At 38.2% G+C, this 72089-nt stretch overlaps 2 protein-coding genes and 1 pseudogene across 8 annotated transcripts in view; all 3 read left to right on the top strand.

The window, feature by feature from the left end:
• The window catches only part of LOC108431872 (prolyl 4-hydroxylase subunit alpha-2), a 22558-nt gene extending 6923 nt beyond the window's left edge, over positions 1-15635 (top strand). For 5 of the 7 annotated variants that reach the window (XM_037546249.1, XM_037546250.1, XM_017705320.2 and 2 more), the window contains exons 6-15: positions 3378-3617; positions 3740-3939; positions 5534-5710; positions 7464-7534; positions 8084-8183; positions 8803-8856; positions 11117-11182; positions 11926-11994; positions 12462-12558; positions 14957-15635. In XM_037546249.1, the coding sequence (XP_037402146.1) occupies positions 3378-3617; positions 3740-3939; positions 5534-5710; positions 7464-7534; positions 8084-8183; positions 8803-8856; positions 11117-11182; positions 11926-11994; positions 12462-12558; positions 14957-15027 (1145 nt within the window). In that variant the 3' untranslated portion in view covers positions 15028-15635. Of the gene's footprint in view, positions 1-3377; positions 3618-3739; positions 3940-5533; positions 5711-7463; positions 7535-8083; positions 8184-8802; positions 8857-10993; positions 11054-11116; positions 11183-11925; positions 11995-12461; positions 12559-14956 lie in introns of all 7 variants that reach the window. The other 2 variants (XM_017705324.2, XM_017705321.2) reach the window with 1 other exon arrangement.
• A 4009-nt stretch (positions 15636-19644) lies between these two features.
• Positions 19645-31101, top strand: LOC108431846 (annotated as a pseudogene).
• Positions 31102-33377: 2276 nt separating this feature from the next.
• On the top strand, positions 33378-71401 carry jakmip2 (janus kinase and microtubule interacting protein 2). The gene is made up of 22 exons (XM_017705326.2): positions 33378-33511; positions 53291-53520; positions 54073-54570; positions 58071-58280; positions 58496-58594; positions 58861-59007; positions 59666-59806; positions 60083-60136; positions 60244-60366; positions 60728-60856; positions 61161-61244; positions 61763-61825; positions 62174-62272; positions 63461-63559; positions 63747-63800; positions 63889-63954; positions 64548-64616; positions 64985-65062; positions 65149-65352; positions 66583-66648; positions 67257-67333; positions 69206-71401. Exons 2-21 carry the CDS (start codon positions 53392-53394, stop codon positions 67305-67307), a joined length of 2463 nt encoding a protein of 820 aa, XP_017560815.1. The 5' UTR covers positions 33378-33511; positions 53291-53391; the 3' UTR covers positions 67308-67333; positions 69206-71401.
• Positions 71402-72089: the final 688 nt, after the last annotated feature.

Below are 72089 nucleotides of genomic sequence, written 5' to 3'. Positions count from 1 at the left end.
ATTATCATTTTAGATCTTACTTATGAGATCAGATTGTAGTGGATTTGGCTACTTCTCTTCATAAACTGAGCATAATTCTAGGGACCCTTTTGACTTGCAAGAGGAATGTTAGCAAACACAAGGTGCCAGGATGTTTGGTCAAAATCCAACCAGCCAAGTTAATGGCCCCAGAATTACTTAAGGAGTCTTTTCACCCCCTCATCTGTCATCTTTCTCAACTCATGGCTGCATTGTGCCAGAGAGGACCTGAAACATCTCTCCTCTCAACCGACCCAGTATGTCCGGGAAAAATTTTACTTAACAAAAGTTTCACTTGGATGCAAAATAAGTTTTATAACTTTTGGAAATTCCTTTCTGGAGTCCCTTTATCTATCTGTCTTCCCCACCCCCACACATCTGATTTACCTTCTTCAATCCTTTATGACCATTGTGGGAGAAAGACGTCAGGCTTGAGCACCATAATGAAACCGACAATGATCAGATAACACTCAGCCTACAATGCTAATGGACCCCGTTTGCAAACACTCTGTTCACCTTTGTCCCACTTATATCTCTCTCCCTCACTACCCATTTTTTTTATATGAACACATACACTATATTGCCAAAAGTATTTGCGTGTCTGCCTTCATGCATATGAACTTGAGTGACATCCCATTCTTAATATGATGTCAGCCCACCCTTTACAGCTATAACAGCTTCAACTCTTCTGGGAAGGCTTTCCACAAGGTTTAGGAGTGTGTTTATGGGAATTTTTGACCATTCTTCCAGAAGCACATTTGTGAGGTCAGACACTGATGTTGGACGAGAAGGCCTGGTTCACAGTCTCCGCTCTAATTCATCCCAAAAGTGTCAAGGTCAGGACTGTCAAGTTCTTTCACACCAAACTTGCTCATCCATGTCTTTATGGATGTTGGTTTGTGCACTGTTGCGCAGTCATGTTGGAACAGGAAAGGGCCATCTCCAAACTGTTGCTACAAAGTTCGGAACATGAAACTGTCCCAAATCTCTTGGTCTGTTTTACGAGTTCCTTTCACTGGAACTAAGGGAACGAGCTCAACTCCTGAAAAACATCCCCACACCATAATCCCCATTATGAATGCAGTCAGACAAGTACTGTTCTCCAGACTCGTTCATCGGATTGCCAGATGGAGAAGCGTGATGCATCACTCCAGTGAACACGTCTCCACTGCTCTAGATTCCAGTGGCGGCGCTTTACACCACTGCATTCGTCGCTTTTGCATTGCACTTAACGATGTAAGGCTTGGATGCAGCTGTTCTGCCATGGAAACCGATTACATGAAACTCTCTGCACACTGTTCTTAAACTAATCTGAAGGCCACATGAAGTTTGGAGGTCTGTAGTGATTGACTCTGCAGAAAGTTGGCGACCTCTGTGCACTATGTGCCTCAGCATCCGCTGACCCCGCTCTGTCATTTTACTTGGCCTACCACTTCGGGGCTGAGTTGCTGTCGTTCCCAATCACTTCCACTTTGTTATAATCCCAATGACAGTCGACTGTGGAATATTTAGTAGTGAGGAAATTTCATGACTGGACTTGTTGCACAGGTGGCATCCTGTCACAGTACCACACTGGAATTCACTGAGCTCCTGAGATCAACCCATTCTTTCACAAAAGCAGTCTGCATGCCTAGGTGCTTGGTGACCATGGAAGTGATTGGAACACCTGATTTCAGTTATTTGGATGGGTGAGCGAATGCTTTTGGCAATATAGTGTATGTGACATGCTAATCTTAAATCAAATGCTGAATCTTCCCTCTATGTTAGACATTTCTTGCTATCATTTGAGGTCAAAATAAAAGAGCTCTTTTCCCTGTGCGCAATGTTTTCCGCGTCTTATAAACCACTAAAGGGGTCATGAATACATTTCCTTTGGGATCAATAAAGTATCGATCCATCCATCCTTCCATCCATCCATCCATCCTAATTGATCTGTGAAAAGATGCCCTCTGTGATAAAATATCAATGTGTTACTTGAACTCAATGCTTAATGCTCACATTCCCCACAGTTGTAAAAATTCTTTTATGATTGATAGGTTGGAGTAGATAGGTTTGTTTTATTATTTTGTAATGTTGATTTCTCTTAATCTTTGATGTGTTAACTATGTAAGTAATGTTTGCAATTTATGTAATTATTCTCACAAAAAATGCAATACTTCAAGCACAGTAGAGCTTCTGTCAAGTATGCACAGGAAGCATTAATATTAACTAGATATCTCAGCATTTTGGAATTATGTTCTGTTCTTTAAAAATCTCATTTTCTTTTCTTAGTAATGTTTCTTTTAGAAGTAGGAGTGCTTCAACTAAAGTATGTTGTATGTTCATTAGTATGTTCTTTACATATTTACATTTGAGACAGTAATAATGGTTATATATTTTAAGCGTTCATACTTTTTTACTCTTCCATCACACAATAATCTGAAGGAAATGTTAATTATTAGACTTACTGCATTTGCACTGTGGAGGTCTAACTTAGCTGTGTTTGTGATCCTGTCAATTAATTTAGAAAATTTTGATTGGCCAATGATGGGTCATTGCAAAATCTGCAAGCATAGTCCACCATCCTCCGAGAGGCTGACATAAGGCAGCTGAGGTTCACCATGCTTGTTCGTCCAGGCTGTTTTTTGTGATGTCCCCAGTGACTCTGCTGTGACCTAAGGACCTCCTCTAACTAGTACACTGATATGTACATCTGTTAACTCTAATGTCTAGTTTCTCTCTGTGCACCTATTAATTTATCATTTAGTGCCTGTTTACCTTGTTGTTAATGAATGGTTGTTAATGAAGGTTTCGCTTGTTTGGTTGGGTATGTAATTATCAAAATCCAATTCATTGATCACTGGCTACAGGAAAACCATAACCTAAGATGAACCAAAAGTACTGTTTATGGTGTAGTCTCCCACTACAGTACCTTACAGTCAAGCCAGCATATAGATTCTGATGCAGATTGTTCCTGTCTGGGTAAGCTTCCTGGAATGGAAAGCAAACTTGAATAACTCCCTTCTCCCTTGTGTAAGGAATTGTGCAATTCCTTAACTTGCTTTGAATGTCAGTTTAAGCAAAGGTGCACTACAGTGTTGAACCTATAAAATATGTCAACATGTCAACAGTGTCTTTTTGCAGCTTCAGAGCATAAACAGTAACTTGATTTTAAACAGTAACTTTGACCTTAGTGGGCACCAACTCCTCCCCTACCTACCTACAACTCTATACCTTCTCTAATCAAGCCCTTAATTAGCCTGATCAGGTAAATTAGATTTGGGTTAAAATGAAATTCTGCAGAACTTTAGACCTCCAGTAGGAGGGTTTGTTATGAAATTAAGAAAATGTGCTCAGTGGTGTTGGCTTTGTTTGTCTAGGTGTGCGCTATAATGCCTTTCTGACGGTAGATGACTGTTTTGACATGGGGAAAACTGCTTATAATGAACAAGACTACTACCATGCGGTGCTGTGGATGCAGCAGGCCCTCAGACAGATGGATGCTGGAGAGGAAGCCAAAGCTTCCAAGGCTGATATCTTGGACTACCTCAGCTATTCTGTTTATCAGATGGGTGACTTGCAGCGAGCCACTGAGCTGACCCGACGCCTGGTGTCCATTGGTAATATCTCTTATGAAGACCTCTTACGTTAAAGCTGAGTTAACTTTATAATCTGAATATTCCTTTGCATAAAGTGTGCTGTGTTTGATTACATGTGTATGCATTACTTCTGTGACTCACAGATCCTGGCCACCAGAGGGCAGGAGGGAATCTGCGCTACTTTGAGCGGCTGCTCGCTAAGGAGATAAGAGAGGTGGCCCGCAACAAGCAGGATCCTGCCAAAGAGAAGCCTATTCAGCTTGGAACCTATGAGCGCCCTAGGGATTACCTGCCTGAACGAGAGATCTATGAGGCCCTATGTAGAGGAGAGGGTGTCAAAATGGTGAGTCCATGATTTACATGTGCCTTACATCTGTTTAAGATAAACAAGCCAAAGAACTATTTTGGACTTAAAACATAGTGATTCTGCAACCTTAAACAGGCTGTGCAGTTACTAGTTTTGCGGTGTAGTGATATGTAAGGGTGTACTGATCATTAATTTTAAGGCAAATTCCAAGTTCTTTATGACCAGATTACCAATAGCTGATTTTTTTTATGTTTAAAAATCAGCTTGGCAGATAGCTAACGGGCTAATAGCCTGTTTCAGCAATATAGAGTTATAAGTTGTAAGTATTGACTGACTCTTTCATTCACTCACTCGATCTGCAAGGGGCATTAGGGTACTACAGAATAAAAAGATCATGGCAGTCAACACATTTCACATTATCTATCCATCCATCCATCCATCCATCCATCCATCCATCCATTATCCTCCGATTCTCTGGCCCAGACCTCCCTTTCCCCAGCCACTTCCACTAGCTCCCCGGGGGGTATTCCGAGACACTCCCAGGCAAATATAGTAATATAGTCACAGCAGCGTGTCCTGGGTCTTCCCCGGGGTCTCCTCCCAGGTGGACTTGCCTGTGACACCTCCCGAGGGAGGCGTCCAGGAGGCATCCTTACCAGATGCCCGAAACACCTCAGCTGGCTCCTCTCGACGTGAAGATGCAGCGGCTCTACTCCGAGTCCCTACCGGATGACCGAACTTCTCACCCTGTCTGACAGTCCAGACACCCTGCGGAGGAAACTCATTTCGGCCGCTTGTATTCGCGATCTCGTTCTTTCGGTCATTACCCTCCACTTGAGGCAAGAGCTTATCCCTGACCCAGAGAGGCCTCTCCACCCTTTTCCACCTGAGAACCATGGCCTCGGATTTGGAGGTACTGATTCTCATCCCGGCCGCTTCACACTCTGCTGCAAACCGATCCAGCGAAAGCTGAAGTTCAGGGCCTGATGTCCCCAGTAGGACCACATCATCTGCAAACAGCAGCGATGTGACCTTGGGGTCACCAAACCAGACACCCTCCATCCCCTGACTGCGCCTAGAAATTCTATCCATAAAAATTATGAATAGAATCGAAGACAAAGGGCAGCCCTGACGGAGTCCAACTCTCACTGGGAACGAGTCTGACTTACTGCCGGCCAAGCTCCTGCTTTGTTTGTACAGAGCCTGAATGGCTTGTAGCAAAGAGCCATGTACCCTGTACTCCCGAAGCACCTCCCACAGAATATCCCGGGGAACACAGTCGAATGCCTTCTCCTACATGTATATCTTACAAGCTACAAATGTCAGAAATGCCATAAACAATACAGAAATTCCTATTAAATTAGCAATAGTAAGAAAGACTACTTACAAAGTTTTCTGCTTTTAATACTGCTGCATAATGAAAGGTTTATCCAGGTTGTGCCAGGTTGGGAACACAACTGGGTAAAAATATATAGGATGTATCATATACTATATATTGCTGTCTTCACAGATTTAGTTTTTTTGTTTCTCCACAACTCAAAATAAGTTTACACAGATTAATTGTTTATAGAAGTGTGTGAGAGCTTTCAAAATGTGAGATGGTAAGCTAATGTTGAACTCACTCACATAGACTCCAAAGAGAAGAAGCAGGCTGTTCTGCCGCTACCAAGATGGGAACAGAAATCCTCGCCTCCTGCTCAAACCAATGAAGGAAGAGGATGAGTGGGACAATCCACACATCGTCCGCTACCTTGAGGCCCTTTCCAATGAAGAAATTGAGAAAATTAAGGAACTGGCTAAACCTAGGGTGAGTCCAAGGAATAATTGGTTGAAATAGACTCAACACTGTATATATAGATTCATTCTAGTATCATAAAAAAAGATTTATATTTAATATATATGTAATTTAAACTAACAGTGATGGCTGGTGCTTTTAAAGTCAACCTGAAATGTACATTTTTTTACCTTACTAGTTAATGTCCCTTGTCAAATTGACCAGAATTCATAATTCTTAATTCAAAACTGGTGTTTTATCATTAAAAAGTTGCATCTTTTTTTTTCTAAAACGTCTTAATAGTTTTGCTTACGTCATGTTGTAATATCATATTTCACCACCTGCACCTATCATTAAGGCTGAGCTGTTTATATACACACTCTGCTTAACAATCTGAAGAAAATATCCATTTACGTGCACTCTACATGCGTAGAGTAACACTTAATGTTACCATGACAACTAGCATCACGTCCCATCAAAGTGAAACAAGGAGCAATATGTTACCTGAGTAGTCAGTTGTTTTTAATTTGCTCTATAATTTGTGTAAAGAGAGTGTTCTGCATTTGCTCATATACTTGTCTGAACAGCTTGTTATCGCAAGCTTTAAGGCCATCCATTCTGGTAACTGTGTTTTAAAGTTTGAAGCATAAACTTCATCCCCTCTGCAGAACAGTTGGTTTCTGGCCTCTGCCTTGTTGGAACATTATGATGTAAATGCACATGCGCAGAACATATTTCAAATTTCTGATATGGAATATAATCAGACACAGGCACTTACCTAGCTATTATTCTTCTGTTTAGCATACTATTCACAAAATCACCCTACTCATTCAATTGGACAGAAATATTATTTGAAATGGCCTCAGTCAGATTAGTCTGTTCTGATTGAGGCGTATACATGGACGCATTCTGTTGTGATTGAGCTATTAGTTGGATTCTTAACAGATTATGAGGCAGCATGCAGAAAAAATGCTCAGCTGGCTCAGAGATCCTCCCTGATACAGTGTTTTACTTGGAAATTAGTCATGGTATGGAAGGAAAATGTGTTTTTCAAGTTGACTTTGATGTCCATTTAGCTAATTCTTAGGCTTTCAGCCTAATGTTTTAAAATAAACCCTTGAACAGCAGTTTTTTTGGTAACACTTTATTTGAAGGCTACCTACATAAGGACTTCATGACGCATTCATAAGCACTGAATAATGCGTTTATGAAGAACTACTTGAACATTTATTAAGTGCTTATGTCGGTTCTCGCAACCTGACATAAGATGTTTTATGAAATAAATGACATTGTACTGACATAATAAAAATAAACGTTGAACATATTTACAGCACTAAACATATTTAAAACACTGTACATAATAACTATTTATGTCAGCATTCTTAAGACAACATTGTATTAATATCAGGTGAAATATGCCTGGGAACCACCCCCTCTTCCCTCCATGGCATGGATAAGATGATTGGTGCAATTATGTATAGTGTTTAAATATGTTTAGTGCTGTAAATATGTTCAATCATATTATATCAGTACAATGTCATTTATTTCATAAAACATCTTATGTCAGGTTGCGAGAACTGACATAAGCACTTAATAAATGTTCAAGTAGTGCTTCATAAACACATTATTCAGTGCTTATGAATGTGTTATGAAGCCCTTATGTAGGTAGCCTTCAAATAAAGTGTTACCGGTTTTTTTTTAGTTCTTGCTGTCAATAAAATGTTAAGGAGAAATCGAGAGACTTAAAAAAAATGTGGTAAAAAGTATTGTTCATTATTTTGTCTAGCTCGCAAGGGCCACTGTACGAGATCCAAAAACAGGCGTGCTGACGACGGCTCATTACAGAGTGTCCAAAAGGTGAGACAAGAAGTACAGCAAACCTGTATTGCATACAACAAATCAGTAGTGATGAAAATGCCTAAGTGAGTGCGTGCATGGGAACTACAAGGCTGATGTTATTAAAATCTACTATATGAATCTCGGAACTCCAGTACAAAACTAAAGAAGCAAATCATGGGCATGAAACATTGTCTTTGTTTGGCTTAAAAAAGGGAATTGTGTACATTTGATTTGGGTAAACCATTTCTGTTAAATGGTATAGAAAAGGCTTAGAATTTTCTGCAGACAGCATGTCTGTCTCACTCTGTGAATCAGGAGCAGAGAAATGTGCTCTACTGTAGCTTAATGGCTTATTAAAAACATTCAATTTCATGTGACTATAGTTTGTTATTTGGCAAACTGATTAAAATTACAATTGTCTGTTGTTTTTTAGCATTTTTTTCACAACATGAGTGACTGTTGCCAGTCAAGGATTAATCTTAGATTGCATCACTCTATTGCCCAGCCCTAAAAAATACAGAACCGTGTTTGGTTGCTGATGTATTTCTGTGTGTTTGTGATCTTTAGTGCATGGTTGGAAGGAGATGAGGACCCAGTCATTGATCGTGTAAATCAGAGAATAGAAGATGTCACTGGTTTAACAGTGGATACAGCTGAACTTCTCCAGGTATTAAAATGCTCCATAAACCTAAACCTTTAATTAGACCTAAAGGTGTTTTACCAACTAAAGGTACAAATCTTTGTCTACTTTTTTCTTCTTATTTATCCTTTGCTAGTTCTCTCTCAATTGCTAAACATATAACTTTAACTTTAAAATTTTTTTAAAATCTGGAAAACTTGGACATTGCAGTTTCATTCAGCTCAGTTGATAGGTCTTATGTGTTTTTATTTTTATTATTATTATTATTATTATTATTATTGCTGTGTTCTCCACCTTAATAGAGATTAATATTGATTAAAATCAGCCTGCTATTCAGTCAAATGCTAATATGTTCTATTGTGCTAACATTCTCCCAATATCTACTTTGGTCATTTTAAAACTGTTTAATTAGTGTTAAGTAGAGTTCAGTACAGACTGTAACAGATCTGTTCATGGACAGTCCTCATTAGATTTTAAACAGCATTTTGAACATCATAGACTGTTCATGCAAAGCCACACAAGATTCTTTTTATTTTCTCTGTGGTCGGGGGCGGTTTTGCCCTTATGTGAAATTAAATATCTCATCTAATATACAATTAGAATTATATCTGATCTGATCTCAATTTTTTCCCTATTTTTAAAACAGGTTGCAAACTATGGGGTTGGAGGTCAATATGAGCCACATTTTGATTTCTCTAGGGTAAGTGCATTGTACGAGGCTTACATGGTTTTCAAAGATTTAACATTTTGTATGAAGCTGACAACAACAGTTTAACTTTTACTTGGACTACTCATCAAAACATGCCTGCTACAAAATCTGGTGCAGTGTGGTTTTCCTTGTATATTTTCAAAGGCTTACACAGATCCAATCAGGTTATGGCATGTTCAGTTGTATTTACGTTATTAGTTGATTTTGGTATCTCTTGGACAGCCTGATAGTTGTGGTTTTGGCCTTGATGGAATGGTGTAAATTTAAATTTAGAATTTATAGAATTACAGTTGTCCTTACTAAAGTTCCATATACTTTTGCTTTATACGACATATACAGTAAACAGGTGTATAAAACCAAGCACCTAGGCATGCAGACTGCTTCTATAAGCATTTGTGAAAGAATGGGTCACTCTTAGGAGCTCAGTGAGTTCCAGCATTGTACCATGATAGGATGCCACCTGTCAAGTCCAGTCATGAAATTTCCTCACTACTAAATATTCCACAGTCAACTGTTATAAGAATATTATTATAACAAAGTGGAAATGATTGGGAGCGACAGCAAGTCAGCCACGAAATGGTAGGCCACATAAAATGACAGAGCGGGTCAGCGGAGGCTGAGGCGCATAGTGCGCAGAGGTCGCCAAGCTTCTGCAGAGTCAATCACTACAGACCTCCAAACTTCATGTGGCCTTCAGATTAGCTCAAGAAGACTAAGTACAGAGCTTCATGGAATGGCCCCTTCAGGTTCCAACATGACTGCGCACCAGTGCACAAAGCAAGGTCCGTAAAGACATGGATGAGCGGGTTTGTGGAAGAACTTGACTGGCCTGCACAGAGTCCTGACCTCAACTCGACAGAACACCTTTGGGATGAATTAGAGTGGAGACTGTGAGCCAGGCCTTCTCGTCCAATATCAGTGTCTGACCTCACAAATGCGCTTCTGGAACAGTGTTAAATTCCCACAAACACACTCATAAACCTTGTGGAACCTTGTGTCCCAGAAGAGTTAAGGCCATTATAGCTGCAATGAGTTGGCGGACATCATATGAAACCCTATAGATTTGCGTGTGAAGGCAGAAGGCGAATACTTTTGGCAGTATAGTGTATATACATATACATTTGTTTTATACTGGCTCACTATCAAAACATCTCCATGAATTAGGCCATGCTTTATGTAAATGCTTTTATATGAAGGCACATTGTGGCATGTCCATTGCCAATGATATAAAACAAGTAACTTATTTACATAGGTACTGAAGTAGGCCCAAATGGCTGCATGTTTCATTGTAGTATGACAGATTCCTGAATCAGATGCAGAGTAGCTCGTACATCATTCAGGAGAGTCAAAGGGCCGTTGTGGTTTTGTTTTTTGTTGCAAACAAGATTACATTGAATTCAGTCAGTGGTAGTGTTTACTGTTTTTTAATAGTTTTAAGTTGCAGACAGTGGTAAGTGAGATGCACATGGTACAGTGATTTCCAGCCTTGCCCTACACGGACTGAGATTTCTCCGGATTCCCTGTATTTTTTCACAATGTTATGTATAGTAGATGGTGAACAGCATGTATCCTTTGTAATTTTGCATTGATGTTCTTTCTGTACTGTTTGACAATTGTCTCATTACATTTGAAACAATGTGATGAGAAATTCAATGTGATGAGAAGATTGAAGAAAATTAACAAATCACAGATTCTTGTTTTTATTGCATGTGTGTGTGTGTGTGTGTGTGTGTGTGTGTGTGTGTGTGTGTGTGTGTGTGTGTATATAGGCTTGTTACTGCCTTTTGATTCACAATTTAGTGTTCCATTTGTTAAATTATACATGTATTTGTTCCTAAATTTTGCATATACCAGAGAACTAAGGGTTGTAATTAAAGTAAATCTTGTTTAATTTAGGCCAGATGAACTACATTATCAACCTGGTTCCTGGGGAATTTACAGTATTTCTTCAAGGTCCTAACTGGGCATACTGAGTAATTCTCAGAAGTTTACAACCCACTGAGCAGTTCTCCTTTTGCTATGCCCCAGTGTCTGCTTTTGTTCCATGTTGTGTGATGAGCTCTCTGAGGTGGAGAACCTTCAGCTGTGCAGTTCACTTGGAGTTTAAAGTTACAAATGTCTGTTGCAGCGTCCTTTTGACAACAACCTCAAGGTTGATGGAAATAGGCTTGCCACCTATCTGAACTATGTAAGTACAACTGTATACGCCCTACTCTGCTTTTGTCTTTACTCTGAAATTTTATCTTCATAGAAAGATGAGCCTGATGCTTTCAAATCGTTAGGCACAGGAAATCGTGTGGCTACTTATTTAAATTATGTAAGTATGTACTTCTCCTGTAGTGCCTGGTGTGAATGACACTCTAAGACACTGTTTTGAATGTGTGTGCCACTGATTTTGCCATATCTAGCTTGTTTTACCTAAGCTCTGCGCAAGTTTGTGATTCAGAGGGTTTTTTTTTTGCATCCCAGTACCTTTAGTCAGGGAAAATAATTGTACCACCTTTCCTAAGTTGTATTGACTCCACACACTCCATCTCACCTCCAGGCTTTTTATTTTATTGTTCTGTTTTAAAATATTCGGTTATGAAAGGGTACAAACTTTTGCACTAGGAAAAACTCATGTAAGGTGCATCGTTGAACTTTAAAACCATTGTTGTACCTTTGAGGGTACACTTACCTTGTTTGTAATATATATATAGTTATTTATTTATTTATTGCTGTTACATTAAGTGCATCTTAAACTTGTTTTTTAACTCCTTGATTATTATTGTATTAAACATAACTACACATTTATTTTTATATTTAACGTAAATGAAATAAACAGAAATATAAAATAGTTTGTTAAAAATGTCAGAATACTCTCTGCATGAATAGATTGTGATTGAATATTTCAGGCTGTACCAATGTGATAAACAGCTTTTTGTATTGGTTATGTACCCTTACACTTTATGAATGCAGTTTAAGATAAACACTGTTAAAGAAAAGGGGCCACAATGCTACTTTGCAGAGAGGTTGCAGAGCAAGTGGTTGTTGGTAACATATTTTGTATCTAAATGACAGATGAGTGATGTTGAAGCCGGCGGAGCAACTGTGTTCCCAGATTTTGGTGCTGTTATTTGGCCGAGAAAGGTATCTACTCCTCTTTATGGATTCTTCTCACAAAATTCTGTGACGTTTTTATGTAACCACATACACAATGTGAAATTCACTAAATGTGAAAGGAGATGGAGGTATGTATGCCTGTGTTTTGTAATGGATTGAAATGGATTGCTTTTTCTTAGTCTTCAAAAAAAAAAAGACTAATTACTTCTAAAAATGTAATGGTATTGCTTATGAAGAGAAAAATATCTCACTATTACTGCTGTGTTACTCTCTAGAACCCATACACATCTGTATCAAGTGAAACTTTATTTAGAAAGAAATGGCCAATCGCAGTAAACCTCTATTGTCATTTGTGAAAGTAGCCAGTAGCAACAGTTCAGCTGCCTAAAAAATTGTGTGTTTTTTCTGTATTAAAAATAATAACTTTTGTTCATGAGGTGTCCAGCTTGTACCTAAGCACTGCTGGCTGGTAACTGTTACCTTCTATTTTTCAGGGTACTGCAGTATTCTGGTACAACCTCTTTAGAAGTGGTGAGGGAGACTACCGAACAAGACACGCAGCCTGCCCTGTTTTAGTGGGAAGTAAATGGGGTATGTTTGGTTAAAAACAAATAAAATAAACATCTTAAATGTAGGGGCTTTGGTGTAAAAATATGAATGTGATTTAATATGGTTATGCAAGATTGCTAAACCAAAGTAAGCTGTTGTCAAATCCTCCTTTTACAGCAATACATGTTGTTCAGTTTAAAAGTGTAAAAGTGCTTCAAAGTATTGTACTTTTAGCGTGGTTGGAAACGGTTCTAGGTCTAAAAACACAAAGTATTAGGATCTAGTAATCTAGTAGATGTACTCACCTATTGTATGTTTAAAGCTTAAACTATTGTGGTAATATGTGCCCTGCACAGGCATGATTCAGCAGTGGTTGAGCCTTCCTGTAGAGAAAAAAGGCTATTTTTTGTTCTTAGACTTGCTCTTTTTGCTTGTCTGGCTGTTGTTTGTTTAACTCCATTCTGAAGATTTGCCAATATAGTATATAACTATAAGGAATATTAAAGGACTAAGGGGTCTATTTTCATGGTCATAGTGGATATGCCAAATAAGGCACAAAATCAAATGGTGGCATGTGTGGGTGGGATGCTTTTGGTGTTTCTGTGACCAGTAGTGCAGGCACTAAACTAGTACAGAGCAGCACAACTAAAAACTGGATGGTATTAGCCTGAATACATTATCAGCAAAAATAGTTTCATTACTTTTATTGAAAGAGAAAAACTGAACAACTTGTAGATTTCACTCTGATAATTTAGTAGGAAATGTAGGGCTGATGTATGAATGAATGAAATACATGATACACCAGTGATTAAAACATATTTATTTCTTTTTTAAAGCTACCTTAATCTGCTACCTTAAATTCACAACTACAGTAAATACACTGTGCCACTTTTAACACACTGGTACCTTAAGTCTTCTGTTACTTTGAAGTCCAAGTACCTTAAATCTGCTGCTGCCTTAAATCTCCTAATATAAATCTACTGCCAAATTAAATCCACGACAACCTTAAATCCAGTGCCTCCTTAAATCCATTTAAACCTTGCTTAAACATTGCTACCTTAAATCAGCCACCTTAAATCTAATGCCACAGTAAATCCAGTGCTACCTTAAATTCACAGCCACCTTTAAATTTACTGATATCTTAAATTTATTGCCAACAAAAAATCCACTGCTCCCTCGCATCCTAGTAACATCCGCTTTACATTTACTGCCTTCTTAAATCTCAGGCTACATTAATTAAATTAATTCCTACCTTAAATCCTGCGCGCCATTAAATCAAATACGTCCTAAAGCCCACTGTTTCTTTAACACCAATACCGCCAGAAATTTACTGATGCCTTAAATTCACTGCCATTTTAAATGACTGAAACCTGAAATCCATTGCTACCATACATGAGCTACCACCTTAACTTTACCGATACCTTAAATCCATTACCACCTTATATTTACTGAAACCTTAAATCCACTGCCACCTTATATTTACTGCCACCATAAATTTACTTCCACCTTAAGTCTATTGATACCATCAATCCTCTGCCGTCTTAAGTCCACTGATACCTGAAGTCCACTGCCTCCTCAAATTTACTGATACCCTAAGTCTGCTACCTCCTTACATTTATTTCAAACTTAAATTAAATTCACTGGTGATACACTGCTATCTTATGGTGTGTTGTGTCTGTGTGTGTCTGTGTGTGTCTGTGTGTGTCTGTGTGTGTCTGTGTGTGTCTGTGTGTGTCTGTGTGTGTCTGTGTTTTCTGTGAGATTTGTATGAGAGTCCGTTTGAGAGATGTGCATTGTGACATCACTTGTGGCAGTTAGATTGCATGTTCTGAACATTCCGCCATTCAAAAAAGTTTTTTTGTCTCTTTGTCTTTGAATAATCATTTTTATGATAACTATGTCGGGACGTGGATCGTAGATACAAGTTGCAGAAATAAGCTTTCTTCATAGGGTGGCAGGCTACACTCTACGTGTAGCTCACTTATCCAGAGGAGTTCAAAGTTCAAATATTGATTTGATAACTCAACATTGAGAGGACCCGGTGGAGGTCATTCAGGCATCTGATGGGGATGCCACCTGGCCACCTCCCATTGGAAGTTTACTAGGACAGGGTTGTCTGGGAATCTCTGCATTCCTATTGCTATTGCGGCCCTAGATGATTTAAGCAGTTTAAAAGGATGAACGAATATAAACTAATGAAAGTAATTCAGTCAGTTGAATTTACTTGTTAAATGAGTAATGGTGCCTCTTTCTATTAACCTGGGTACAATTGTGTACGTCCGCAAAGCTTTGGTGTCTTGAAATCAGGAAAATTTGATTTGATTTGTGTATCCAGTAACCAAGCTTAAGCATCAGTTTTCATTTTCAGAGTCACAAAGAGTGAGATTTGCAATATTTTTGTACCCTTTCTTTTCTGACATTTGCTTCTCTGTTCTGATAGTGTCAAATAAATGGATCCACGAGAGAGGTCAGGAATTCAGGCGACCATGTGGCCTCACAGAAGTGGATTGAGTCTGCATTTCAAATCTTAAAATTCAAATTCACAGTTCCACCTTCAGTGCCTGACATGTGATGCATGACAACTACGCAAAGCACACACCACGTTCCAATGCAGTGCTACACGCTATTTTCTTCAGTCAGCCGTGTTGAACTTTCAAATTGTTTGATGATACAGACTTAATGGCCATCACACACAAAGTGGAGTTTGTGTGGCATTGCAGGTGCCTGGCCTTGAGGGATTTCTTCAGTTTTTTTTTTTTTGACAATTTACAGTGTTTTCTTTCCTTTTATTGTTTTATATATTTTCTGTTTCTTAGCGACATGAGAAGAGTGCTTTGTTTCATCAGTAAAGATGCCTGATAGAGCTTTTATCCACCTTCTGGAGAATCGCACTGAGCAGAGATGAGACATTGTGTGTCAAGGTGTGAAAGACGTTTGCTCGTGCCTCATGCCTCGTGTTAAGGAGACATTGGCTAGAATAATCTGCTTTTGCTCACTTCTGTTCTGTTTCTTGTTTTTCTTCTCTTTCTTTATTTATAAAATATGTAAATTATACTGTTTAATGTTTAATTTCATATGAGTGCAGTATATGGTGTGCAATAAACAGTGTCCCTTTTAAATGGTGTGATTTGGTTTTAGCTACATGAATTTTGAAGGTTGTGAATCGTATCAAAATAAATAGTGGATTGCAAAAGCTTTGCAAGGTATCAACCTTTATCTAAAAGGGTACTTTAGATAAACTAAGCTCAGTTTTGGCACTTAGCAATGTTCATCACAGAAACTGACAAATGGTGAGATGGATACGACACTTCCACGGTGCTTTTTACATTCATTACATTGGTAATCATATAATCCATATCTCCCACTCACCAGCGTGCAAGCATTGACCTGCAGCCCTGCGTTTGAAATTCAAAATGGTCAATGAGACACTTTTCAAGCTTGTTACTCGATTTCTGTGCTGAAGAGTTTGTAGAAATCCAAAACAAGCTTTTTACAGAAGGAAAAAAACATTTAAAGTGTATGAACTATGTAGAAGTGGATTCCCTACCTTGCCATGCCTTGACATTCCCTGCCTTGACATAAAATAGGAGATGAGAATTATCTTTGGGCAACCTAGCTAAGCACAGTCTATTGTTGGGCTAATTTAGTAGCGTTTGTAGTGCTCATGTCTGGACTCAAAGCCATAAATGATCTTGAACACAACCTCAGTGTAACTCACTTGTCTCAGTCTCAGAGTAAGGTGGACTATTGACATTGTTCTCGACACCAGCTGAGTGCAGTGTCCCTGTCTAAGGTAAATGGAAAATGAACTTTTTTTTTTTTTAACATTATTGAATATCAACGATGTCTTCAAACAGAACTGGAGTCCTTTCTTTACATCTTTAAATAAAATCAGTTTGTCACCAGTTAAAGATCTAATGGTTACTTTCCCTAATGGTTTAAATGGGTATTGTTTATTTCTTGCTGTAAATTGGATCCAACATTCATTCTAAACGCCTGAGGGCAAACAGAATGACAGAATACTTTGTCTTCATTTCCTGCTTATTCAGAATGACAGAAGTATACTCTTGTGTGAAGATGCATTCCATGCTTAACATATTAAAAAAAATGTGTAAAAAGTATTCATTGCTGTTTACTATTGAACTCTAGAGCTTGTATATGGATTATGACCCCATTTCCAAAAAAGTTGGGATGCTGTACAGAATGTAAATAAAAATATAATGCAATGATGTGGAAATCAGGTAACACTTTACAATACTGTTTCTTACTTAATAAGGAACTAAGCAGGAATGAATAAGCAGTTCTGCATTAATGCTTACATAACTGCTCTTAACTACCAAGGACCACTAGTTAACTACTCAGTAGGTAATAGTGAACTAATGATTAGGATAGTTCACTATTAACTAAACAGTAACTACTCAGAGTCTCATAGAGAATTTTGTAACTATGGTTTCTTAGAATAAGTACTCATAAATTACAGATCAATTCTACATTAATTACCTAAGTGTCAAAGTTTCTGCTGAACTATTAACTGATGTAGTGTATTTCAACACTTTCAACAGTAGTGAAATACACTACACAGTGTGCAGTCTCTACAATATAATTCATTATACCCTCCATTTCTATTCACAGAAACAGGAATGCTCCGAGAAGGCTGGGGGCATCACACCACACCGTACTGACGGTGTCCCTCATGTGTTTGTTTTGATCAGAAACCCTAAAAGGCTGATGTACATCTTCATATTTGGCAGCATGAACCAATTTGCACATCAGCTTGCAAATGGGACAATTGCTAATATTCTACAGTGTTCAGTAGAGCAGTCTGCTTACCTCTCAGGCTTAGAAAAGAAAACACCATCCTTTTCTGCAGCAGCACATGTACCTGTGTTTCTTCTGAACAGTATTTCTCATGTAATGCCCTCTTGAAGCCAGGGTTTAGTTGAAGAGAGGGCCCATTACTAATGAACTAGTAGGTAATGATGATCAGGAACAATATTTTTTTTTTATGTCTAATCATGTTACTGACCTGTTGCCAATCAATTTTTTGCATTACACAAATGCACCAGCCTTTTATTGCCCATGTCCCAAGTTTTTTGGAACATGTTGTTGGCATCAAATTCAAAGTGGGCATATATTTAAAAAAAACAAACAATTGTGATTGTTTAGTTGAAATGTAATTGAAATGTAGTCTTTGTACTATTTTCAATTAAAAATAAATGATTAAAAATAAATTATTTGCACATCATTGCATTTTGTTTTGGGTGGCACGGTGGCGTGGTGGGTAGCGCTGTCGCCTCACAGCGAGGGGGGCCTAGGTTCGATTCCCCGGCCGGGCAGCCAGGGTCCTCTCTGTGTCGAGTTTGCATGTTCTCCCTGTGTCTGCGTGGGTTTCCTCCGGGTTCTCCGGTTTCCTCCCACAGTCCAAAGACATGCAGTCAGGCCGATTGGACATGCTAAGTTGCCCCTGGGTGTGAGTGACTGTCTGTGTCTGTGTGTCTGCCCTGCGATGGACTGGCGACCTGTCCAGGGTGTATCCTGCCTTCCGCCCGAAGACTGCTGGGATAGGCTCCAGCACCCCCCTGCGACCCTGATGGATGGATGGATGGATGGATGGATGGATGGATGGATGGATGGATGGATGGATGGATGTTGTTTTTATATACATTTTGTACAGCATCCCAACCTTTTTGGAAATGGGGTTGTAGTTTCCTTGTAGTGTATTGCTGACTGATCCCATACACTTCCATTCAAGCCAAGTTTTCACACAGTTTTAAAGTGAATTCATGAATTTGTGTTAGTCTATGTAACGAAAAAGATTTTTTAAAAAGATGTATTTAGTCTACGCTATATAGCCTCCTAATAATTGTGTTCCAGTGTTTCAGCAACATCAGGTGGATAAAATTAACCACATAGCCTTGCAATCTCCATGGACAAACACTGGCAATAGAATATGTTGCACTGAAGAGCTTATTGACTTTAAACATGGCACTGTCATAGGATCCCACCTATGCTACAAATCTGTAAAATTTCTGTCCTGCTAAATCCACCCCTGTCAACTGTAAGTGAAATTTATATTGTGAAATGGAAGTGTCTAGGAGCAACAACAGTTCAGCCTCAGAGCAGGGCTGCCAAGAGCTGAAACAGAGTGCCTATCCTCAGTTCCATTACTCACTACAGGGTTCCAAACTACCTAAGAAAGCAATATTAGCAAAAGAGCTGCACAATATGAGCTTCATGAAATAGGTTTCCATGGCTGAGCAGCTACACACAGGCCTAAGATCAAAATGTGCAATGCCAAGTGTCAGCTGAAACGGTGTGATGCATGCCACCACAGGATTTTGGAGCAGTGGAAATGGGTTTTTTGGAGTGATGAATCAAGCTTCTCTATAGGACAGTTTGATGGATGAATCTGGGTTTGGTGGGTGACAGGGCAATGCTCCATATCTGAAGACAATGTGCCAACACCAAAGTTTGGTAGAGGAGGCATAATGGTCTACAGCTGTTTTTCAGGGTTTGGGCCTCTTTGATCCAGTAAGGTTCATGTTAAGTCCAACGTCAGCGTCTGATCTCAAAAATACTCTGTGTTGTAGATTTGTAGGCAAAAATTCCCATAGATCTGCAACAAAATGTGGAAGCCGTTCCAGAAGAGTTGGGGCGGGCAATGACATGGTTTTGGAATAGGATGTCCAACAAGCTTTATTAGTGTGATGTACAGGTCAAAATAGTTTTGCCCGTATAGTGTATATCTATAGTGTATCTGTAGCATACCTATAGTAATAGTTTAGCTTTTTGCTTTTAAAATGAGGCTATTAGACGGTTGCTAATATTCAGTTATGAATTGCACAAAACTGATCTATGTTATCCTTGTCTTTCTCAGTTGGCCCTACTCTTGCATTGTTTCACAACGTAAATGCCTGGATTCACTCTTATGCACATGTAACGTTAATTCCTGCCTTCCTTTTGTTGTTGGCTTGTGACCTCATGTGGATTTCTCAAGTCCTGTTTTTGGGTAAGACCTATATCCAAAATAACTCAAGCAACACATTTCATCTTAGAAATAAGTGCCCTGATGTGTCTGCTTGATTTCTACACTTTGTTCTGATAACTGAACATTAAAATGGACAGAAAATGAAACTGAAGTTGATCATTATGCTGATATCACACTGGACCTTCTGTACTGCAAAGAATGAGATCTACTGCTCAACAGGTACTATATACTATTGTACTATATATACTACTATTGGTAACTAGCAACGATACTTTCTTCTGGGAAGTTGCTCTGGATAAGACCATGTGCTAAATGCTGTAAATGTTAATGTAAACTTAGTTAGCTGTGCCCTGTATAAGGCAAAAGTGCATGATAATTGCATAGTGTGAGTAAAAATGGCTGTGCAACTCTGTTATGTTAAATTAGACTGAATTATACAAAGAGTTATACACATGATGTACAACTGTTCAGAGAATGTGTTTAGACTGTAGTCTAATATGTACTGTTCTATTTTTCTATTTTGCTGACTTTACAAGCTCAAGAAGCAAGCAGAAATAACTTGATAAATTAAATATGGTTTACAGATCACATGACAGAGCTCATTGGCATAAAAAAGCATTTTTCTGAGTGTCTGGGAAACTACACTGCAGCCTTGGAAAACCAGACATGTCTACTGAAAATGTAATGTCTTACCATGTAACTCCATATGGTGTTCCTTCATGGTACATAGAACACAGATTTCTCTGAATAATTTCACTTGAATGTTCATGTCAGTAGTAACTTTCTATAAGCATTGTATATCTAAGCATCTGAAATTTTCCCATTTTATTTTAGTAAAACTTGAGCCCCCTCAGAGGTGGCTTGTATTCTTAAGTGATGCCAGTCAACTTGATATATATATTTTTTGATTGTTTTATTTAAAGCATTATAGTGTGATTACATAAAAGATAACGGTGATTATCGTTTTAGCTTCAGCTACAGGAAACTATACACATCACCTTGCTATTTTGAACGTTTCTAACAGGGTTCTTCAAGGTCTCGACAGCATCTCTGATGGTTCTGAAGACCCTGAAAAGTTCATTAGCAACCCTCTGACAGCATACAAGCTTGTGAGACAACTAAGAAATGCAGGCATAGTCATTGAGGAAGTCACAAAGAAAAACATGTCAGAGGGTCAGGTGAACTGTAGCGTGCATGTTCAAAAGTGCTCACACAGAATAAATGGATATGGAAAGATTTGACAAAATTGAACAAGAAGTAGCTATATAGATGATCATTAGCCAGATTGATAGGGCTTCAGTAACCTGTTAGAATTACTGAGGGTTAAGACCTGACGTGACCATTTAACAAAAACCTTTAAATGGTCAGTTTTTCAGCGCACATAGGATTTGCCTCAACCTGTTTACATCAAGAACATACACTTTTTCAAATATTTGACTGGCTAATTATCTGGAGTTTTCAAAGGTTTTTCACAGTTTTTCATTTCCATCTCAAATATATGGTAAGTGACTTGTTCTTCACAGATGCGATGGATCAGCCCACATTTTCTTCTATTGCAGTTCTCAGCATGCCCAAGCTAGGTACTGGTTATAACTCATGTGCTGAGAGCAGGATTCATTCAAATATGTGGGATAATTGAAGATTCTCAACTGGATAACTTGGGCAACCCTGGTCTAGACAGTGATGCTGTTATAAAGTATGAAATTTACCATAATATATGTGCTGGGGGCAGTCGTGGGCTGGAGGTTAGGGCGCTGGCCCTGTGACCGGAAGGTTGCTGGTTCGATCCCCAGGGCCGACAGTCCATGACTGAGGTGTCCTTGAGCAAGACACCTAACCCCCAACTGCTCCCCAGGCACTGTGGATAGGGCTGTCCACCGCTCCGGGCAAGTGTGCTCACTGCCCCCTAGTGTGTGTGTGTGTGTTCACTAGTGTGTATGTGGTGTTTCACTTTACGGATGGGTTAAATGCGGAGGTGGAATTTCCCCGGTTGTGGGATCAAAAAAAGTATCTCTTATCTTATCTAACTTGAAATATAAGTTTATCTAAACACTGGGTCGTCTAGTTACACCACCTTTTTATCAAGTTACTTTTATTATCCAGAGCGATTAAACCAAAGCAATGCAGCATACCTTAGAAACACAAGCTATGTCATAGCTTAATCTTGTTAAAAAAAACAAAAAAAAACAAATGCAAGTGTAGATACTTAAGAATTCATTAAGTGTATTTTTAATAAAGTAATAAAACAGGTAAAGTGCTGAGGATTAAAGAGAAAAGACAATGATTCCAAAATGAAGTGCAGTTGAGTGCAGTAAGGCTTTACCCTAAGTATTTCCTAAGTCTTCAGACCATGGCAGAAGGAACTGAATTACTGCAGGGCGAGTCCACCCCTGAGGGGCAAGCAAAAGGTGCAAACTTATTAAATACATATTTCATGTAGTAGTAATGATTTTCTAAAATTATAGAGAGAGTTGGGCAAAATGCTTGAAAAGCAGTGATGGCTGAATATTAAATACATTGTGCTAATTTTATCTTTTACGTACTCTAAATTTCCTTCAGGAAAATATCTATCTATCTATCTATCTATCTATCTATCTATCTATCTATCTATCTATCTATCTGTGTTTTATATATGTATTTCAATATATTTTTATATATATAATATATAAAAAGTAACAGTAGATTTTATTTCAATATATATTCAATCTATAAAAAGTAACATTCAGAATACATTTAAAACACGTTTAGAATATGTTTAGAGTGCATCTTGAAAAGGTACATGAAAAACATTTAAAAACTTTTTTATCCAATTCATATTGTTTTTGTTAAAGATACAATCAAGAGTCAATGCAAAAAGATGTGTCAGAATTTAGCACTGATAACTGAACAAACAAGAAGAGCAATTAATTTGGAGTTCTTCATTACTTTTGATAGATTGGTTCTCCATCTCATCATTATGCAAATTGCACTCATTTAATACACAGACTAATTGCATTGACTCATTGCAATGACTTACAAAATCAGTGTCATTCATTGCAGTTGTTTCTTTTAACTATTTAATTTGCATAGATTTGAAGGCACTAATGTCAAAGGCTCAGGTGTTTCCCAGTGAAAGTGATTTGGAAGGCATTGCAATGGTGGGATTTATAGTTGTTATTCATTGTACGTATTTTCTTTATATACATTTCTCAATGCTATAGTTATAGTGGAGATTTAGTTTTCATTAGTAATAATCATAAAATTTGAATTCTGCTTTATTTTCAGGGTTGGAAAATACTTTGACCTTGGACCCAGATGAAACATTTCATATTGCAGTGGTTGCTTACCGGAATCAGAAGTTCCAGTCTGCCACTCTTTGGATACAGGAGACTCTGAGGAAGCTTGATGAAGGTGCAGATGCCATGGTGACCAAACAGGAGGTTCTGCACCTTCTTGACTCTCTTCCATTTCAAGCATGGAATTTGCCCATCACTTTGGGACAGTTACTACCCCCTGGTAAGTCTAGATTACACATTTTGTGGTTTTCCTTTAATCATGTGAGTCTGTATGTGTAGGAAATTCCAGAATTTTTGTAGAATTATTTGATATCAGTTTTGTTGTATGAAAACGAATTCCACAGATTTTTCAACATTTCTGCACAATTTAATTGTTGTGAAAGTTTTTTTGCTTGCTTGAGTGAAATGGGTCATGATGTGTACCACAGAAATATAGCCATTTTATTTACTTTCCAAAACAATCAGTGAACCTACACGTCTACCCAAGTCTTATACGTAATGTCGATAATGGTAAAATAGTGGTAAAAACAATCGTTTCCTTACTTTCATGTATTAACTTTATGTGTGATACATAGCTTAAACAATTCAAATGTCAGGTGAAAATGCCCTGTGAAAAGTTCTGATGCAGAATGGAGCAAAAATATAATGAAATAAATAAAGAAATAACAGATGTAAAACAACAGCTTGGCAATAATAAAATAAATAAAAATAGAATAACAAAAATGAAACAATAACTAAAACATCCCAAGAATCACTTTAAAAGTTAACTAAAATCTAACTACTAATGTAAAACAGTTGCAGGGTGATCAGAGGTGGTTAGAGATTAAAAGTTTCAAATGTTCATGTGACACCAATAAATAATGTTTTAGACTTTCCTGTAATAATTTTTAGCTGTTGAACTGTAGCTAAAAGCAGATTTTCCCGATTCAAAGCTCTCAGTACCTAAAGGGGGATCCAATTACTGGAACAAGTCTGATAAACTGCATTATTTACACAAAGCATTTATGTGATGTATGATAGCAGATGGCCAGTAAGTGTTTTGTAGATAAAAAGAAGCCAGTGTGTCTCCCAACACATGGACAGAGATGACCAGCCAATCTTTTCATACAGTACACAGTGATGAGTGTTGTATGGGTCACCAGCAAAGAATCTTAAAGCAAAGTGATACACAGAATCTAAAGATTTTAGAATAGTTGCACATGCATTTCTGTATATTACAACACCATAATCCCATAATTCAGGGTGGACAATAGTGTTGCTTCAACGATCTTCTTTCTTGTGTGCATTGGGAAACAGTATTTGTTTCGACACACAAAGCCAAGTTTTTGCCTAAGTACAACCCCAATTCCAATGAAGTTGGGACATTGTGTAAAATATAAATAAAAACAAAATACAATGAATTGCAAATCCTTTTCAACCTATATACTGAATACCCAACTGAATACACTACAAAGGCAAGATATTTAATGTTCAAATGGATAAACTTTACTGTTTTTTGCAAATATTCACTCATTTTGAATTTGATGCCTGTAACACGTTCCAAAGAAGTTGGGACAGGTGCATGTTTACCACTGTGTTACATCACCTTTCCATTTAACAACACTCAATATGCGTTTGGGGACTGAGGACACTAATTGTTGAAGCTTTGTAGGAATTCTTTCCCATTCTTGCTTGATGTACAACTTCAGTTGCTGAACAGTCCGGGGTTTCCATTGTTGTATATTGTGCTTCATAATGCGCCACACATTTTCATTTTGGGAGACAGGTCTGGACTACAGGCAGGCCAGTCTAGTACCCGCACTCTTTTACTACGAAGCCACGCTGTTGTAACACGTGCAGAATGTGGCTTGGCATTGTCTTGCTGAAATAAGCAAGACGTCCCTGACAAAGACGTTGCTTGGATGGCAGCACATGTTGCTTCAAAACCTGTATGTACCTTTCAGCGTTAATGGTGCCTTCACAGATGTGCAAGTTACCCATGCCATGGGCACTAACACACCCCCACACCATCAGAGATGCTGGCTTTTGAACTTTGTGCTGATAACAATCCAGACAGTCCTTTTCCTCTTTGGCCCGGAGGACACGACGTCCATGATTTCCAAAAACAATTTGAAATGTGGACGCGTCAGACCACAGGACACTTTTCCACTTTGCGTCAGTCCATCTCAGATGAGCTCGGGCGCAGAGAAGCCGGCGGTGTTTCTGGGTGTTGTTGATATGTGGCTTTCGCTTTGCATGGCAGAGTTTTAACTTGCACTTGTAGATGGAGCGACGAACTGAGTTCATTGACAGTGGTTTTCTGAAGTGTTCCTGAGCCCATGTGATAATATCCGTTACATCCGCCTGAGGGATCAAAGGTCACGGGCATTCAGTATTGGTTTTCTGCCTTGCTGCTTACTTGCAGTTGTTCACAAAGTGGTGAACCTCGCCCCATCCTTGCTTGTGAACGACTGAGCCTTTCAGGGAGGCTCCCTTAATACCCAATCATGACACTCACCTGTTTCCAATTAACCTGTTCATCTGTGGAATGTTCCAAACAGGTGTTTTTTCAGCATTCCTCAACTTTCCCAGTCTTTTGTTGCCCCTGTCCCAACTTCTTTGGAACGTGTTGCAGGCATCAAATTCAAAATTTGTGAATATTTGCAAAAAAGAATAAAGTTTATCCATTTGATCATTAAATATCTTGTCTTTGTAGTGTATTCAATCAAATATAGGTTGAAAAGGATTTGCAAATCATCAGATTCTGTTTTTATTTATGTTTTACACAACGTCCCAACTTCATTGGATTTGGGGTTGTACATGTGAGCTTGTTAATATCTTGTTTAAAAGGGCATTCATTGTTTAGTCATATGCCAAACTATTTGTGCTCACTAACTCCTTCAGTGTCAGATCCCTTCAGAGTTGTGATTTTAAAAGTCTTAAAATTAGTTTTACAAACTCTGCAAAACAATATATTTTTTCTCAACATTTAAAACTAGTTTAAGATTGTAAAAAGCTGACTGTAGGGCATTAAAATAATACTGCAGTTTATCCACAGGGCTGCACATTTCTATCAGATCATTTCACAGATCATTTCTTATCCAGCTTGTAGCTATGTGGTCAAAACCAATATTTTGTAGACCTTTTAAAATGAGGGAATAGTCAACTGTATCAAAGGCTTTAGAGAGATCAATGAAATGAGTGCAACTTGTTTTTTTCTATGGATGTCACTGAAAAGATCATCTAAGATGAGACTAACAGCAGAGATTGTGCTATGCATTTCTCTAAAAACCAGATTGGTTAGTTAGACAAGACTGAATTTGTATAAATAAATGTCTTGCGTTGATCCTTTACTAAGGTTTCTAAGATTTTGCCTAATCATGACAATTTTGAGATGGACTCTATAGTTACTGAGGTCTGAGACATCACCTCCTTTGTGAAGTGGAATTACATGTGCTGTTTTCCAAATATTGGGAATTCTTCTTGATAAAATGATCAATTAAAATATGTAGTGTGTTCTAAAATAATGAGGATCGCAAGCCTCAAAAAGAACTTTTTGTAGTATTAATGGTGTAAAAAGCTTTGTCTACTAAGCAATGAGAGAATATATGAATTGTAAAGAGACTATGTCTTATACAGCAGGGGGTGTATCTACTCCATTGTGTTTCCATGTTAGAATTATCAAATGTCCAATGGCTGTTGAATGAGTATTAAATGCTTGGCACATTCCTTTCTGATCAGCAAGCTGTTGATCATTAAATGTGTTAGAATAGGCATTGATTTGTTTTAACTAAGGAACTTTCCAGAATTTGGGGTAGATTGAAGCTGAACTTAAATATCTTAAGATAATATTCAGCTTCAGCTTCTCTGGTTTGGGAAGTACACTTAGCTGTCTTAATTTAGGCATTGGTCTATGTGACCATTTTTTCTTGCAAAGGCCCAATCTTTATATCTTGTGTTAAACAAGGAAGACATTTCAGAAATGAACCACATATTCAATCTATCTTTGATTTAACGTTTTTATAAGGGGCATACTTGTTTACCACTGCCAGGAAAGGTTTGCTAAAGTGGTGTAATGCTAAATCAGTATCTGGGATTTCAGAAGTGTAGCGGATGTCAGTGAACACCAGATCATTTAAGAAGGTTTGCAAAAATAATGTATGGTGCTCCACAAGGCTCTGTTTTAGGACCTATATTATTCACATTACACTGTTGCCACTGGGTAACATTATCTGTAAACATGGCATCAATTTCCACTGCTATGCTGATGACACACAGTTGTACCAGATGATAAAATTCAGCTTGGCAAGATCTAGGACTGTATAAAAGACACAAAAGACTGGATGTTGAGTAACTTTCTCCTACTTAACTCAGATAAAACAGAGGTCCTGCTGCTAGAAACAAACTGTCTAATTTAACACTTAAACTTAATAGTTTCTCAGTTGTGTCTGGTTCATCTGTAAAAAATCTTGGTGTCATGATAGATCACGGTCTGTCCTTCAGTGCACATATAACGAATATTACTAGAATAACCTTCCTGCATCTCTGCAATATTGCTAAATTAAGTTAATGCATTGTCTCTACAGGATGCAAAAAAGCTACTTCATGCATTTTTACTCCAAGGCTAGATTACTGTAATGCCCTGCTGTCTGGATGTTCCAGCAAAAGCCTTAACAAGCTTCACCTAGTCCAGAACGCTGCAGCCAGAGTCCTCACAAGAACCAGAACGTTTGGCCATGTCAGCCCAGTTTTATCAACCCTACACTGGTTGGCAGTTCAATTTCACATTGATTACAAAATTATTTTAATGACATAAAGCTCTAAATAGACTCGCCTCTCAGTACCTGGGTGAACTTCTCTCATACTATGAACCATCACGCAAACTTGGATCACAAGGTGCTGCCTTACTATTAGTACTTAGAATTAATTAAGTTACATCAGGGGGGAGAGCCTTCTCATACAAAGCCCCCCAACTTTGGAATAATCTTAGTCAGTGTTCTTTAAGCCTAGGCTAAAAACTTACTTGTTCAGTCAAGCCTTTGGTAATTAGTTTTCCCTGTTAGATAAAAGGTGCAGATCTGGGGGTTCATGGACATATTCATAGAGTATTATGGTTAACTGGGAGTGCTGGTGCTGTGGTCCTGCTGCTCTCATGCATTCACTAAAGTTTACTGTTGGTGGAGCAGACGGGCGCTGACATCTCAGGGAGCCCTCATGTCTATGTTACTTTTCTGGTTTCTCCGTTTTAATTTAGCTGGAATCTGTGCTCCACTCTGTTAATACTGTAATCTGTGAGCGGTCACTGTTTACAGAACTAACTCTCTGTGTTTTCCTTTTCTTTGTCGAGTTGAACAGCTGCCCATCCTGTGCGTCTGATGCTGTTGCTTCTTCTGCCTTGATCAGGTGCCCATTGCTCGCCAGCCTTCTGGACCTGTTTGATCATCATTGAGCTTCATGCTGTACACTATGCAAACCTCACCCTCGTGAACTGACCCTCCTGATGATGCTGCTGCTGCATAAACTAAAACTATCTAATTAACCATTGCTTCATCTGTTTTTTTGTAGTATAGTATTTTATACTAATGCTGATTGCTATCCGGTGTCGACCAGAGGAGGGGAGTTTTTCCTCACCACTGTTGCCATTGGCTTGTTCATAGGGGCTTGGGCCCATATTTTTCTGTAAAGCTGCTTTGTGAAAACACCTGTTGTAAAAAGTGCTATATAAATAAACTTTGACTTTGACTTTAGTTGGAATATCCCATTGTCAGAAGAGACCTTAAGTCAGAACAAAGGGAGAGTGAATGCAGGGGCACTTTAACAGACTGCATAGCTATTCCCTCACAAAACACAAGTTCCATAAGAGGCCCGGTTGGATAAAGGCAATACTCCTCAGCTAAAAGGAGTAACTGTGTTGTACCTGTATCACACAGAATTGTGATATGGGACCTGAATCTGCTCCTCACCTGGCAATGAAATAGTACCTTTCATTCTGAAAGGTTGGTAGCTTGGATCAGTGGAACTGTTCACAGTTTCCACTTTGGAACTGACAGAATCCATATTTTTAACTAAAGCAACACTCCATCATTGACTAGAGTTCTGCCTTTGCTTTTCTTCCTTCTTTTTTAAAGCAGAACAGTTTGCAATTAGATGATCACACAAAAACACAAATGAATAACTTTTCTTGTCATTCTTAGCTTGATAGAGCTACAGTTTCAGTTACAGTTTCCCAGTTGCTGGGAAAATGGTTTCAATGGTGCATGTGTCAAAAAGGTATGCAGTATTAAGTGTGGAATAAATGAAGAGTACTTAACACAACCGATGTGAAACAAGACCATGTTAAAATCAATCTTTAAACAGCTAATTTTTGCATGAAATTCCCTATGTACTGTATTTCAGAGCTTCTCAAAGTCTTGAATTTCAGACAAGGATGTATATCAGACGGATAAGTCAACTGTCTCTTTCTTACTCTTAGTGCCTGGTTGTCTGAAGATGAAAGTCCTGTGGTTGCCCGTGCCAGTCAGAGAATAGCTGCCATCACTGGTCTGGACATGGAAACGGCAGAGGAACTGCAGATACAGGTCAAGATACAGTTTTCTGCTAGAACAGTGTTCCTAAACTTACAGGGCAAGTGTCTAGGCACTTGAAGGCTTTGAGTTTTTGGTCAGTGTCACAAACTTAAATTTGCATAGAGGCCTATAAATCCTCAATCTCTTATAATTTTATTTGTCAACCTTTTTTTAGACTTCTAAAAATGTCTCTTTCAAGGTTATAATAAAAAAAATCAATTTCAAAGATTTTTAATGTGGTCTCACACTTTTGGATGCCATTGCATTTAGTGGGCTCAATGTTGATTCTGCAGTTTTAAGAATGACACAAATAATATTTGGTTAACAGAGATCCTGTAGTCAGCAACTTACCAATGAAAACTGTAGTTGGTGGCTGATAAAGTGTAGCCCCTACATTTTCAATGATGGATCTATAGGTAAGTTATACAAAGTAGGCGTTTCTAATAAACTGTATTGTGATTTTGTTGCTTAATACAAACATTTACTGTAAAGCAGGTTCTTTTGGTGTGTTCTTGGTTGTTTTGTGGCTCAGAAATTTTAACTCACACAGGTCACGTCGGGATGTCATTTGACTAGAGTTGCCCAAAATTTGCATTTGACTGCATGCAGTTGATATGTAATGTGGTAGCACAGAGTATTTTAGGTACTCCTTTGTAGTTGTAGTTTAGGATTTTTCTGAATTTGATATGTGTATAAAAGTTTTTCATTTCTGTTTACTCTACAGCTGACAAACGACTCCTCCTTTGAACTCTGTGGGGAAAGGATTGCAACTGTCTTAGTCTATGTAGGCCTGTTATTGTTCTTTTTTCTGAACAGTTCAGTTCAGTTGATGTGATGTCCAGATCATTAATATCCTCCCTAGTTTGTATCAGATGACTGATGTGGAAGTTGGCAGGGCCGCTGTTTTTCCAAACATTGGTGCAGCACTTTAACCTAAAAGAGTTAGTAAATATAGAAATCCCTGTTATGTTTCCTCACTGTAGTAACGAAACCTTACATGAGTAATAGAATATTATTTTTGTCTTTATTTAGCAGAACAATACATATAAATAAAATGAAACTAAATTTAAATAAAATAATATGCAAATAAAATGGTGTAAACTTTATAAATTATATTTAAGCAGAAAAGTAATCACTTCTCTGCTTATGCTGGGTTCAGCAGTAGTTTGGTTCAACCTACTAAAGAGTGGAAAAGAGGATGCCAGAACCCTGCATGCTGCATGCCCTGTTTTTGCAGGCAAGTGGGGTAAGTTTCCAATAAATAGTTTATCATTATTTCAAAAGCTATTCCACTGTACACAGACAAATCAGGAAAATGATGAATATAATGATACATAAATATAATGATAGTGGTTGGTTAGTGTAGTGGTTAACACCTCTGCCTTCTACGCTGTAAACTGGGGTTCAATCCCCCACCAGGGTAAGCACCCTACACTATACCAATAAGGGTCCTTGGGCAAGACTCCTAACACCACCTTGGCCTACCTGTGTAAAATGATTAAATTGTAAGTCGCTCTGGATAAGAGCATCAGCCAAATGTACATGATACAACAATTATATCTGATACAAATGAATACTAAAATATATGAAATATGTTTTTTTCCAGAAAATGTTTCCATTAGATATATTTCCTGCACTTTTTATAACCAGTGTGTACTCACAGAACACGCAACTTAAAAGATGTTACTTTTAAATCTTTGATCTAGTTGCCTATAAGTGGATCCACACACGGGGACAAGAGTTCAGGAGGAGGTGCTCTCTATCCATGTTTGACTGAGACTAAGGCAAACAATCTGCAGTTTTCAAAGAAACTAATTCATAAATACATACATTTAGCAGCTGGTACAGATGGCAATGATCTGATGTTAGTCCAAATGTTTTAGTTTGGTTCCGTATGTTATATAATGAATGTTGAAAATGAAGACACTGAACATCAGGTTGACATGGAAAAGCTGTTGGCTCTTCTTGGTTTTACTTACTACATGCCGCCTACATAAATACATACAACACTAATGTAATTTCTTTCCTACTGAATAAATTACTAAACTGTCCAACCAGCACCCACATTTTTCTGAACTCATAATTATAGCAATAATAATCTACATTTTTGATGTAGCACTTTTCATTTTAGTTACAAACACATGAATATGAGTAAAACATGCTCTAAAAGAAAATAACATCTCAGTTAAAACCAGGAGAAATGCGCCACAATACTACAAGGCATATGCTAATGTAGCCTAAACAAAGATGCTTTTAATCTGAATTTAAAAACACCTGTCAAGTTTCCATTGGTAATATTCTCTGGCATACTGTTACAGAATTTAGGAGCTATTTAAGAAAACTATCTTCCACCCACTGAGCTGTAAGTGATATTATGAGTTTGCAGTAACTCAATTCTCAGAGACACCAGGTCAGCAATGAGGAATCGAATGCCTAGTTCATACTCACTGTCTAGTGATCAAACAGTGTAATAGCATACTGTAATAAAAGAACGAAACATGCAAAAACAATCACTAATGTTTTACCAAGATTTGATCTTCCATCTAGGGCTGCTATGGTACCACCTATTCAGTGCCAGAATGTTTGAAATAGTAGTATACTAGTTTCAATGCTAACGAAACATTTAGTTTAACGTTTTCTTTTGGAAACGCTCCTTTTAATGTTGGTAATGTGCCCTTCAACACATTCGTTGAGATCTTGCTCCTCATTTACCTTTGGTGTGAGACATAAATAACAATTCACTCTTCCCAAAATATATTCCAGTTGTAGTTATCAAATATACTTTTGTAATGTATGATATTCACCAAAAATGTATTTGTTAAATATATTTTATAATACATTTTAAATGTATTTTCCAAATGTATTTAGCAAATATATTTTTGCAATGTGTAACATAGTACCTGCTCTGTGAGGGTCCATGGGGGTCCTGACCACTGAAGAACAGGGTAAAAGGGGGCTAACAAAGTATCAGAGAAACAGATGGACTACAGTCTGTAATTGTAGAACTACAAAGTGCACCTATATAGTAAGTGGAGCTGAAAAAATGGACAATGAGCGTAGAAACAAGGAGGTGGTCATAATGTAATGCCTGATCAGTGTATTTAGACACAGTTATCATATATAACACCAGATCATTCCCAAACTGGCAACGTCTGCTAACTCATGGTGGTTAACACCTCTGCCTTCTACGCTGTAAACTGGGGTTCAATCCCCCACCAGGGCGAACACCCTACACTATACCAATAAGGGTCCTTGGGCAAGACTCCTAACACCACCTTGGCCTACCTGTGTAAAATGATCAAATTGTAAGTCGCTCTGGATAAGAGCGTCAGCCAAATGCCGTAAATGTAAACCACAGATTACTCTAAGGCAAGGCCACAAATGATAGCACTCACTACAGCTGTAATTCGTCATGTTAGTGTCTAAATGACAATATGTTTGTTTTAAACAAACATGTCCTCCACACGTCAATCTAAGGCTTCCTGTCTTATGTTCTTCTTTAATATTTGAATGCGGTTTGCTGGGCACAACTTTGCGAAATAAAAACTGAAAACAAACAACGTTCAACCAAGGTAGCCGGATTCATAGCAAACGACCACAACATCCTAGAGGTAAAAACAAACGCAGGCTGAGCTCGAGCTGTAAATGCCCAAAACAAGCAGGCTTAAAAGCGCGGGTGACCCTGTACCCTGTAGTTTGCGAAATTCACAGTCTTCATTGCGTTTAAACGAAGAATAGCTTTCGACTACAGTTCAACATCCGACATGGCGAATTTCAGTTTTATATCTATTCGTGTGAACATGGTGAGCTCATCCTCGCAGCGCGTAGAGGGCGGGGCGCCAAGCGTCATTCGAACCAGTCACTGCAGCGCTATGGGTTTTCCCCCCACCCGTTTTCCGCATTCAGCGCTAGGATTGGCTAGTAGTTCATACGCAGGCCAGATGGACCGCCTGTGGATGTGACCTACTAACCAATCGCAGCGCATGATGCAGGACCCCTCTAGCAAATCGCAGCGCAGGAGGCGGAATTGTCCTGAAAACGGGTGGGAAACAAAATAGCCACCGCTGCATTGTACGGCTGCTGATGCTGAGGGGAAACGCAGAGGAGGGAAAAAAAGGAAAATGTAAGGCTATGGATACGGATTTGAGGTTAGCAGGCCTCGGTTCGTCTCCAGGACGTAATTTTCGGTAAGCATCGCTTTATATTATTTCCTTGTTTCGAACGAAATGGATTACCGCACGGTCAAATCAATCTGCACGCGCTTGTTTATGTACGAGATGTGGGCTTTCAGGAAGGGACCGGAAAAGGATTTTCACTCGTTATCGGAGCATTGCTTCAGTAAAGCCCGAGGCTAACCTGGCTCTTTTACAGAGAAACAGAATGTCACTACACCGAGCTTAAAATGTCTGCACAGACGTGTGGATGTCATATGCTGCATGTTTGATCCCGTGAATGAACCAGTAGAGACCAATATTAGCCAAGGTAGCTAGCTATTAGGTCGCCCTGCATCCGAGCCATGTAAAAGAGAATGAGCTACAACTGATGGCTGCTCATAGCCCTTCATGTGGATGACAAGGCGGCTTTGGCTTAGAAAATGAAATATGTTTTTGGTGCACTTGCCACAAACAGGCTTAGCTACATGTATTTTCATAGAGCACTGAGACTGTTTGCGGGCCCAGGAGGAGTGCAAACCAGCTGTGGTAGGGCTGATAAGGCTTAAAACCCGTTCACAGCAGCGAGTTTCCTCTCATGCAAAATGCATTGGGCTTATATATTCGAAAAGCCTGTTTTTAACCTAGTGCTGACCATCCTGCAGCTACCAGTTAATCGGTTACTGAGCATAATATCTAGAAACCATTAGGCTGTTTGTCCTGCCTAATACTAAAGTGACCTCTAATTTAGTGGCTCAGTGACCAAAGATGAGTACAGATGAAAAATGAAGTAGCTTGACTTACATTATGTCGGTAGTCATCCATGTATGGCCTCAAAAATATTGCTTAAAGAAGAAAAAATAGGGTTCTATGCTGCATGTAATATTTGTTGCCACAGTACAGTTGTGCAGTATTTGAGTTGACCTGTCCAGTGTGTGTGTGTGTGTGTGTGTGTGTGTGTGTGTGTGTGTGTGTGTGAGACAGAGAGAGAGAGTGTGAGTGTATTTGAGTTCATCCATAATATACCCTAATTCAGTATCCCTCATGTCACCTCAGGTCTATATTAACAGTGCAGACAAGCCAAATCAAATCAGCCGAGACATTTGGTGTCTGACATTTGCTTCTTTAGCTTTGTACTGGGGTCCGGCGTCTAGCTAGTAAGTGATGGAATTTATGGAATTTATAACCACCAATTAGCAGAATACAGACTTCATGTCTAAATGGTCACACGTTCACCTTAAACCATTTTTTAGTTTTAAGTAATCACTAATAGACTTGCTTATTGTTTTTTGGCACTGTGCCATACTGTTATCTAAATGGACAAAATTATGGACAGACAAGATGCTTTTGCTACATGTTTTAAATACTGTGCACTCCTGGGCTCGAGTGCAAATAGACAGACCTGCTCTAAAAGATAACTTGAGTTAATTTAGCCTCATGTTATAGCAGTAGGCTACATTACACACTTCGCTTGAGATTTTTAAGTCACAATGCAGACTTTCACACCGTTTAATCCGTGTTATCTCTCCTTTTCTGTGTTGGGGCTTAAGACCAACTCTGTGCCAACTCTTACAATGTCAGTGGGTATCCTATTTATAAAAAGCCCCACATGTTACAGCATATTTTGAAAAACTCATCAGAGGTGCCCAGACCTGATTACAGTGGCTAAACTACGATTGGGCAGTCAGTGTTTAGGAGCAGGAACTCTCAGATTTCATAGTAACAAGTAACATATTCTTGTAGACGGTAACATTTCTTGCTGAAAGTAATAGACTGTAGCTTGTTCAGGCTCTTACAGGAAAATCGGGATACAGGTACAGTGATACGGGGGCGAATTGGTTTCTCTGCATCATGTGAAAATAGTTTATTTCTTCATTTTCTTAAGCAGTACTTTATAGATAGAGCTGGCAGTTCTAGAAATCTTACATATAACCCTATCGTGAGACAAACGTTTCACAGCTACTTTTGATGCTAAGATTATGTATAATCAGACTTGCGTCTAGCAGCTTTTGGTCAAAGTAAAAGCACAGCTGTTTTTGTTAGGTTACTTGACGTCAAATGATTTCTGGCCTTTATCTTCAGTCTTAGTATGGTTATGATCTAGTTTTGCCGATGCATGCATGTGTAGAGATTTGTTTGATAATCACAATATTTGTTTAACAAGAAAAATCATAATTATTTTTAGATATTGGCCAGCCCTAGTGGCAAGAAGCGTAAATTATGGCTAAGGTGGAGTTTGTACATGTACACGATGAGCCTGTAGAAGAGCAGTTATGCAAATCCTGGTCAACACCCAAGAAAATCCGTGAGAGTACAGCTGTGAGTGGATTGGATTATGTTTTAAGTGATACCAGTTCATCTAAGATGCACACGTTTTAACTGATTATATTCTAATCAACTTAATACTTGTAATGGACCAGTGCAGAGCAAATTTAAGCTTAGATGAAGAAGAGTAATACTATAGGCTCTTCACTGGCCTGTAATTTTGCGGGAAAGCCACCCAATATGGTCACTCTAATCGAAGTAAACACATTTCTCAAAGGAGTTTTGAGTTTTTAATTCTGTACCTTATAAGAAATCAAACATCCAATTCAGACACATAAGACATTTTTGTATAAATTGCAGTGTATTCATTTTATATAGAGTACTGAGCACTGATATGATAAAAAAAACTAATGGCCTATCTGTTTCTGTCTTTGCTGCTGAATGGAATGAAATGACATGCTTGTCAGTTTTGGTATGGAAATTACATTAAAATATTTTATGAAAAAGTTACACTAAAGCCTTAAACAGACAAACTATGTGAGTGGGGGTAGAGACAATACAGTTAAGACAAAAAACATTGGACATGGGGCACCACTTCATAGCCCTTCATAGCCAAGTGCCATTTGGTCAGATTTTGAAAATACTATAAACTCCATCTTTCCTACCCAACATCACTAACAAATATAACTTTGATTTGCCATATTTAATAGCAAGCTAGCTAGGTGCAAATGTCAGTATATTAAACAACAGTCAGTTGGCTAATCAGTAGGCTGAACATCATTAATTTGAAAGACTGCCAAATGTAGTAAAAACCCATTTACATGCAGTCTATATATCAGCTATATATATATATATCACAGCTATATCTGGGTAAGCAAACTTAGCTAGATACATATCTATGTGACAGAACGCTTTGAAATTGCTTTCAAATGGCAGATAATCTAGACTATTTAAGTGTGAGTCATAATAAACACATTTTCTTAGGAAATGAAACACCATGAAACAGCAGGAAGGATTCAGTACGTGTTTAGATGACTGCAGAAATTGATAGAACAATAAGAAGAGGGTGTGTCAGCGTCATAACTGTCGATCAGCTGTGCTGGGCAACAATCATTTTGATCTGTACAGGCAGAAAGTTTGGTTACTTGCCCTTTTAGACAATCTACTATTTAAGCATCCTTGGGTTTGTGAAGGGTGCTATATAAATTTAACTTATTATTATTATTATTATTATTAGCATTACTATTAACTAGCATATGAAGTTCTGCTAGTAAAAACAGTCTGGATCTAAAAAAAAAAGTTGTTCCTTAATTATGTCTTGTCAACCGATAATTTGTAACACACACACACACACACACACACACACACACACACACACACACACACACACACACACACACACACACACACACACTTCTAAGCCACTTATCCTTCCGTGTCCCAGGGGGTGGGGGGCTTGGAGCCTGTCCCAGCAGTCATGACCACACCCGGGACAGGTCACCAGTACATTGCAGGGCTAATCTGTAATATCCAGTATGAAATATTTTAATTTTATGCTCTAGTATTTTTAATTAAACAGTACCTTATGTGATTGTGACTTCAATAATAACACTTCTTAAACTCTTCTAATGCAGGAGTTAACAGCAAAAACACGGTCTTAACCCTTTAAAGGGCCAGGACCCATTGGCTATAATATTCAAATATTTTATTAGTTCTTCTCTTTTATGTTATAATGTTGTTTTCAGGTGCTAAGGTTAGGTTTGGATGCATTTTATGTTTGTCAGATCCACCAATTCAGCCTATGGTGTCATCTTAGTTAAACAGAGGCCCTTGTATTGAACCGACCACTGACATAACCGTTAAAGGTTTTACACCATTATCAGGACACTGCAAGTTCCAAATTTGGTGGTGCCGCAGCCAAAAAGTGCTCTAATAATTGATGTGTTTTCCAGAGGTGTGGACTCAAGTCACATGGCTTGGACTCGAGTCTGACTCGAGTTATGAATTTGATGACTTGAGACTCAAGAAAATCAAGAAAGACTTGCCACTCAACTTCAAAGCTCGACTTTTGTGCGTTCACCATCATTTTGCTGTCTTTTCTCCAAACTTTGTTCAGCTTGGTTGTTTCTGTTGTCGTCTAAATGAAATTCAAACGAGCAGTTGTTTTTAGTTGGCTTGTTTAGTGCTGAGCTAGTTTTAATTTTAATCATATGTAGCCCAATGTTCCCAAAAAGATAAAGTTTTTTTTTTATTTATGATCAATAGTACTTGTCAAATTCTTTTAATGTGTAGACTATTCTGTGTGTACATACTAGGCCTGTCATGGTTATCTGTGTACTATGGATGTTTTATTTCAGTTGGAAAAGAAAAAACTAATAATAATATACAGTGTACTACATTACTATACACTACTAACATGCTGTCATTTAAAGGCTCTAGTAGTGTTACCATTAAAATAAATAAATAAATAAATAACCATGTTTATTGTCACATCACATTTACACAGGACCCCCTTGGACCCTCACAGAGCAGGTACTATTTGGGTGGTGGATCATTCTCAGCACTGTAGTAACACTGACGTGGTGGTAGTGGTGTGTTAGTGTGTGTTGTGTTGGTATGAGTGGATCAGACACAGCAGTGCTGTTGGAGTTTTTAAACACTGTGTCCACTCACTGTCCACTCTGTTAGACTCTCCTACCTTGTCAGTCCACCTTGTAGATGTAAAGCCAGAGACGATAGCTCGTCTGCTGCTGCATAGTTTGTGTTGGTCATCCTCTAGTCATTAGTGGTCACAGGATGCTGCCCAAAGGACGCTGTTGGCTGGATATTTTTGGTTGGTGGACTATTTTCAGTCCAGCAGTGACATTGAAAAAAGAAATATATAAAAACTCTAAATATATACACATATACACAATATACACTATTATTGCATATATATATATATATATATATAGAGTCAGTGTTTATGTATTTATTTTTTTATTTTACATTATTTTGTGATGTGGCCTAAGCTGACTGACTTGTGTAGGACTCAAGGATTAAGACTTTTGACTTGGGACTCGAGACGCGCCTTCACTAAGGACTTAAATTGAGACTCCACTGTCTTGACTTGGGACTTGACTCGGGACTTGAGTGTCAAGACTCGAGACTTACTTGTTACTTGCAATTGAGCGACTTTGTTCCCATTATTGACTGATGCTGGTAGTAACACAGGACGCTAGTATTCATTGATATTATTGGCCAACTGATAAATTGGTCAGCCCATACTTACAAGTAGAAAACATGTTCAAAAATTGAAATTAGCATTTAAATTTAGTCAGTGGTCGGAGCCCTAACCTCTAGTTAGCTGTTTTAGTTAAATTACCATTACCATTGCCATTAACTTGGGTATTTACTGTCAACATCAGCAAATTTAAGTTTTGTCCTGTCATTTTACGTGCTTCAATGTTCATGAGTCAGCGAGTAGAGGACAATACATATCGGCTTGATTTGGGTCACAGAGAATACAAATAAATATTCCTCCAAGTGCCAGTTTTAAAAAGTCCTTTTTCAACAGAATGGGATAAATAAAACCTGGAGTTATTTCTATAGGTGTGGACAGTTTACTGACATGGGAGCACACAGTTTAGATTAACCTTTCTCCCTGTGTAAAGCCATTTCTACTTTACTGAATCTGTTCTTCACATGCATCTGTTGTGCGCTAGGTTCTAAGGAGAGACACGGATACAACGTGAAATGGAAATTCAGTGTGGTGTACTTCAGAATTTGTAGGGGTGACTGATAAGCAGGTGCAATGTAAACTCTGCAAATGGCACCTACAGCAAAAGCTTCTGTTTGTGCTGAATAAACTATGGTTCAGTAGTCCAGGTCTTAGTTGGGGAGCCCTATAATTCAGTACTGTAAATAACCAGAATGCTGTTTATTTAGGCAGCCTTACTATGCAAACTATTAGACTGCTTTGCTCATGTTACTTCTGACTTTATCTGTGACCCCAGAGTAGCTCTCTATTGAAATGAAGGAAGATACACTTCTTCTATGTAATTGATTTACTTAGGAATCTCTATGTTGAATATAATTAACATTACCTTGTTTGTATCACAAAATTCTGAAAAATGTTTCCTTAGTCATTTTAAAGTAGATGGCGGCTTTGACATGTCTCGCTATCATCATACAAATGTGTCAAATTTTTTACACTACAATAATTCCAGTGCACTTGCAGGATTCTATGTATGATTCTCATGTTTTAGTCAGATCCAGTATAATTTAGGGAATGTATGAAGTAAAAGACTTTTTAGCAACTGTGCCAATTTGAAACAGCTTAGTACCTGCACCACTGGTCATGTGAATGTTTTGAACTTTTGCAAAGATCACAAAAAGTAAGGTTGTTAAAGTTAAGCTGGCTGCTAATGTGTAAATTATTGTTGCACTAGCCCATAATGCTAATCCTGTAGACCTGTCTTAATTTTATTGTGTATTAAGGCATGATGTATGCATGTGCTTTTGGGATATTAGGTTTATTGACATATTTCCAGCATTGCAAGCTTTGATTAAATCTCAGCTCTTTTCATTCTCAGCCTTACTGGCATGTAGATAGTTGGAACAACTGTCTACTGACTGCACAAATTGCATAATGTAGATTATGCCTTGCTGCTCTCCCCCCTCCAAAAACCCCAGCCTACCAAAAATCCAATTTCGCGAACAGGAAATGACATGGGCTGACTGAACTGAAGCGAACGTAAAATCCGTCTGGGTCTGGCATTAGCATTACATCATCTTCGTCACATCCCAGTCTGTGTTGAAATATGGCCGTATTTTTGGTGTGTTATCTTGAAAATGACCCAAAATAACAATGTCTTATAGCAAGAAAAGAAAACCATTTCCAGGTGTAGCTGAATAGGAATTATTGTAGTGTACGCTCTTGTAGTGTACGCTTTCTGTGGAGTATATTCATGTATTGATCATTGACTTTAAGTGCACCTGAGCTGGCCTTCAATCATGGCTCCTTGAAATAGGATTTGGTCTTTGCAAGATTACATATCACTGCTGTTGGAAGAAAACCTTGTATCTCCATTTTTAGCATTTTCAGTTATTGACATAATTTGAAAATGTCGGTTGCCCTTTACATTATGTGGAAATTTCATGATAAATGATGATAAGTGGACCAAAAGAAATGGCCCAAAATTACTTGGATAAGTCTAATTCCATTGACTTACATTTAAAGTCCTGGAAATGTATCATTTTGGAGATACAACAGCAATATAGTGGTCTGTGGCTGAAGTTTTGACCTTTCATACAATGTATTTGGTGTCTTAAAGAAACATCTGATTTCTGAGTGGAGAAAAAACTGGGTCACAGTGCCAGTGTGCTTGTGATGCATTCCGCAAGCTGTCCAAGAAGTGAGCCATTGTAGCTGTGGGTAGAGATGGCACAACGCCATTATTTCTTGTCTGAACTTCGACACCTGAACTCCGGTATTGGTACATATCTAATTAAATTACGTCAGTAATGTTCACTGCAACGAAGAAGATTCCAAAGGAACATGACCAAATAGGCTAACTGCATAGATACAGGCTATACTAATATAAACAAGTATATGTGCGCCAAATGAATCCAAACATTGACTAACGATGAGTTAAAGCAAAACGTCTCAATGCTTAATAACTTCTTGTTATATGTGTATCATTATTATGTGTTTAATATCTAATTAAACTACTACACAGAATTGACATATTTTTAGTTGGTTTTCATTTTTGCCTATGGTTAGCTAGAGAACGCTGGATTGCTGAAGTAGCAGCATTTAAAAGATTTTTAAATGACTTTTGACTAGTGTAAATGATTTAGTATTTTGTTTCTTTCACAATCGATGCAGTTGCATCAAGAGAAATGCACCGAGCTGCACCGAGAAAATGACGCTTTCAACCACTTTACTGCCCCACAGGAAGAAATACACAGCTCAGCGTGATCTCATACAGTATGAGTCTGTGCCCTTTCTAACTACATTTGATACAGGATTGCATCGCATTCATTCTTTGATATCAGATGAAGTATTTTCTGCTGATAACCACCTGATATCAGCTCTCATCAATTAGGTCTTTAACAGTACTCATTATTGTCATGACAAATGAATATACACTATATTGCCAAAAGTATTCGCTCGTCTGGCTTCACATGCATATGATCCATAGGGTTTAATATGATGTCACCCTCCCCCTTTGCAGCTATAACAGCTTCAACGCTTCTGGGAAGGCTTTCCACAAGGTTTAGGAGTGTGTTTATGGGAATTTTTGACCATTCTTCCAGAAGTGCATTCATGTGGTCAGACATTGATGTTGGACGAGAAGGCCTGGCTCACAGTCTCCGCTCTAATTCATCCCAAGGGTTTCTGTCGAGTTGAGGTCCGGACTCTGTACAGGCCAGTCAAGTTCTTGCTTTGCGAACTGGTGCACAGTCATGTTGGAACAGGCCAAATCGTTATGTCCATGAGGCAAGGAGAGGGAGAGGATTTGGGTGACCACAATCAGATTAGGGAATGCACAAATAAAATTTCACTTTTGGCATCCAGCGGCTCGTGTATCTCCAGATGTTTCTGGGTTAATACAGCATTAGTGACAGTGGCCTGTTTGTGACAGGGCCCGGTCCACGTTCATGTCGAGATGGGGTCCCAGACACTGCGTAGGTACACTACAGTGTTGCTGTGAACAGAAAGCTAGTCTGAGCCTTAGCTTAGTGTCTGTTTTTCTGTCAGTTTTTTTGTAATAGTCATGAGTGACACAACAAATCCAATTCATAGACTTTGCTCACACATCACATTGCTTTATTGTGCAGTTCTGATTGTTTGCTCAGATTCGGTCTTTTAGGTCTAATGGTTCACATTTGTGTGGGTGTAAGAGACTCGTATCTGTCATTAATGTGAATGAACTTTCTCTAAACCAACCTCCATGCGTACGTTCACATTGATAAGGTTATATGAATTCACTCTTTGTGCCATAATCAACAACAAAAAAACAGCAGAACAAACGTTTGTCACAAAGAAGATTTTCTCTGGCAAGATGAAGCAAAAAAAAAAAAAGTTAGCTGATGCTGTCATGTTAACACTGAATGATCTTGCATGCACGGTGCAAAAAAAATTCTGATCTGACTTTTCTTATTACGTTTGCATGGCACAGCTCGGCTTTCACGTTTTGATCAAGTTACAGACAGATGTTGCTGTGAATTGCTGGTGTAAATGGTCACAGCATTTGCAGCTGCAGCATGACGGAAGGATATGGCCTAGAACCTCATTGTCAGAAAGAAGCTCACATCCCACCTGGCTTGAAGGAGGACAACTGTGGGACTGGTGTTATCCTTGATAAGACATTAGACTTAGGACACTTAAACATGGACCTCGTAAACGTAATGCCCTGCAGCATTTTTTCCTTGCTGGTTTGCAGCATCATGGTGACCCAGGAAAGAGCAGACTATGACTTGTAATGATGGCCAATGGAGAAAACTTTGGCTTTGCTTCATGAAATGCAGAATACGTGTCAAAACTAAAATCAAAATGCAGTGTTTACGTTCTTATTTATTTTTCACAGCAACAGGATGCATATGTGACAAAATGAAAATGCTAAATTGATAAATCAACAGCAAAGTGAGTTTGTGATTTTAGGACATCCTCCGACCTCCGCGTCAGATCGGCATCATTCCTCAAGCTAAACGACTTCGAGTCTCGAGAGAAACCGTTGTCATGTCTCAGATCTGGTGTAAGTGAACATCAGACCAAATGCTGTCAGACCAAATGGCCTTAGAGGAAAGGTATCAAACGCAAGCCTGGTTGAGCATATACTGTTTCGTATAACTTAGAAAACTATTGTGTATCTTGATATAAATGCCAGGATTACATTTCCAGTTTCTCTGAGGCCGTTTGGCCTGATGTTCATTTACACCAGATCTGAGACATGATGATGGTTTTTCTCATAAAGTCACTTTGCTGTTGATTAATCTATTTTGCATTTTCATTTTTATGTCAGATATGGTATTCATAGCCGATTGCTATGAAAAATAAATAAGAATGTGAACGTATTTTGATGTTAGTTTTGATATGTATTCCGCATTTAATGAAGAAAAGCCAAAGCCAAAGTGAAGCTTGTATTTTCTTACATATTTACTCCATTAGCTTTTTCATTTTAGATTTGGCCATGAAATACCAGAATAATGACTAAAATGAAATGACAAATAGCAGTTTTAAATGTATTTTTATTTTTGTCACAAATTACTCATGCTTATGTGAAAAATTAAATCGCAAATGCAGATATTTTATTTCATTTTCAGTTTTGGCAGGATATTTGCGCAGATGTTTGGAAAAAGAAACGGAAATATAAGGTTTGCATTGACGTTTTATTGTTTTCATTTTAATTTCTTTTTTGGCTGGATTTGCCTACCATACCACTTCATGACTGAGTTGCTGTGGTTCCTAAACACTACCACTTTGCATACACACACACGCACACACACATACACACACACATATGCATGTATATACGTACTCCACAGTATGAGAATGTCCAGATAGACTTCTTAAGACATGCTAACCATCCTTGATTGCTGGGTAGAGATTGGCTCCAGAACTTCTGTGCTGGAAACACAAGACACACGTGCAACGCTTCTTATCTGCAATCTTGCAGAGTAATCTCTTAATCACTGTTATGTCACCCTGATTATAAACAGGTTATGTAAAGAGAAGTAGATAAAGTTTTAGAGTTTAGGGTCCTATGAAATCTGTTTAGTTTTTTCTTGGCGTTATTAACTGTTTAGAATTTTTGAATTTTACTTATTTATTAAAAGTACAATAACCAACAATAGAGAAAGTCTATATATTGCATTTTTAATGAATCTAGGAAGTCATAGGTCCATGTGAGTTTCAATAATTGCTGTTTGCTTTGTCAGTGAAGCTAGCACGGGTTCTTAACTGCTTGAAATCAGCAGCTTGGAGAACGGGATGTGTGTGGGAGATTGCTGCGCACTGCACATGTTGCCAAGGCAACGTGCAGCCATACTGTTGGTCGCTCCCAGTAGGCCATAGGTGACCCTGTTGCCTGTTATATCCAAATATGTAAGTTATATGAGCTGGTCCAGGCACACCCACTTAAATTAAATTAAGTGGGAAGGGACTTTCTTATGATCAGAATACAGGGATAGACTCGTTATAATACAGTAACTGTATAATTCTAGTACTAGCTTGAGTGACCTATATGCACACCATTCCAGGGAGACTTGTTGGTAGGGGGAATACGGTATTCAGTTTGAGTGATGTACTGCTGAGACCACTCCTCCTATTAGTATCATAAAGATATTCCAATCCACATAATGACTTATGGCAGACATCATGAAAATAATTGTCTTTTAAAGTACACTCTAAAAAGTGCCAGAATGAGTTCTTTTAGTGTTGTCATTAGGGCCTCCGTGAAGAATTCAAATAGTCTATAGTGGAACTGATTTTTTTAATTTGGTATTTGGGGACTGTGTCTTTTGTTGACCCTCTAGACCCCACAAGAATTCTAGAACAGTATTGTGGGTTTCTGACAATTATCAGAGTATGCAGCTTATTTTTACTATTTTAAGTGAAACATTTTTTGGACAGTGGAAGGAATACTTCAAGGATCTTCTCAATCCCACCAACGGTCCTTCCCCAGAGGAGGCAGAGCTTGGAGATCCAAGCGAGCATTCGTCCATCATTCAGGCTGAGGTAGCCAAGGTGGTTGGAAAACCCCTTAGTGGCAGAGCACCGGGGCTGGATGAGATCCACCCGGAATTCCTGAGGGCTCTGGATGTTGTAGGGCTGTCATGGCTGACATGCCTCTGCAACATCGCGTGGACATCTGGGGCGGTCGCCCTGGAATGGCAAACTGGGGTGGTGGTCCCACTTTTTAAGAAAGGGGACCGGAGGGTGTGTTCCAACCACTGGGGGATCACACTTCTCAGCCTACCCAGCAAGGTCTATGCAGGGGTACTGGAGAAGAGAGTCCGACCGATAGTTGAATCTCAGCTACAAGAGAAACAGTGCGGGTTTCGCCCAGGTCGTGGAACACTGGACTAGCTTTTTATCCTCACCAGGGTCCTGGAGGGTGCGTGGGAGTTCGCCAAACCAGTCTACATGCCCCGGCAGTACGGTGTGAGGGGCTCGTTGTTACAGGCCGTTCAGTCCCTGTACAAACGGAGCAGGAGCTTGGTTCGTATAGCGGGCAGTAAGTTGGATTGGTTTTCAGTCAGGGTTGGACTCTGCCAGGGCTGTCCGTTATCACCGATTTTGTTCATAACTTTTATGGTCACGAGCTTTGGGTAGTGACCGAAAGAATGAGATTGCGGATACAAGCGGCTGAAATGAGCTTTCTCTGCAGGGTTGCCGGGCTCTCCTTTAGAGATAGGGTGAGAAGATCGGCAATTTGAGAGAAGTTCGGAGTAGAGCTGCTGCTCCTCCACGTTGAGAGAAGCCAGTTGAGGTGGTTCGGGCATCTGGTAAGGATGGCTTCTGGACGCCTCCCTAGGGAGGTGTTCCAGACATGTCCAACGGGGAGGAGACCCCAGTGAAGACCCAGGACACGTTTGAGGGATTATATCTCTCGACTGTCTTGGGAACGCCTCCATATCCCTCTGGAAGAGCTGGAGGAGGTGGCGGGGGAGAGGGAGGCCTGGGCCTCTTTGCTTAGGTTGCTGCCCCCACGACCCGGACCTGGATAAGCGGTTGAGGATGGGTGGATGGATGCATTTTTTCACATAACCAGGAAAAATGATAATAACTTAACAATTAACATGATATTAGGCTATAAATATTCACATTATATCAGACAATCTTTGTTAAATGCTGAACTCAATTATGATAATAATTAACGCAGTATAACTTTCCTCAATTGAACTATAAGAGCTATTAGATAAATTTTCAAAATAATACACTAATCTCACACTTCCACATTCTAGTAACAGCCCTGGTGGCGTTTTCTACTACAAGGAAAGTGACACTACTCTGTCTCTGCTGTCACCAGGACACACTTCAATTTTTTCAACATGATTAGAGAAGGAGGGGGCAACGAGTAAAATGAGTCACCAGATATACTTTAGCAACGTCTGAAACATGGAGTTATATATTCTTTGTTTGAGGAGAGCAAGCAGTGATCTGTTCTCCTGTGACCAAGTTTGACTCACAAGATAAGTGGCGTTAATATGAAAGCATTCATATTTAAGTATTAGTGCATTCCTCTGAAACGAAAGTGAAAGAAAGAAGTTGGTTCATGCAAGTTACAGCCCTGATTTAAACGAAAGTAAACTGAGGAAGCTGTGAAGCATTGGGAAGCGGGAGAACGCTACTTTTCCAGGCTAGCTGTTTTTACCAGCTGGCCAACTTGAAGCAACGTTGGTGGTTGGTTAGTGTAGAGGTTAACACTTCTGCCTTCTACACTGTAGACTGGGGTTCAATCCCCCACCAGGGCAAGCACCCTACAATATACCAATAAGAGTCCTTGGGCAAGACTCCTAACACCACCTTGGCCTACCTGTATAAAATGACCAAATTGTCACTCTGGATAAGAGCATCAGCCAAATAATGTAAATGTAATGTTCCATCATTTGCACAACATGGCGTATTGATGTTACTGTAGATCAAACAACACACAAAAGCACCTATTTCAGTTTAAACATACCATAAAGGAGGACTTTGTCTGGTGTTGATATACTGCGGTTCACCCCTCAAACTACTATTGAGAAATCCAGTTGTCTGCTAGCTGGTGTCTGAATATTGTGGTGTGCTCTGACATGGATATGGTAGGAACACTGGCAGTAATTCGTACTAAGTTGACGTTGTTGTAAAACTAACCAGTTTAACAATGTTGTTGGCCGCTTGTCAAATCTGTTCTCTTTCTTAAATTATGACTGTTACAAAAATTGAGGCCATGCTTTTCCAGCTGGTGAAAACAGCCAATCAGAAACTTTCTCCCACTATCACAAGACAGACTTGGGAATGTTCCACTGTCTGGCAAGTGTTTGCCATTTTCTGATAATAAAGGATAGTTTAAAACAGCAATTAACCACCCAGGAGGTTAAAAATCAGCCTTCAAACTTGAAAGAAATAATGATTTGACATTTATTGCCATATGTATCAATATCAAAGAACATGAATTTTGTTTATTGTGACAACATTTTTGGCCATATTGCCCAGCCCTGTAAACACTGTATTCAATGAGGGAAGTAAGGCCAAACTGGGGCTTCTCTGAACCAGCACTTAGTACTAGCTTTCTTACAAGCAACCAGAAATGTATTCAGTAGGTAGACATCACTCTTACTTAAGCCTTCAGGGGTTACACCAAGATACACAGAGTTAAATGACACCTCCACATCAAAACCCACGATCTCAGAAATAAATGTCCCCACATTAATCCAAAAGAACTGATTTTTACACATCACCATACCATGTGCATGGTCTATATTGCTCCACCTCCACAGCAGGGGAAGTGGGCCCCAGTTAACCTTAATTTGAGAGTGTTATAAAAAATCTGATCAGACTATTCCAGCAAAAATCCCTCCCAATCAATGAATTAGTGGAAGTACAATGGTTTTCCCATACTCGTGACCATACTTCCTCTGGGATCTTTTTCTGTGCATCTTGTTCCCAGCAAAGTCTCACATAATTAGTAGAATTTTTATTCATTAAACAGATGGCTTTGTACAGTTTGCCAATAACCTTTTTATTTCCTTCACCCTCATATGCATCTATAAAAAACTGCGTCAGTCCTGAGAAAGGAACTGGGTTGGGGCCTTTAACCTCTTTCACATAGCAGTGATGGAACTATAAATATCTAAAATAAATCCTATTTACAAAGGTCAAATGAGTTGTATAATTTCTGAAAACTATCAAGTTCCACATTTGATAGCATTATACAGAGGGCAGTAATACCACCTGTAGACCACTGTACCTATAATCATACAATGCTGGAGTGAAACGTGGGTTATAAGATGGCCAACTCAATACTACTAATTTCTCTATGAAGCTGGAATCTTTTAATCACCTCAAGCCAGATTTTAAAGGAAAATCCAACCCATTGATTCTGTATTTACACTAATTTCTTAGTCCTCTCAAGACCACCTAAAACTGACTGTACTGGATTATTCATTAGTGAAAATTCGATATCCTTCCATTTCGCTTCATAGGCTGGATTGCACCAAAGTACAAGTGGTCTTATTGAGCAGCAGTGTAATAATCTTTTAAACATGGCAGTGCCATCCCTCCCTTCTCTCTCAGCACCATCAGGGTAGAATATTTTACTCAATGCCTCTTTTTATTCTAAATAAACCTAGAAATATGTGTCCCTGTCCATGTCCTTATATTTTTTTAGCTGGTTAAAATGTATGGCTAATCAAAAGTGACACATCTTTTGATAAACGGAAACCAAGATATTGAATGGATAAAGAGTGTCAATTTAAGTTTTATGCATTTACCAATTCTTTAGAGGGGCTAAAATTAAAAGTCAAAGCTTGTGTTTTTTGAATATGGAGTACATATCCAGAGTAATTACCATATATTTTTAAAATACATGAAAATTAATTTTAATCATAGCAGATAGTGAAGAGTATAGTGTTCTGATACATTGTAACATCCATCCATCCATCCATCCATTTTCTAAGCCGCTTCTCCGTCAGGGTCGCGGGGACATTGTAACAACCTTTTACTAAATTCAAATCTATCCATCACCTGGTATAAGAATTCCCAGCCAACCGAGTTAAGGGCCTTTTCCGCATCCAAACTAAGGATAATTGCACTACACTCCCACCTCTTAATAACACCAGTAATATGAAGGGCTCTCTTATATTATCGTGGGTTTGTTCGTTTTTTATAAACCCGGTTTGATCCTCATCGATTAAAAGAGGCATCGACTTCTCCATCCTTTTGGCCAGAATTGATGTGTACAATTTATAATCTACACTGAGAACACTTATTGGTCTATAAGACCTACAGTCCATCCTGTCTTTACCCTTCTTTGGTATTACGGAGATAATAGCCTCAATCCACGAAGGAGGAAGGCATATAATTAAGACAAGTTTCAAGTAAAGGAAGCAAGGACTCTCTCATCAACTTGTACCACTCTGGTGGATATCAATCCGTGCCTGGCGATTTTCCTACACTGAGGGCCGATATTGCTGCATCAATTTCTTCTCTTGAAATTTCAAAGATTACTTCATCATTATGCTGTTTACCCAGAGAAGGGAAAAATGGTTCTATGTACTGTTCGCTGGTTTTCTCTGGTTGAGTATACAATAATTTATAATGTTTTTCAAAAGATTTTTGGATACCTTTTTTGTTCTTGTTTTATTTGTTACAGGGTCTCTAACTGTATAAATTAAGCTACTAGCTAATTGTTGCTTACGAATCCTCCAGGCTAATAATTTTGCTGCTTTTGGTCCCATCCATCCATCCATTTTCTATGCCGCTTCTCCGTCAGGGTCGCGGGGGGATGCTGGAGCCTATCCCAGCAGTCTTCGGGCGGAAGGCAGGATACACCCTGGACAGGTCGCCAGTCCATCGCAGGGCACCCTTGCCCTGAAATTTGCTTTTGGTCCCGCCTCATAAAATCTTTGTTTCATATATTTTACTTTCTTTTCAATCATTATGAATTTTAGATATTTCTTGTTTAGTTGGTCTCATTTGTTGGAGGATAGATGGGTCCAGAGTTAAACTACGAATCTGTTCCAGGTTTCTAAGTTTATCTTCCAAATTCTGCAGTTTTTGAGTTTTTTGAACTTTTTAATAAAAGCCGTTCGAACGATAGTTTTCCGTCTAAGAAAGGCTTTGGCTGACCTCTCCATTATTATAATGAATTAAAAAAGACTTCAATTCGTCTGCCATTGTGGCCTTGAATTTTGTATCATTTAGCATTCCTGTGTTTAACCTCCACAGGGTTTTCTTAGGAGTACTACCAAGATGTACTTGATGGTCCTTTGAAAACATTAAGAAATAATCAATTCTTGAGTGTATATTGTGACGTGCAGAGCAGAAAGTAAAATCTCATTTTTTTCCCATTCATATCTTGCCCATATGTCCATTAGGCCCAGATCCTGGAGCATATTATTCATCTGGATTTCTACAGAATTCTTTTTCCTCATTTTATTGGTAGTATCTAATCTAGGATTCAATAGCACATTCCAGTATCCATCACAAATAAGGGTTCCTTGAACTTTGGGTGCTAGTAAGTCAAATATTTTCTTAAAGAAGGCTGTATTGCATCTGGGGGGGGGGGGTGGCATAAATATTTAAAAGGGTAACTACCTTCTTTTTAGTTTACCCATGATTCTACCTTTTTATCTTTTATTTCAGAAATTAGCTCAAAACTAATTGAATTTGGTATTAATATTGCAACTCCCCTCTTTTTCTCTGATTCAAATGAGGAAAAAAAAAGTATTGCAAAAGCCTTTTTTTTATTTTTAATTTCTCATGTTCAATAGATGATAAATGTGTTTCTTGTCAAAAGGCTATGCTGATTTTTCTCTTTTCAGCTTAGTAATCATTTACTCCATTTACACCTCCACAGTCTAACCTGTTCACATTCAAAGACATAATATTATAGCATTGTAAAGACATTTTTGTTCCTCCAAGCAACTTTCATGTACCTGCCTCAATCGACCCACAGACCTCATACAACACTGACAAACAAGAACAATTGTCCAAGAGTCCAAAAAGAAAGTAAACAGGGCTTCCAACCAGGAGGAATCACTATATCCTCCAGATCTGAGGGGATCGTTGCCCCCCCCCCCATCTTTTTTACTAACCTTTCCCCACACTTATGGTTAGATCCTGTCAATCACCTCCCTTGTTCTCTTGCTCTCGATTTATCCTTTCAAACCTGCAAGGTTTCTTCCTTATACCTTCTTGGAACTTGAATTTGTTCCCCACTTGACTCGCTATTACTGTGCTCCAAAGGAGAAGCTTAGTCAGGGATTCCTCCATGATGTCATCCACTTTTTTCACCCGAATAGATCCCACTGGAACTCCTCTCCTCACCAAATCCTCAGCTGCTTCTGAAGCACTGTTGTAGTTGACCGTGCCCGAGTCGAGGTGCACCCGCAGCTTGGTCATTGAAGTTTGGAAGCGGATTTTGTTTGACGGCTTAGGAGAGCGCTCGGTGGTCATCTTTCAGTGGCAAGCTCCAAGTCTGAAAGGTCACCCAATTCGGTTTTGATGAAGTCATCAACAAAACTGCATGGAGGTACCCTCGACATCTTCCGGTACATTGTATATTCGAATAGTATTCCGCCGGGACCTTCCAGGTCTGACAGTTTAGCCTGCAATGTTCGTTGGTTTTTGATGAGCTGGATTAAGGAATCTTTAACTCCAATATCCCACCTCTCTGCCCCCGCCTTACTTCTCTCCACTTCTCCGAGTCGTTGCGTAGTCTCCCCAGTATGGTCCATAGTATCTGATATTTTCTGGTTAAATTCAGTAGACAGTTTGCTTCGACTTCTTTCTCCGTCTCTCGCTCTGTGATGCTGATTGATATATATCTGGATCAGACTTTGCAATCAAACTTCTCACTTGATCCATCTTATCCCTTTGAAGTAAACATCTAATATTTAAATCAATTGTTCTTAAACATTTTCTTCTAAAACTCGCAAAACCCTTATAGGTTTTCAGAAGGTTTTAGCTGGTACACAGGTGGAGACAAAGGCTTAATGCAAATCACATCGTTTGCATTTGTATTGTCTTTATATTGTCTGTTTCTAGACATTTCTTTTGCGCTTACGTAAAAAGCTGGTCCTAGGCCTACTGCCAATGACCACTGGAATATTTGAACAAATACCTTTTTAGTGTTGCACCATCATCTAGAATTTCTGTCTTAAAATCTGTGAAACAGATGAATTCCATCATATCTGAAGAATGATGGCTGATTGCAGAAGAGGTTACAATTGTCAATAAAAGTCAAGTCAGTTCAGAGGTTTTTTTTTTTGGAGCCAGGTATGAAGATTTAAAATGTGACTAAAATGGAATCTGCACCTATACCCAGGGACTGCATTGGGCCATAAATAAAAAGAGATTTCCCACATTCTTGTATAGATAGATAATAAGGATGTGAAGTCTCTTTTTAACAGTTTTGCGCTTTAAGCTCTGATATCTTTGCATCTGACATGTATTACAATCATTATGTTTGTAAAATTAACTTTAGTGCTTTTAGCATTTGTTTTCTCCTTTAATGACAAGAAGCAATGTCTAGCCACAGTTGTAATGTTGAAATATCTTGAAATGGTTGTTTTGTTCTGCATTGTCTGTTTTCATATTGTGAATTTAAATTTTACATAAAAAGAACAATAAAACAAATATGCTAATAGTCGGTGCATTTTTGTGTTTTCAAAAAGAAAAATGAACAGAACACCACATATGGAAATGTTTTGAATTCATAGTTCTGTTGCATTGAAACAACATGAAATCAACAAGAGTCTGGAGAAGCTGAAACTGGAAAGGTGGGGAGAAACAGAGGGGTCTGCATAGTTTTAAATGTTTGCTTGTTAATTTCCTTTTTCATTGTTATTCTACAGGTGTTCTGTCTGCCAGAGCAATGAGGAAAAGACGAAATTGGAAAACTCATTTTAATGTTTGGCGAAGTGAGAGTATTTGAGGACTTGTAGCACTCGATCCAATGGCAAAGAAAGGGCGCCCTAAGGGCGAAAAGCCTGAAGCCCTCATCTCTGCCTTACAGGCAGCCAATGAAGATCTCAGGTCCAAACTGACTGACATTCAAATTGAGCTGCACCAAGAAAAATGCAAGGTGGGTTTGGAGTTTTTTTAATTTTTACTTTTAAAATTTTTTATTTTTTTTATTTTGAAAATATTTTTTGTTACATTCATGAGCTCTTTTAATCACATTTAATGGTTAAAACTTGGCTGTCTGCCAAGTAGACCTAATTAAGCAAAACCTTTAACTTCATGTACACTTTTACTTTATCTCCATGCAATTTCTAACAGCAAACATTTAACTTTACTTTCTATAAATGCAATTTGTAACAATTCATTCAGGATCCTGCTGATCCGGTTACTTCTTTTTTCCAGTAACACTCATAGAAGTGACGTCAAAGCTTAAGTCCCCCTTGTGGAGAATTTTCAGCATGCCTAACACAGATTTATTGTGACCTATAGACACCCTGTTCATCATTCAAATTACAAACTAATTACTAATCTGAAATATCAAGAATAAGTTTTAAGAAATACATTTTTGGGATCAATTTTGTAACAGATTGAATCTAATAATTGTGACAGCTTAGTTAGCACATCAACAGGCCTTTCTTTATTAGCTAAATAATTGCTATCCCGTTCTCCTCAGGTGAACAAGCTGGAAAGAGACAAGGTGCAGGAAAGCAAACGCATTCGTGAACAGGAGCAACATCGACACACAGCAGCACTAACCGAGCAGCGGGCACGATGGCACGAAGAGAAACTCAAGGAGCTAGCTGCACTACGCGAGTCGCTCACACGGCAGCACGAGCAGGAGCTGGCACGCACAGCTAAGATCAAAGATGGCGAGATCCAGCGACTGCGTACGGCACTCAGTGCCCTGCGTGATGGCAGTGGGGAAAAGGTGCGGACAGCCCTAACACTGGAGGCCCGAGAGGAAGCGCGGCGCTTCTTCGACCACGAGCGCGTCAAACTAGTACAGGAGATAGCCGAGCTGAAGGCATCCAAGCGACAGACAGATGAGGCTCTCAGCACAATGATCCAGGCTGACAAGATGAAGGCTGGTGACCTGCGCACTGAGCACCAAGCACACCAGGAACAGATCAGCAAGATCAAGTGGGACTGTGAACGAGATATTCGACGACTGGTGAGTTCTGAAGCCACTGCTAATATCGATTGCGTCTAATATCATTGAGCCAGAGTGCCAGGACTGTACAGTTTTTATAGCAGGCTTTACAACATAAAAAGAGAATTTAAGGATTTATGTCATTTCCATCACACATTCGCATGGCAGAAGACAAATTTGCACACCATGGTGTAAAGAGAAACACAGTCATGACGCAGTATTTAAGTGATATTTGAATTATATATTTCTGGAGCTTCTCAAGAAGTGTTGCATGACTCCTATGTTTGTATGCTTATATTCTTTATTGCACAGTGAGATATCTGTACTGTAAAAAGACCTCAGGGACTTCTAGGCTTCTGGGAACTAAAATACTATTTGTAATTTTTATTTGAAATTTTAATGAATAGAATCATCCTGCTTGTTGTATTTAAAGTCTGTAAGTACAAATCCCATTTTCAGAAACGTTGGGACATCTGACTTGTTAATCCTCTTGAACCTTTGTGTAACTGACAAAAGTTCATAGAACTGGCATTTAATGTTTTGGCTGACCAACTTATTTTGTAAATACGAACAAAATTTGGTTTTGATGCCTGCAACACACTCAGAAAACTTGGGGCGGGGCAAAAATAAGAGCGAAAAATGTGTGGAATATTCAAGGTACACAGTTTTGAAACAGTCCACATAAGCAGATGAATTGGCAACAGGTAAGATTATCATGACTGAGAATCAATCAATTAACCTTTATTTAAACACAGAATATATTGAGGGAGACCCTCATTTACAATGTAGATGAGTAATACAGGAATGAGGGACTGAGGAGACGTACAGTAAAAAAAATCAAATGCTATAATTAAATAATAAAAATCCTAAAAGTAAAAGTTTAATAACAAGAAGGTATCAAAACAGTTAAATCAATAAACGATTAAAATTACAATATAGCAACTTATTATTTAACAGAGCAGAAAAGTAAAGTAAAAAGTAAACATAAATTAATGAAATAAAAAAATGTAAAACAATAAATTGACAATAATAAAAGAAATAAAAAGAATAATAAGAATGATCAAAAGTAGAGATAAAAGTACAAAAGTAAAAAAGTGAAAAACAATAGCTAAAACATACGAAAAGTTCAATATTAAGTAAACTATTAAATATGAAGTGAAATCAAACAAAGTAGTTGCAGGCTGTATGGAGGTGGTTAGAGACTAAAGAACATTTTGCAAAGAACACACCATCTACTTGTCTCCCATACGATGCCTTTCACCATCTACCATCTACCATACAATACTGTAAAAAGCTTTCAGGAAATCTTAATTCGTGAAGGGCAATGCCGGAAGCCCCTGTTGAATGTGCATGACCTTTCTGCCCTCAGGTGGCATTACAGGAGCAACTGTCATGCTACTCTGTTAAATATAGCTGCATTTATACACAGTCCCCTGTGTCAAGAAATGTAACTTGAAACTCTTAAGCAAGGAGATAAAATATATTAATTCAAAATGCAATTCTAGGCAGAGTTCTCTGGGTCTGAGCTCATATCAGACGGTCCAAATGACAGTGGAAAAGTGTGCAGTGGTCAGATGAGTCCACGTTTCAGCTTGTTTTGCAAAAGGTGCAAAACTCAACATCTGTCACAGCATGGGAGACTTTCATATGTGTGAAGGTACCACTGACATGGAGGTTTATACTGGGGTTTTAGGAAGACATGTGCTGCCATCAAGGTGACGTCTTTCCCAGGAAGCTGGTTATTTCAGCAAGACAATGCCAGGCCTAATTCTACATGTGCTACAATAGCATGACTTCTTGGAGAGAGAAAGCATGTGCTTTACTGGTCTCTCTGCAGACCAGATCTGCCTCCTGTTGAAAATGTATGGGGCATCATGAAGAGAAGAATAAGACAATGGACTGTTGAACAGCTGAAGTCTTATATCAAGCATCCCATCAAGAAATTCCACTTGCAAAACTGCAACAGTTCGTATCTTCAGTTCCCAAATGATCAAGAAGTGTAATTAAAAGCAAAAGTAATGTAAAACCGTGGTAAACATGTCTCTGTCCCAATTTTATTGAGTGCTTTGCAGTCATCAAATTCTAAATTTGTTTATATTTACAAAATATAAGTAAATTGGTCACTTAAAACATTGGAAATAAATTCCTTTGTCCAGTTAACAAATCACAGTTAAAATCAATCAGGATGTTTTCCACCATGGTATCTAGGTAGATGCAGCCAAGCTAGCTCAGCCATTGGACTGAAGACCTTACACCAGCATTATTAGGAAGTGGCAGTGGAATCAGCCAGTCACATTTTGATTTTGAATGGTTGGGAACAATTTCATGAGGAAAAAAGTGCTAGATACATCACTGACTTCAAATATCAGGTTCCAGCCTCTTAGCTCTTTCCTCTCCTAGTGGTTAATGTGGAAATACTTAGAACAGACGAGCTGTATTAAATCACTACTGATTACTCATCTTACTCAACTCATGAGTGACGCTAGCTTTTCAGTGCATTTTCCTCACTCAAACAGTTTTCACACAAAGCTTAAAGGAGTGGTTTAAGGAAAAATCTAATTTACACAATTTTGTTGCCACATATCCAAGATGTAGTTGATCAGCCAGGAAATGTTTGGTTTCCATATTTTGCTCCTTTGGTTTAGGAATGGAACTATGAGTCCAGCATTACTAACAAACACTAGAAGTCAATAGTTGCCTTTTTTATTTTATTTTATTTGTGAACAATGCCCAATTGGACCATGCCCAAAACTTCTCTCAGTCCACTTCTGTGTAGTTGAACACAGTGAGCACCCCTTTAGATGTTCTACCGAATTCTACCGAACTCCTCTTGGCATACACGTCATGCAGGCAGATGATTGCTACAAATCATTGTTACGATTTTTGTTTCTTAAATTTGTTGCTAACAATACATGCTTATAAAAAGAAACAATGGAAATAATTAATGTAATATATTGTCCATATGCATGCATCACAACACGATACCATGTACAACAGCTACCCTGTGCATTCAGCTACACGGTAAAGGTTTGTTCAGTTTTCTAATTCACAGTAAACCGTACTATGCACTAAACCACATCGACCAGTCTGTGTAACCTTAATGAAGACCAGGATGTGGATTGAAGGTTGAGCTGAGAGAAGTTGAGAGATGTTTTGGAGATGTGTTTACAAAAATTTGGCTGAATACTGATTTCTGTTGTTTGCTAGCAGTGTTGGCCTTGTAGCTTCAGTGTTAACCTAGAAAAGTACAATTTGCGAAATCATGCAGTCCTAGCTGATCATTATATGTGGGTTAAGTGGAAAATTGTGTAAATTAGATTTTTGGACAAACTATTGTTTTAAATCATTTATTTTTCATGGCCAAAATAGTGCCTTACAGGTTAAGCTATATGAACTGAAGGCTATTATTCTTAATCTCTTACTGTTTATAGAACTATGAAACGAGCAAACGAGCAAAAACATATTCTTATCTGACAGTGATGAACGAGAGACTTCAGTGTGATCTGTGTTCAATATTCCAGGTGGATGAAATTAAAGCGAAGGACAGAACAATTTTCTCCCTGGAGAAAGAGTTGGAGACTACGACAGGATTCCTGCAGAAGTTGCAGCTTCAGAAGGATGCACTAGATGAGCAGCTTTTCCTTGTGAAGGAGGCAGAGTGTAACCTGGGCAGCCCTAAAAGAGAGATCCCAGGACGAGCTGGTGATGGGGCAGAGCACTGTGGGAGCCCAGTAAGGAAACAATAAACACAGATCACTGGCACATTGCAGAAAGTCCTTATGTTAAGAAAGACAATTTTTAGGATAAAAAAGTAGCTCAATATTCTTGTTTGTCACATATAAATGCTCTTTTCATCAGGTTTTAAATGAAGTTTTTTTTATCCCTGATAGGAACAGTAATTACAACAATTAACAACAATTACATGTTTGGTTTGTCATCTGTTTAGGATATGAGGAGGAACCAGAGACGCATTGCTGAACTAAACTCCAGCATCCGCAAGCTAGAGGACCGTAATGCACTACTGGTTGAAGAAAGAAATGAGTTGGTGTGTGAAATTTGTCAAACACAACTGATAAACGAGAGGGCATAGAAGCAAGGGAGTAATGACCTGAGTGCTTATTCCTCTGGAACCTTTATAGGCCCTTACTCAGTTTCTGGGTTTTCACTACTAACTATTAAAGTCCCTTAAGCTGAATTTTTTTTTCAAAAATATAGTTTTAACATTTTTCTGCATTTTCGTTTTGCTGTGCTTCAATTTTTCTTTTTGCTCTCTAATCTTTCTCTCTATCTCGCTTGTGCTCTCCTTCTCAGCTAAAGCGAGTGCGAGAGACAGAGAAACAATGTAAGCCACTGCTGGAAAAGAACAAACTGTTGAATAAGAAGAATGATGAGCTTACTCAATCTCTCCAGCGCGTGGAAGAGAAGCTCAAGAGCCTGACCAAGGAGAACCTAGAGATGGTAAGTGCCATCTTTTTTTTTTTTTTGCCAAGTCACAGCTAACTTCTTTCATATCTGTGTACTCTTTCAGCAAACCTTGGTTAAGTGGAACATAATAGCAGAGGTGGAGTGGAAAGACTAAAGAGAAATTATACTTATGTAAGAGTATGTGTACTTTGTTAAAATCTTACTCAAACTGGAAATACAGACACAAAAATACATTTGAGTGAAAGTAAAAAAGTATATACTTATATAAAAAGTATATAAAAAAGTTCATATTTATAAGTTTTCTTCGATGATGTATAATGTGGTGGTGTGGTGAGGTGACTAATCGGTGGTAGTAGTCCTTGCACCAAGACAAATTAGCATTGTTGTGAACAGTTTACAAATATATGAATTTGGTTGGATGTTTTAATAAAAACAATACATTCAAGTGCAAATGAGCTAGGAGAAAAAATATAGATGCTTTATAGATTTGTAACCAGTGCTTTGAAAGTCTAAATGAAAATGTAACCAGTAAAAAGAGAAAGGAATGAAGTTCTTGAGCGTTTTCCACCTCTGCATCTTAGACCTTACAGGTTTTATCAATACAATGGAATGGCTGGTATCAAACTAATAAACTTTAATGATAAGAATTTTAGACAAGAACTGTGGTCATTCAATCTATTTTACTTTTTAGAAAGAGAAAATTAGTTCTCATCCACCACTAAAGAAGCTCAAGTCCTTGAATGACTTGGACCAGGCTCAAGATGACCAAGAGATTGAATTCCTCAAACTGCAGGTTCTAGAGCAGCAGAGCATGATTGACGAGCTGACCAGAGTGAGTAGGAAATTGTGTTGAACCATTGGTCACATGCTCTTCACACTTACTTACAGGTTTTTTTAATGCTTTCTTTGTGTGATGCACACTGAAAAGCCATTCAAACTCTTGAAAGATGACTCGCTTCTATATGATCATAAATACTGTCAAAAGGCAGTTTACTCTTTTATTTTTTGTTCTTTCCTGCTTTCTTGATAACCTTGCAGTGTGTTTGTAATACTATTTTATGATGCCTTGGTGTTGTGTAACTGATATCACTGATTCTCCATGTTTTAGGATAGAGAAAAGCTACTTCGGAAAAAGCGTCATAAACGAAGCAGACCTATCAAGGTATGATGGCAATGAGTTCTAATTTTCCATGGAGTGTCCCATGGATTCCATGGGGAATATAGGCTATGTTTTATCCATGTGAGCTAACCTGTGCATCTCCTATACAGAGGCATATTGTTGTGGACACATTCTTTGGGTATGATGAGGAGTCAATGGACTCTGAGACCTCCTCTGTAGCTTCTTTACGAATGGATCGAACTCCAGCAACACCAGATGAGGACTTAGATGAGGTGAGATTTAAGATGTGCTTTGGAATCTTTGAGGGTGATGGGGCTAGCAAATACTGCAGATAGTATTAGATCATCCAGAAAAATGCTCTCCTTAATCTACATCTTCTCATTGTGCTGTATTGATTTTATCTTTGGTTTTCTCCATTTTGTCCATTTTCCGTTCTTTCTTTTTATTGAAATACTCTCCCACTTTATTCTTATCTTCTCACCCTACACTGCTCTTCTTCTCCACTTCCATTTTTCCCATCTTGTGCTCTATCTCATGTTTCTTGTGTAAGCTGGCTGTTTCATTCTGACTTTACAGCTAGCTCCCATCCCCCTCCTCATTGGCTGACTCATGAGTCTCTGGTTGTTTCTGTAGGGGCTGGCTGCTGAGGAGTCAGAGCTGCGGTTCAGACAGCTGACACGGGAGTACCAAGCCCTGCAGAGAGCCTATGCCCTGCTGCAGGAGCAGAAGGGGGGTGTTCTGGATGCCGAGATGGAGGCCAAGGTAACCTGAAAATGTCTCAAGCGACATCAGTATTTTGCAAATGATGACTGATGAACCGTGATTAATTTATAAAGTCAAAGCCTTTGGATATTGTCAAGAAACAAACTCTTTGCTGGACGTATTAAGATTTTTATACATTGTGATATACATTGTGAGACATAGGTTTATGTGAATTTCATTGTATGCACTTACATTTGATCTTGAAGATATATAGATGCTGCTTCAGGTTACTGATAGTTGTTTTTCGTGACATACCTTCTATACATTCTGTACTTTGTATAATTTATTTTTACTGTTTTTACAGGCTCATGAACAGCTCCATGCTGATGTGCAGAGATACAAGGCCAAAATCGAAGACCTAGAGAAAGAGCTCACACTCAAAGGACAAGTTAGTTGTTCTCATTCAAAGCCCACTGTTGTTCATAAATACACAAAGAATGATCAGTTATTCATAAGTGTAATCTGAGGCTCTTTTTTAATATTTTAAATTCGTACATAGTACACACTCAGAACCAATTTAGACATATGTCTGGTTGATTGAGGTGACATAGAGGGTCATTAAAGGCCTGTCATTGTGATCACAACTGGAGCATGGTTTGACAGAGCTCAGTTGGTGATATTGATTTTCTAGTGGTTTACTAGGGTCATCCCTTCTCAAATAATTGGCATGTACAGCAAATCTATACTTAAAGAGCATTAAAAAATAAGTGGAACAGTATATTGCACTAGAGATAGTACTGTATGAGCAGATGCCTAATTCACATGCATAACCAAGGGTGCTCTATCTGTCCTGCTGCCTACAACAGCAAATGGATCTGTAATTAGAATTGGTTATGATGGAAAGCATTTTTGTTCAAGCCTCCATGTTCAAGCTCGTTATTCTGTTACTTTCTCTCTCTCTCAAAGGACTCAAAATGGGTAGAGGAGAAGCAGTTGTTCCTCAGGCGCAATCAGGAGCTCCTGGAGAAGGTTTGTGCATGGGTTTCCTCCCTCCTCCCAAAATATTATAGGATCAGTATTGTTAGTTCGAGTGGGGAGGAGGAGAGATGAGGTTATGTTAGGAAAAAATGACCTTGTTATCAGAACAAGGCTAAAGGGAACTTTGCTTTGGAGTTTTCCAGATTGAGTATTGCAACAGCAGAGCATATTTTAAAATTCTCTGACCTACAGTGAATGAGTGAGGTTACACGTGGCATTTTGTCAGGGGAACAAACTTTAAGCACCAAAATACCTAAAAACATGAATGTGTCTAAGGTGGGCTCAAGTCAGTTCTTGGTTCAATGTTCCATGCTTTGTTGCTTTGAATGTCTTTTGCAGGTGGAGAAGATTGATGGCGAGAATGCACGTCTGCAGCAAGAACTACAGGACTCTAAAGACCAGAATGAGCTTCTCGAGTTTCGCATACTTGAACTTGAGGTTGGATCCATTCACTCTACATCTTACTAAACCAAGACTGACTACTGTTTTAAACCATCACATAGAGCTCAGAGTGGGCTGTTATATAGTTTTTTACTTGTCACCAGATTAACACTTTGAAAGTTTCCAGGCTGTGTGACAATGTACTTAATTTCTAAACCCATGATTTGGTGTTTTTCGCTCAGATCTTTACCTTATTTGGTGTTGAGCAGTCAGACCTTTTCTTAAGTTCAGTTCGTTCTGCCATGTAAACACTTCACTCTTACCCAGCAACAGATCATAGTCCACTTCCAAGCAAACACTGGTGTAGTTCGCTGCTGGTAGGCACACCTTTTTATGATGGTCTGCACCAAATGAGAACATTGGAGCTCAACATTGGAGCATGGATCATGCTTTTCTCAGTGTACAACAGTGGTGTACAGTCCACATAATTTGCCTGATTTAATATTTAATGTTATTATTATATCCTTCCATAATAAGTTTGATAATACATTTTATCTAGAATATAATTGAGGCATAGATCTGAGCTTTATACTAACCAATAAATGGACCAGTAACAGACTTGTTAAAGTTGAAAATAAAAACACACATGGAAAACAGTTGTTTAAGAAGACAAACATGAAAGTAGAAAGTCGTGTGTCTGCCAAATTTTGGATCAGTTAATAAATGCAAATTCCCACTTTCGGCTGAGGCAAAATGCTAAACGATCTTCTTCATAGCCAAACAAAGATATTTGAACAAAGAAATTTGCTGCATGATTGTTATTCCAGGCCAAATGCTACATGAAAGGATAAGTGGCTTCATTTAGTGGTGGAATACGGAAGCAACCCAGCCACTGATTTAAATAATTATGGTTATTTTAGTGAAATAATGATTCAAACAGAAGTAAAAGTAGCCTAGCCTTCTCTAAAAAGTTTTAAAAAATACTTACTACACCAGTGTTAGCAGTAAATCTGAAGTGAATGGTTAATGCTGAAGTAAGTGGTTAAAGTGTAACTGAGAAAAAAGTAGATTTCTCCTCAAGATATGCTTGAGTGTAAATAAAAGTCAATGATACTCAGAAAAGTATGCTAATACTCAGAAAATCTATTTTGCGTAGGTACATGTAACTAAGTAAATGTAACTAGCTTCTACCCACGTCTGCTGTGAAAAGTGATTGACTAAGCTATACCCTCTTTGATTTGATAGGAGCGAGAAAGGAGGTCCCCACCATTTACACTTACGATCCACCCTTTCTCTGAGGGAGTGAGTGCACTCCAGATCTACTGTATTAAGGAAGGAGTAAAGGTAAACAAATAGCTGTTGCTATACTACAATTCTTGTAACACATTACTTTAGGTATTTGTATATTGGTAGGCTTTGGAAACAGTCTCAAAACAGCAAATTCAGAAGTTGAAGACCCTGCACAACTCTGCTTTTGTTGTTCTTGGTTGATGGTGCATGGTCTTTAGTATTTCTATTTTCTCCTTTGCAGGATGTGTGTATACCTGATCTCATCAAACTGTTAGATATTCTAGGAGATAACGGGGTAAGTCTTTAATTACTTGCCTTTATTTAATATTATGTCTGACTAGTAACATATTAACAATATGCATATATTACCTTGACTCCCACAGAATTTAAGGAATGAAGAACAGGTGGCCATCATCCAAGCAAGCACTGTCCTGTCTCTAGCTGAGAAAGTAAAGATCTCAATGGTTATGTTTTTCAATGTCATACTATGCTCATTTATTGATACTATAGCATTAAACTCGAGTAAAAGTTCAGCTATAAGAATAGCCATATATACCTGCACCTTGAATTAATTAGATTTTTTAGACTGCATTCTAATTGTCTAGTTTAGCATCGCCTTTTATATAGCCTCAGTCTCAGACACTCGGCCCGTAGAGGTACACTTCATATTTATTGGATCACATTTATATTTATTGCGCACTAAACTATCAGCATCAGAATTTTGTTTCTGTTCCAGTCTGACTTGCTATCCACATGTCCCTGTGCTGTTCAGTGCATATTTTTTTTCTGTCCAGGCAGACTACACTACTACTGTAATGAAAAAGTTTGTTAATGTCATAATATTGCATCGTTAAAAGTTGCTTAAGAGTTTTTTGTTAAGGCATTTAGTAGCTAGTAAATTAGATGCATGTTTGCTGATGCATATCACTTCATGACATTACTAATAATCAATCATTTTTTAGTAGTTACTGAATAAAAACAGTAACTGTAATCAGCCAGTCAGCAACTTTTAGTCTGTGTCCTTGTCTTTATTGCCCTCTAGTGGATCCAGCAGATTGAGGGCACAGAAGCAGCACTCCATCAGAAGATGATGGACTTGGAGCTGGAGATGGTACTGTCGACCTGTTAGACTTTTTTTATTTTTATGAAATTAATAACTGCCTCATAAACGTTGGTTCTGGAAGAGGCTTACAGAAGTATTTTTGCCTTACAGAGTTAAATTATACAGAAAAATTTGACTGGGATGAATTATTAAATTTTATATTTACTCTATGTATAATTTGGTTTACTTATAATTGTAATTATTTTGTTTTGCTACAGTTTGAAGTGTTTTTTGCTATTCGAAATATCTTCCATGTTGGCATAGTACTTCTGGAGGTGCTGCCATCCTTTCATTTATTTATAAGAATGTCACTGTAATATGGATTTCTGCTTTGTTGTGCATCAGAATTGTGGTTGAATGTCTGCTGTCATCTATAGGAGATGTTCTGTAAGCAAAAAGGGTATTTGGAGGAGGAGCTTGACTACAGGAAGCAGGCTTTGGATCAGGCTTACATGGTAGGCTTTGATAATACATCTAAAAACCCAAAAAGTCATATAGTCAAGTGCAGCACTGTTCCATGTATGTATGTATCTTCAAACAGCAAATCCAAGAGCTAGAAGCAACCCTGTACAATGCACTCCAGCAAGATAAGGTAATAAAGTATGGTGAGCCACTGAGTGAGCTGCAGAGGGATGAGCTGCGAACAGCTGTGGAGAAGCTACGGCGGCAGATGCTGAGGAAGAGTCGCGAATATGACTGCCAGGTGCTGCAGGAGAGGATGGAACTCCTCCATCAAGCCCAACAGGTACCTGCTGCATTAATGGCTGTATTAACTCCTATACATCAATATTAGGTTACTTTATGTTTCAGTTGTGATTGATATGAGACACTGTTTGTCCTTTGAATGAATTCACCAAAAAATGTCACCAGTTTTTACAAAAATTGTGTAACTTGGTATTAATGCAGTGACAAAGTATGAATCTTTGTATAAAAGTGCCATTCGTATCTTTGTGAATTACTTAACTGTCAACAAGTTCATATTTCCTCAGCATTTGGCTCATGTATCTGTCTACAGTTTTAGTGCCTGATGTCTCCAGCAGGGGAGCCAAAACACAGCAGGCCAATATTTCAGTGCCTTATATATATCTAATGCCTTATATTTGCCATGTTAATGTCATTTAGCTTTAAGTTATTATTATTTATGTAATAATTACATAGGCATTCTGTGGGCCACAGAATAGTCTTTTGATTCTTTAATTATTTCTATTCATTAACCATTGGTAATGTACTTTGTTGGTATTGCATTGCCTGTTTACATTATAGTGCAGGTGCTATGTGAAAATCCTTGCGTTCATTACATACCCATAGAAATTTTTTAAGTAACATTGACCAAGATGGGATCCTTTAACTGGACATATACTAACGTTCAAAAGTTTGGAATTTCTGTTTTTATCCAAATAAAAACAAATTTGTTGAAAACCAATTATGAAAGTAATTTTATTAAGATGCTACCACTTCATAGGTCTTTGTCTGAAGCTGATGAAGTAAAAAAAATAAGACAAAGAAAGCTGAATAACATCCAGAATCTAGTCTTGTATTTGAACAGTGGTGATCAATTCTCCATGCAAATAAATTATCAAGAAGGAACTGCAAGTAGATAACTTATAGTATATTATGTATCATTTAATAACTTTGATGTTCCAGACGATTTTAAAGATCTTAAAAGACCTTCTAGTGTCTAGCTTATAGTATGAATAGCTTATAGTTTGACTATGCATTGTATAACTTATTACTGAATACTGAATATTATTTTGAATAGTAAAGATACAAAATATGTTCTACATGAACAAGCTGTTTCCCCACAAATGAACTCTTCTGATTGAGTTGTTTAATTTACGCATGTTGTGTTGAACCTACTTAGCTATAATGACAAAACCCTCAATACATGAACCGCATATGATGATTTCCAGCACATATTTAATGTACAATACAGAAACACTAAAGAAGAAGACAACTATGTTTTTTCTACTTATAGAGAATAAGAGACTTGGAAGATAAAACAGACATCCAGAGAAGGCAGATTAAGGATCTGGAGGAGAAGGTGAGATGACTCACAAAGTTTCCAGCTTTGTTTGGTTGTGTCCTTTTCCACTGGTTAAAAGAAACATTCACTCATTGTTAATGATGCTAATAATGAATGAAAACTGGAATGAGCCTGCTGTTATTATGTAAATTATAATAGGGGCAGTTAGCTTTAGTTTGGTTAGCCATGGTAGTATTCCTGAGTGAAGTAATCTTTTAAATGCTTCTGTACACTTTTCTACACTTTGTACAAGACCATTTACTGAATAGGTGGCCTCATACATGATCTTGTATGCTTAAGCTGTGATCTGATGCATATTATACTTAATGGTTTGGATTTTCATTCTTCATGAAAGGACCATGTCAAATATAACAGATAGAATTTGCTGTAAAAATGACTAAATAAGTCACTAGAATTGCTATAAAAATAAGTTACTGAATGTCAGATAAATGATCTGACAGCATATCCGTCCAGAGAAATTGCTGTATGGATACGTGTCATTGTCCTTTTTCTTGATGCATGTTTTTGTTTGTAAGCCTGCACTTAAGCTTTTTTTCCTGTCCCGTCACTTTGATTAACACTTGTTTCTTTCTGTCCTCTTTCTTCATGTTGTTTACTCCCTACAGTTTTTATTTCTGTTTCTATTCTTTTCTCTCGCCTTTATCCTTTGGCCTTGATGTCTGTGACATCTCTTGCTGCAGAGGTGAGTGTGGAATGCATAGCCTCTCCTCTGAGCTGTTGTCCCCTGTCTTGTGCTTTTGCCAAAGGAATACTGGAATACACTCTCAATCTTTTGCTATTGTCTTCTTATTTCCCAGAACTTCTTACATCACTGCTAGTTTTTGGGACTTGAGTGAAGAAGCTTAAAAACAGTGTCTGTTTACTGTAAAGCTAAACTATGAATGCATGAGTTTACAATAAAGAGAATGAAGCATTGACCAAAATCGAGTTGGAGGAAATAAACTGGAACAGTGGTCATTAGTGCTGTTATCAGTGCTGTTATTGCACAAAAATACAGTCTTGTTCAAAATTTCTTGCCCCACTTTTCATGGTAAGAATCCAACGTGGTGAATTCATATATCAACCCATTTCTAATCTTCGCATGTTTCAAACTACTGAAATTGCTTATAATCAAATTACACTACAAAAATATGATATTAGGTACATTTGAAGTATTTTTATTGATAGTAGTAGGAGTCGTAATAGCATTCAACATTTATATGGTAAGGGCAAATTAATATTGCACAAGACAAAATAAATCAAGTGTGGATGTAACTATTGAGTTACAAAACTCAGAGAAAAGCACTTTTGTTCTCCGATTATGCACCTATGTTTTTGTAATCGTTTAGATATGTAGATCATGGCTTGGCACTGTCATAATAAAATAAGCACAGGTGTCTCTTAAAAAGATTTTGTCTAGATTGCAGCATATGTTAATCCAAAATGTGTTCAACCTTAATGGCGCCTTCACAGATGTGCAAATTACCCACTAATACCCCACCCAGTACCATAACAGAGCCTGGCTTTTGTACTTTAACTTTAACGTCTGCTATTTCCATAAACATGATTTTGTCTTGTTAGTAGTCAACAGTATTTTTAGATATGTTGACATACCGCTTTGCATAGTAGCCCTAACTTGCATTTGTGGATGCAATACCAGATGGCAGAACGGTTTATCAGAGTATTCTTGTGCCCATGCTGTGATATTCCTCACAGAAGCATGTCTGTTTTTTTGCACTATCTAAAGAGTTAAAAGTCATGGCCATTAAGTTGTGGTTTGCCCATTAAGGAATGCTGTTCTTAAACTGTTTTCCTTGTTTTTTTTTTTTAGCAAAGTCGTAAGCTTTGATCCATCCTTGTACCCTGAACTGATATTTTGACCTGTCGCAGTTATGAAATATTCACCTGATCTTATTACAAGATTACTCACCTGATTTTATTACAATTTTTTATTACAAGCTAACCACAATTATTTTCCACAGTTCTTCTTAACATTCATAATCATTTGTTTTTGTTACAGCAAACAGAATATGAATTAGTTGTGGTTTTATTTATTGGGCTGAGGCAAATACATAAATAAAGTAAAAAAAAAGACGTCCTGGGTCTTATGAAAATAACAAAAATTCTACCTTCTGCCAATAATACCTGGTGCTATAACACCATTACAAAGCTGCAACAATGGTTGTCTATTTTAACTCGAGCTTCTGCTGAAATCTACTAAGTATTAACACTCAGGAAGCATAGTAGCTAATCAGCCAATATGGCTTGTACTTTAATATTTGCATGCAATGAACAAAAAAGACACTTCAGTTGTTGATTGCAGGTATTTTTGTGGCAATTTAGTCGCAGCTCAGCTATAATTTCATGACCGTGACAGACCTACTGATATTGGATCATTATTTATCAGTTTGTAGCTTTGGTTAAATGATTTGCAATCTATAATTTTCTGATTCTATAAATCAGAATACGCTCATTAATTTGTCATTTTAAGTGATTTGCTGATATAATGTGATGTCACATTTAAGTGTCAATTTAAGTCACAAATTCCATTTTGATTTGTTTTGTTTTCCTGTAGGCTCTGTGGCAACCCAGATGTCTTACAAGCAACTGCAGTTTACCACTTGCGAAGGCTAAAACTGTATTAGTGGCCATTTTTTGTGCGTGTATGGGTGGACGTGGGAAATGTAGTGCTATGGTAATGGATTATAGACACCTTTTTTTTTCTCTGAAGCTCATCAGCAATGATGTACTGGATTAACCCTTCAGATGGATCTGAAATCTGCAGATTACCTAGTAAAATAACACATTCACATACAAACACATACACAAAGATACAGTACAAAAGTTTTAGGCACCTTAGAAAAATTTGAATAAAACTGTTTATCTGGGTGTTTATTTGCTCTGAAAAAAAAAACAAATCAATACAAATTAACGTTAATATCATAAGTTGTGATTTTACATATGCCAATGTGTTTGTTTAACAATTTCTAAACCGCTCCTGGTGGGACCCCAGTATTAATTGTAGTTATTATCCAACATCTGATGTGGTGGTGATGGAATTTAACAAATCCATGTGATCTGTTGGGGCATCCAGGAGAAATCTGGAAAAAACTTTGTTTTTCTAACTTGCACACAAAATCCTTGTTACTTTTTACTCTGTACATGTTTATTTGCATCTGTGTTCATGAAATATGGTGCTTTTACAGGCACAAACACTCTTGCTGCCAAGATACATGGTTTTAAACAATGTGCTTTGGTACCTAAGACTTTTGCACAGTACTGTTTATACAGTTATATGCAAACGTTTGGGCATGCCTGGTCAAATGACATGTATTTTCTAAATGAAAATAAGTTCACACATCCTATCAGTATTGATAGGCCTACTGACATCCTTTACAGATAACACACTACTGCACATTTTAATGCACAGTTACTGCTTAATTGCCGAGTTCAAGGTATTGGGAAAAAATGAAACATGAAATGTGGTCTATGCAAATATTATTGCACATTTTATATTTTATGTTTCGTTGAAACTCAGCAAATACATAGAAAGTGTGTGCTACGCTTTGTAGAAAAATGCCAGTTAAGTTTGTTCTCTGTAGAGGATGTGGTACCTTTTTTTTTTACTTAGAAAATAATGTAATTTGGCCAGGAATTTTAAAGATTTTGCATAAAACTGTAGCATATGAAATGTATGAAAATGTATGAAATATACACATAAACACAAACTGCATCAACAAATTACAGGCAAAGCGAACCAAAGTCTGGAGGATTTTACTGTTTATCTCTGCCATGCAGGGGATTTGCCATGCCACCTGCCAGCACCTGCCTACTGCATCTATCGCAGCCTAATGCCGTCTTTCATCAGACTACCAGTCAGAACGTGTCACTTTTTGTCTCTCTCTTTCTCTCCCATACACATACACACACATACAGAAAAGTGGAATGGACACACTAACTCACATACACACAAAGGAGCTCTAAGACAAGACTCAGGGCCTGTGAGCAGATGGACAGCCTTGTCTTTGCTGTCAGGAGCACTTTGGGGAGGCGTCTCTCACACTGCCTGAAACTAGATCGAAGACAAAGAGTGATCAAATGCAACCGTCAACTGCTAGCCCATCACTTTGCAAGCGGTCCAACCTCCAAAAGACTCCTCATGCTGTCGGTTCACTCCCAGATATTAACGCAACTCAGTGAACTTCAAACTGTATAGTTTTATTATTTTTATTACTATTATTATTATCATCATTGTCCCCATGAGCCTTTATGTACCACCACTTTCCTGTTAATAATCGAGAGTACCCTTCAATTATTGCTGTGAAATATATGTTTATTAATATGTACGTGTTGGGATGATCTCCTCTACATCATCTTTCTCCCACTATAAATACTCCTTTCTCTGCAGCTTGAGCAGTAGCATCTCTCTGCAGTTTATCATTTATTGAGGACTATAAATTGCACCGTTTATTGTGGTGACAGCTGCAATGAAGAAAAAAAAAAAAGATCTCAGATTCCCAGGTCTGCTGATGTGGCAGATGTATCTTCTTCTTCCTGCCTGTAATATGAATCCATCTTTTTTACTCTTTTAAAGAGAACCAACAGTAGCTTACTGGCAGGAATTTCTCTTAATCATTTGTATGGAATGATCTTTCCAGCTACCCTTTAAATCTGCTGTAATTTGCTTGTAAATACATCTCTGGACGTTCAACACCTGCAATGGGATTGAGCTGATTTAATTTCATTAAAGTCTAAATACCTCTTCAGCTAATATGGATTCTTTTTTTCTTTTCTCGTTCCTTCTTCGTTCATATTAGTATATAAAACGAACACAGGCCTTCAGGATGTAAATGCAAAAAATCAAGTCAACATCCGATACCTTCCAATACTATATGATGTAAGCCTAGTGTAGGCTTAGTTGTTAGTGTAGTTGTTGGTCACTTTAAACATTCCCACCTTATTCCCACCAAGCATACCTGGGCAAGTTTAGCCTGTTTTAAGTGCACACTTACACAATCACAACCTCTTCCCAAATATGAGTGGACAACAAAACGGCGGCAAAAAAACGACATTTTGCAGTACCAAAGTCTACCAATTTTACTGTATTTGACTAAATAGAATTTCTAAGTATAAATGTTCATATATTGGTTTTTTAAAAATGTGTTTGTAAAATGATCTGTAGAAAGACAGCACTGTCCAACCATATACAACACCACCTGAATTTAGTTTCATTGCAAAGTGTGGTACAAGTAAGTAAAGCTGCTGTAGCACAGCTTCTCTGCGTCTATAGGGACTGTGTTACACACAGCATGTCAGTCAGACCACAAATTTTTATGTGAGAATGATGTTCTGTTAAAACATACAGTGCTAACATCGCACAGCGCACACCTAGCTTTAGGGGACAAGACATCAAACTCGAAGTGGGCTCTTCATATCTGAGTAAAATCCTCAGATATGAT

The sequence above is a fragment of the Pygocentrus nattereri genome, chromosome 16 (genome assembly GCF_015220715.1).
Source record: "Pygocentrus nattereri isolate fPygNat1 chromosome 16, fPygNat1.pri, whole genome shotgun sequence".
Taxonomy (NCBI): Eukaryota; Metazoa; Chordata; class Actinopteri; order Characiformes; family Serrasalmidae; genus Pygocentrus; species Pygocentrus nattereri.
The sequence above is the reverse complement of the archived record's forward strand: the minus strand, read 5'-3'. Positions and strand labels throughout refer to the sequence as shown.

What these genes read in the sequence shown, in the direction of transcription:
- jakmip2 (XM_017705326.2), top strand. Translation starts at nt 53,392, where the DNA reads ATGGCAAAGAAAGGGCGCCCTAAGGGCGAAAAGCCTGAAGCCCTCATC. An exon ending in CAGAGCACTGTGGGAGCCCA is followed by an intron (nt 58,281 to 58,495) that starts GTAAGGAAACAA and finishes TCATCTGTTTAG; the next exon opens with GATATGAGGAGGAACCAGAG. An exon ending in AGCTCACACTCAAAGGACAA is followed by an intron (nt 61,245 to 61,762) that starts GTTAGTTGTTCT and finishes TCTCTCTCAAAG; the next exon opens with GACTCAAAATGGGTAGAGGA.